Source organism: Bufo bufo, chromosome 1 (assembly GCF_905171765.1).
Source record: "Bufo bufo chromosome 1, aBufBuf1.1, whole genome shotgun sequence".
NCBI lineage: Eukaryota > Metazoa > Chordata > Amphibia > Anura > Bufonidae > Bufo > Bufo bufo.
The window spans coordinates 35,517,526-35,589,614 of NC_053389.1; the positions used below are offsets into that span (position 1 = coordinate 35,517,526).

The 72,089-nt window shown below is 45.4% G+C and overlaps 2 long non-coding RNA genes across 3 annotated transcripts; both read right to left on the minus strand.

The window, feature by feature from the left end:
- Positions 1 to 4,360: 4,360 nt before the first annotated feature.
- On the minus strand, positions 4,361 to 7,852 carry LOC120993316. The gene is made up of 4 exons (XR_005777213.1): positions 7,783 to 7,852; positions 6,948 to 7,011; positions 6,052 to 6,090; positions 4,361 to 4,797 (listed from the first exon to the last, which is right to left on the minus strand). It is a non-coding gene; the product is annotated as an uncharacterized LOC120993316 (long non-coding RNA).
- Positions 7,853 to 26,531: 18,679 nt separating this feature from the next.
- On the minus strand, positions 26,532 to 35,851 carry LOC120993305. Of its 2 annotated transcripts, none has more exons than XR_005777208.1 (4): positions 35,794 to 35,851; positions 34,966 to 35,029; positions 34,074 to 34,112; positions 26,532 to 26,968 (listed from the first exon to the last, which is right to left on the minus strand). It is a non-coding gene; the product is annotated as an uncharacterized LOC120993305 (long non-coding RNA). The 2 variants fall into 2 exon arrangements; XR_005777211.1 differs by having other exon boundaries at positions 35,728 to 35,816.
- Between the last annotated feature and the right edge of the window lie 36,238 nt (positions 35,852 to 72,089).

Sequence of the window (72,089 nt, forward strand, 5' to 3'; positions counted from 1 at the left end):
CAGGGCACGAAGCTCCCGTTCCACCACATCCCAAAGATGCTCTATTGGGTTGAGATCTGGTGATTAAGGGGCCTAAAGTGTGCCCAGAAAACATCCCCCACACCATTACACCACCACCACCAGCCTGCACAGTGGTAACAAGGCATGATGGATACATGTTCTCATTCTGTTTACGCCAAATTCGGACTCTACCATTTGAATGTCTCAACAGAAATCGAGACTCATCAGACCCGGCAACATTTTTCCTGTCTTCAACAGTCCAATTTTGGTGAGCTCGTGCAAATTGTAGCCTCTTTTTCCTATTTGTAGTGGAGATGAGTGGTACCCGGTGGGGTCTTCTGCTGTTGTAGCCCATCCGCCTCAAGGTTGTGCGTGTTGTGGCTTCACAAATGCTTTGCTGCATACCTCGGTTGCAACGAGTGGTTATTTCAGTCAACGTTGCTCTTCTATCAGCTTGAATCAGTCGGCCCATTCTCCTCTGACCTCTAGCATCCACAAGGCATTTTTGCCCACAGGACTGCCGCATACTGGATGTTTTTCCGTTTTCACACCATTTCTTGTAAACCCTAGAAATGGTTGTGCGTGAAAATCCCAGTAACTGAGCAGATTGTGAAATACTCAGACCGGCCCGTCTGGCACCAACAACCATGCCACGCTCAAAATTGCTTAAATCACCTTTCTTTCCCATTCTGACATTCAGTTTGGAGTTCAGGAGATTGTCTTGACCAGGACCACACGCCTAAATGCATTGAAGCAACTACCATGTGATTGGTTGACTAGATAATTGCATTAATGAGAAATAGAACAGGTGTTCCTAATAATTCTTTAGGTGAGTGTATGTGTTACAAACATTATAATTCCATTTTTACAAACAATAATTTGATCATGAAACGTCTATAAGTACTTCAGACCCAAAAAAACGGGGGCCCTACTCCAACAAGCTCTGTTACACATACTGCATTCACGCCATTTCCATGCACAAAGTCAGAGCAACGCAGGATTATGTGACTACTCTATTATGCATGATTATGGCAAACACAAAAGTACATTTCAACTTTGCATGTTATTTGGAAAATAATTATCAGTATAAAAAAAAAAAAAAAAGGAAAGTTCTTCATACATTAGCACGTCTAACATCACCCATATTACTCATGACAGAAGCACTAGATATTACTGTTAAATAAATAACACATTGCTTACCTCAGAGTGACGATTAGCCTTTCCTCTGGAGAAATGCAGCGCCTCATGGTCGTGTCCTGAAAGGTGAGGACACTACGGAGAGATGACAGCAGGATATCAAACGTCGACATTGACATCCGACAGTAGGCAAAGAACTTTTCTGGATGCAGACGAAAATCATTGTACAGGGTATGAAAGTGTCCTTTCCAGCACCATTGGGAAACAATGGGATGGACCCAAAATCTCCATCTTCTCCTCGGCTCCTCGTACAACGGAATGGACTGCTGTCCCCATCGCCGAGCAATAAGCCAGTGAAGTAGGACCTCATCAGAGTCTTCTTCCTTGGTGAAACCGCAAAATATGCTGTAAGCAAAGCCAATCAATCCAACCACAACCAATATACTGGAAAGACTGGTTAAAATGGCCACCAAACACACAGATGACCAGCATATATACCTGTATCCTGGCCGGAAAACTAGTACGAGCCCCAGGGCTGCTCATACTAGTGTGGGCCACAGGGTCCCTGGCATGGGGGGCTCCTGGCTCCGCCGCCTTGAGGGCTCATCATCATCACTAGATGATAAGGAGAATGAGGATGACAACAGGAAAATGGGGTCATTCTCGTCCTCACTGGGGCTCTCGGAGTCGGAGAGCAACTAAGCATATGCCTCCTCGGCCGATAACATCCAGCGGTCCATCTTCTAACGCTAAAGGGGAGTGTGTGTGTAAAACTTTATTTAGTGTATGTATGTGTGGGGGGACGGTGTGTTTTTACGTATACCCTGCGGTGGGGTGGGCGATGTGCTAAACAGTGGCCAGACGCTCTTTTACGGCTAAGAGTACTAGCCACAGTCAGCGCACCCACAAAATAAAAGCCCTTGCTCCCCAAAAAATGTGTGGGGGGTGGCAAGCTGCAGCACCCCTGGGGTGCTGTGGACCTTAGACACCCTCAGATCTGGGTGTTCTCCCTGCCTAACCTAAAGCTCTCCCTAAATGTTTATGTGCCAGATGGCACTTTATGGTGGCTCAGGGGCCACGGATGGCGGCAGATACAGGGTTCCTCTCTCCTCGCTCACATGGAAGTATGTGGGCGGGGAGAGCGGCGCTCCGTCTACCAGTCCGTCCAGCCAATCACAGGCGATCCTACCAATCCTCTACTGTAAGCAGCTTGCTTCTGTAAACACTCTGCATCGGAGCCACAGGGAAGTATGACCGCTCCTGTGACTCTGGAACCGTTCTCAACAATTGTATCCCTAAGATTCTAAGGTTTTCAAATTCTGCTTGAAGCCTTTAGCAACTGCAGCAGACATGTCGAACCTAACTTAGGAACCAAACCCTATAGCTCTATGGTGTTGCTAAGGCAGAGGGAATAGAAGTAGAGCACAAAACTGCTCTGGATCCCATGGCCATAAAGTGCCCATCAATAAACTGCTCCTTTTCTTGCTGAGACACTGTGACTGCAGGTATCTGCATTCACCACTAGGGGGAAATGCCAGCATTCATATATATACAGCCGCCGATGAGTTCAATGCTAGTTGTATACATCCAAATGCAGTTAGCTCCCCCTAGTGGAGGCAGCCAAAAGTACATCATTCATCAGGAATACAGAGCTCCTGTATACAGACAAAATGAGAATTAGCAAACAAGCCATAGTACATGTCTAGGATCTCTCAGTCGGTAAACCTTATTTTGCTCTGTGAGCTCCTGGAGGATATAATGCCATGTGCAGCTCCAATAGTTATACATTGCATTATATGGACTCTATCTCCATAAAGCTCAATATGGTTATATCAAACAGTCTTCAGTCTACTGCAGAAAGAAAAAAGGGGAAAAAAAGGTCTCCGATACGTTGCCTGGACTTTTCACGCTGCAGATCCTAATATAGTGATGTGGGTCAAGTTCACTTTAAACCCAAATTGTATGTAAATAGGATCGGGCTGCAGATATTCCTGAAGTCCTCTATCCACCATGTGGTTTTACACCATCAGATCCAAGCACGGCACGAAATGTAAGTCCTCATAGAATTCCTCCCTTCATCCAAACCTATAAAAACCAAGGGGTCGCAGAATAGTGAAGCACATTCACATATATGTCCCGTAAAGAGGTTTATTGTACTTAGCCCTAAGTAGACGCCCCTGACGAAGCTCAAGCAGCGAAACCCGGGTCGAGCAGCATGGAGATGTTATATTCTGATATACTGATTACAAGTGTAACTTTGTGAGTACAATAAACCTCTTTACGGGACATATATGTGAATGTGCTTCACTAGTCTACGACCCCTTGGTTTTTATAGGTTTGGATGAGGGGAGGAATTTTAAGAGTATTTGTAAAACGCCTGTAAAACCACATGGTGTGAAAGAGGACTTAAGGAATATCTGCAGCGCGATCCTATTTTCGAACAATTCAGTCTACTGCACCCCAATCTTCTGTTCAGGATAAGATTTTGACCCTCCATACATGGGTCTACTGGGGAACATAAGCATTTTTACTCTATGATGCATATCGTGGTCCATCCAGGTCTTGCTATAATCTGTAGATTGGTCCATCACATGTATTTTATCTGTTGTAAATCCTATCGATACCAGAACTTGGACTGGAATATCAGACAGAGGTGGCCATGCAGATGAGCGAGAATCACTAGCTTGGCCATGTTTATAGCTCCCCTAGACCTTTATATATTGGCCCATGCATATCCATGCTCAGTTTTCCTACATGTATCATTCATAAGGGATTTACTGAAATCCAGGTCATGGTGGTAGGATGGGGACCGCCACTAACTTTAATCTGGTCCTGACAATGAGCAGGTTCCCCAATCCAATGACCTATCCATTGAATTATGACTGTAATCATCTTGGCACCTTTACAATGTCTTAAAAGTCAATGTGACTGGCTCTTCTGGAGGATTTTATGTTTACATGCAATAACACACAGGGCAAAGGTATGTATCGCCAGCTTTCTTCAACCCCTAGCTACTGTGTGTCTGTCAGCAGTTTTGTAAAAAGAAAACTGCTGACAGACTCCCTTTGAGTCACAAAGACTTTATTGCAAATGAGACACATCACAATCAGATCAGTAGATAAATTCCACAACAATATAGACTGATTGTGATCTGATTGGTCAGAGATTGGTCAGTGTCAAAGATCCCAGATCGCTTTTTAATGAATCAATGAAAATAGATAAAAACAATGTCAGCAATCATTTTATTTTCATCAGACACATCTCAAACTTTCAATTTTGATGATTGCTAATAAGACACACATGGGATGGTTTACTTGTTGGAGCCAATGTTGGGGAGATCCTTTGGAAGGACACATCTCTTGCTGTTAGGTAGGAGCGCGTAGTTGGGTTTACATGCACAGCCTAGCCTACATTCTATTCTAAGGCAATTTGGGGGAGATACAACACCAGGGCAGTTATTGGCACAAATGGAATATGTTGTGTTCCCGCTGCAGACTCTGCACTTATCCTTTTGAACACATTCACCCCAGATATTTTCTACAGTGCCATTTGGGCAGAAACAACCTGAAACACACATTTTATTGCATGCAAGATTCGGGTTATCGCAGGTTGGTGGACAGTCGCTCCCACAATCAGTATATACTTTGCCATCTGTACAGTCTGCAAAAGAAGAATTAAGAACAAGTTAAGAGAATGTCTGAGTGTAGTAAAGTGTAGTGCCACGCCTTTCCAGAGGATGGTTGTAGTATCAGCTCTATTCCATGGACAGGAGGGGGCGCAGTTTCTTAAAGCAGCCTTTGTTTCATAGTATCAGTCGGACTCTTGACTGTTGATGTGCAGCTTAGGGACACCGTCAGTGGCTCTTTTTATTTCATTTACACACTCTCCTGACCCTGGTGTAAATTAGGTGGGATTGGAAACCCCTTTAAGTAATCAAAAAAACTAAACAATAAATTCACAAAATAATGTAGGTGATAACGGCAAACAATGTACAATATGCACATATGCTGAATTGCTATGGAAGTGTCCAAAGAGCAAGGATCGTCCCATTGCATTCCTTTATCTGGCAAACCAGGTGTGTGCTGAAATGCCAGTCCAGATATATAAACCAAGGAATCCAGGTATAGTGTGAGGCCTCGGCTGATAGCATTGCTCCGAGACACCAGAGGTGTGAGACCACTAGGTACAGATAGTTGATGGAGTCACATCCTTCAGCAGAAAGTTCTTCTTTTATTAAAGATCTTTACGAAGGAAGATGTTTCTTATATAATGGTTCATAAAAGGTAAGACAACCAACTATCCATACCTAGTGATGTAATTCACCTGCGTGTGCTAGGGAAGCAGTAAAGACCGGCCATTAGTGCTGGTGACGTCACCGGGCTCACTGCTAGGTGGAAGTCTCTGCCTAGGATACCCATAGTGAGACCCGGTACCTCACCGAGGAAAAGAAAAAGCCCTTGCCCTGCGCTATGCACGGCAGGACAAGGGGAAACATTGGAGCGTGAAATGCTCCGATGCGCCACTCATTCATGCTGAATGAGGGAACAAGGGGTTATGTCCGGGCTCAGCTCTGAACATGGACAACCCTTTAAACTAGACTGTAGAAGATTCATTCTTGTTCTTTGGACACTTTCATCGACTCAGTATAGTACAATAGTTTAGTATTATACACTGGTTGCCTTTATCCCATCTGTTGTTTTGTGAGGGCGAGTTAATGGTTTATTGGTATGTTACAATGTCACCACTAATAGAAAGTCTCATTGGGAATGATGGTTTCAATTTGAAGAAAACAATTCTGAGCCCATTTTATGGCCGGAGCAGCAGCTGTCACTTTGACTAATGGACCGTTACCCGGGGACTATAGACTCAATATGGAGAAAGTAAAATCGAATACTTATAGTAACAAATCCTTACCAGGTATTGATTGTGCTGTTACCAGAGCAAGGAGCACACCTGCAAAATGAAAATAAAAATGCTAAGTTCATATAAAGAAAAATTCAAAGAACATATGGAACGCGAGGAGTTTCTAAGAAACCGGTACCTAGTGCTGTCAGCAGTCCAACAAGATGAAAGGTATGAGAGGGACTACTGAGGTAGGAGATACAATGGGGCCTGGTCACCACAGGGGTCCTTGTTAAAAGTTAGCAAATTATCCATAATGCTATGTCCCTGCCTCCCCTTCATTAATAATTTGGAAGTATCTGTCTTCTAATGAGCAGACAGTAGAGATGAGACTACTGAATACTTTCATTGCCCACCAAGGACCAGACGTTGACTGTACCACTGCCTGTAAGGATGCAAACATTTTATAAGAAATTTTAAGAGACTATGGTCTGTTACGGGAAGGTTTATATTTCTCTTACAGCAGATGGCAATGACCTAATGAACGTCACTATATGTTCCTACAATGTATTGAGTTTCACCAATCGGACATTATTTTGTGGGTTCCACCTTTTGAGGACAATCTACTTGGTGCCACTGCTGTATTCCTTGCTGGTCCTAGCTAGTACTGAGGAAGATTTATCAGCTTCAGAAACATAGAGAGGTAAGGGTTTAGTTGTATGTAGCTGATTGGTATCATATAGTTCAGCAAATAAATTGTTCTTGAGAATGTGCTAAGACTTCCTTCTCTGAAAGGGAGAGAAAGAGCTGCTAGAGTCTGAAATCTAAACTGTTCATTGATTATCTACAGAGACCCGAGTGACAATGAAATACTAGTAAAATAAAAAGTAAAAACCAATGCTTTTACTTGGGGATGTAATTTGTAGTAAGAACCAATAGTATACAAACATATCATATGTGCAACTCACTTAGGGATATCAGCAGCAATGTGATTGTTCGTGTCATGTTTAACTGGGAGGTCTAACTTTTTTCCTGTAAATAATGAATTGAATTGATTAGAGAGAACAAATATTATCAGAGGTCTGCAAATATACTTATAGGAATCACACTTTGTCTGTTCTTGAACCAAGTTGCTTCCTCACCCCCAAAAAAAAACACACACACCATGATGGCACATTTAAGTAAATCAGTTGGATATTTTCAAAGTATGACAACTTCATTTCAGATTGAAGTCACATCCACAATCTACTGATGGATGTGGGTGCAGCTTCTCTAATCTCTGGTGATCTGTATGGGAAGCACAATGTGGCCGCTCAGTTTCCCTGCAGTGGCCACTTCAGGAGAAATGTGGTATTACATGTCAGCAATACAAGTGAATATACATCCATGTAACACATGGACATGCTGAGTCCCCCATAACGAAGAAGATTCCATGTTATCCATATTCCCCAACTGATGGGACAAACCTTACAATGAAACAAGGAAAGACAAGTCAGCTATCAGCTCTGGTTGGCTTCAAACTGCTTTCCAGTGGGTGATAAGAATTTAGGAAGGACTTTGCCTCCTCAGTTGAAAGGCAATAGAAGAAAATAACGGATAAGAATCTGCAATGGGAGCCTGATCCTGCTTTCTAGTCTAAGAGTTGGTAGAACCAATCTCTGGATCCTTCGTATTGAAGTGCATGTAGAGGTATGAGCCAGCCCCAAAGTGAGGCCCCTCTGTGATGTTAGTACATACCTATCATATTGGTGAAATAATATAATATCTTTTCTTCCAGATAAGAGTAGAAGTTTTGGTACATACCTGGATGATGCACTGTGTATTGTCTTCTGGTGATGCAGGGATACTACTGGTGCGCTATTATATATACATTGAGGGTATGGGTGTGTTCAGGGTGTGTGATCTGTGACCTAGTTTTGGTTTATAATGTGTCATTGATGTCATTATGTAATATTCAATTATTTTACCAGGAATACATGAACATTATGATCTTAAGAGCTGGTGCAACTTTATGTAAATAAGTAGTGTTGAGTGTTTTAGCAAATCTGACATTTGTCAATTTATGTGGTAATAACTTTAAAAGGCTTTTACATATTCAGTCCATTCTGAGATTGTTTTCTTGTCACATATTGTTCTTCAAGACAGTGGTAAAATGGAGTCAAAAAATTTCATTTTTATTGATAAAAAGATACCAAATTTACCCAAAAAATTTAAAAATTAGCAAATTTCCAAATTTCAATTTCCCTACTTTTATAATAGATAGTAATACCTTCAAAATAGTAATTACTTTACATTCCCCATATGTCTACTTCATGTTTGAATCATTTTGAAAATTACACTTTATTTTTTGAGGACGTTAGAAGGCTTAGAAGTTTAGAAGCAAATCTTAAAATTTTTAAGAACATTTCCAAATCCCACTTTCTGGGGCTTACATATTAGAAACCACCCATAAATCACCCCATTTTAGAAACTACACCCCTCAAGCTATTCAAAACTGATTTTACAAACTTTGTTAACCCTTTATGTGCCCCACAAGAATTAAATGAAAATGGGAATGAAATTTCAAATTTTCCCTTTTTTTTTTGCAGATCTTACATTTTAATCAAATTTTTCTTCAACACATTAAGGGTTAACAGCCAAACAAAACTCAAAATCTATTACCCTGAATCTGGAGTTTACAGAAACACCCCATGTGTGCTCAAAAACCGAAGTATGGGCGCACAGCAGGCTTCAGAGTGGAAGGAACACCACATGGCTTTTGGAGAGCGGATTTAGCTGAAATGGTAATTGGGAGCTATGTCGCATATGTAGACACCCTGAGGTGGTCCTACAATGGAAACCTCCAAAAAGTGACTTCATTCTGGAAACTAAACCCCTCAAGGAATATATTAAGGTGTGTAGTGAGCACTTTGACCCATCGGGCGTTTCACAGAATCAGGAAACGCTTGGCTGTGAAAATGAAAAATTTTCATTTTTTGCACATTTTTCACAAGGGGTAACAGGACAAAATGCACCCCACATTTTGTTACCCATTTTCCCCTGAATACGCCAACACCCAATATATGCTCAAAAAATGATGTATGGGTGCATGTCAGAGTCCAAAAGGGAAGTAGCGCCGTAGGGCTTTTTGAGGACAGATTTTCCAGGATTTTCTTTGTGAGCTATGTCGCATATGAAGACATCCTGAGGTACCCCTAGAGTTGAAATCCCCAGAAGTGACCCCATTCTGTAAACTACACCCCTCAAGGATTATTTCAAGATGTGTAGATATAACTTTGTCCTCAAAGGTAAATCATGGAATTGGCTGTGAAAATGAAAAATTAAAAAAATTTCCAGACAAATTGACTTTAGGACCAAATTTTTCACTTTCAAAAGGGGGAACTGGAGAAAATGTACCCCCTAATTTATTGACCATTTTCTCCTGATTACATCAATACCCCATATTTGCTTGCAAACTGCTATATGGGCTAACACAGGGGTCAGAAGGAAAGGATCACCAAATAACTTCTGGAAGGCAGATTTCACCTGAATAATTCAAAGACGCCATCTTGCAATTGAACACACCCTGAGGTAGCCCTAGAGTGGAAACCCCCAAATAGTGACCCCATTATGGAAACTACACCCCTCAAGGAATATTTCAAGGTGTGTAGTGAGCATTTTGACCCATCAGACATTTTACAGAATTAGGAAACGCTTTGCTGTGAAAAAAAAAAAAGACATTTTCCAGAAAAAGTTCCTTTACACCCACATTTTCCACTTTCACAAGGGGTAACAGGACAAAATGCACCCCACATTTTGTTACCCATTTCCCCCCGAATACGCCAACACCCCATATTTGCTCAAAAAATTATGTATGGCCGCACGGCAGGCGTCAGAGTGATAGGAGCACCATATGGCAGTTAGGAGAGAGGATTTATCTGGAATGGTAATTGGGGCCTATGTCGCATATGAAGACACCCTGAGGTGGCCCTATAGTGGAAACCCCCAAAAGTGACCCCCTTCCAGAAACTACACCCCCGTGCGAACATTTTAAGTGGTGGAAAGGGTACTTTTTACTAAACAGGTGTCTCACAGAAATACTAGAGAGAGGATTTCAAAGCACACATTTGTAAAAATGAAAAATTACTAGCAGACCCTAATTTTTCACTTTCTCAAGGGGTTAAAGGAGAATATGTTCACCATTTTCTCCCCATTTTGTGAACACCCCATATGTGCTCGTAGGCTGCTATTTTCAGTAGGCCTCTATATGCAAAGTGCAAAATATGTGCAGGCCTGAATTGGCAGACATGGATTTTAGCTGCCATGTCGCATTTTAAAAAAATTCTGAGGTCCCCAGAAAAAAATAAAAATAAAATTGACATTTTAAGAGGTGGAAAGGGTACTTTTTGCCAAACAGGTGTCTCACAGAAACGAATATGTAGTGGTTGTTGGAAAGTGGATATTCAAGCGAGGTGGACTAAATCAGATATAAAGTGGAAATATTTCAGGGAGCATAAAAAATAATATTCCATAAAAGAATGGTAGATTCTAAAGCAGTCCTGCATGCACAGGCCAGGTTTTTCAGGGCAGGTTTTGCATTGGTAAATGGTGTCTTTCTTTATCCCTCTTTTGTGACACACCCTGCATCTTTTTTTGGGTCCTTCCCTTCCTTGCTGTTTGGGGGACTTGACCTGGAAAATGTTGCTCTGGTACAACTCAGGCATCATGACTTCCTGAAGTACTTGGACCCTCCCCCGACTGAGTTTGAAAAATTAGGGCTTTAATTACCACCTCTTGGAACTAAAGGAAAGTTCCTCTGTGGCCTGAAGATTGAAATAAGATGTACGCATTGCACATTGCCATCTGTACAATGTATATGGTCAGCTTTTTGTACCACACTTTTGTTTTTCGTGTGGCACTGTAGGACTTCATAAGTTGATCTGCAAGATCCACACCTCCCATATGCCTGTTGTAATCAAGGATGCAGTCTGGTTTGGGGACAGTGGTAGTGGTGCCTCGTACAGCGGCAGGGGAGCTGGCATTAGTGTGAATGGTGGTCAGGACAAGGACGTCCCTCTTCTCTTTGTACTTAACCACCAGCATATTCTTATTGCGGAGAGCCCTACTTTCACCCATTCTCAGTGGTTGCCCTAGCAGGGAACTAGGGAGGCCTCTTTGATTTTTGCATACTGTGCCGCAAGCCACAGTACCTCTGGCAGTTAGGGACCTGAATAGGGGTATGCTGGTATAATAGTTATCCACATAGAGGTGGTAACCCTTATCCAGCAGTGGTAGCAGTAATTCCCACACAATCTTGTCACTAACTCCTAGGATGGGGGGAGGGGGGGCATTCTTGGGGTTCTATTCTATAATCCTTCCCTTCATAAATGCAGAATTTTTGGGTGTACCCAGAGCTACTCTCACAGAGTTTGTATAGTTTTATGCCATACCTTGCCCGTTTGCTAGGCAGGTATTGGCGGAATCTAATCCTCCTTTGAACAATAATAGGGACTCATCTACACTGACATTTTTCTCTGGGTTGTTGCTGAAGTGGTCAATGATAGGCCTAACCTTGAACAGTCGGTCAAATGTTGGGTCGTTTTGGGGTGGGCACTGTGTAATGTCATTGTAGTGTAGGAATTTTCGGATTGATTCAAATCGCTTCCGGATCATGGTCTGACTGTAAATTGGAGTCTGGTAGAAAATGTCAGAACTCCAATATTGCCTAACGTTTGGCTTCTTTACTACGCCCATATGCAGCACGAGTGCCCAAAACTTCTTCATCTCTGCTGCATCTACTGGGGTCCAACCTAGGGGTCTAGCGTATGGCGAACTAGGGTTCTGTGCAATGAATTGCAATTGGTTTTGGCCCCCATTAGATTTACAAAATCTTCAGTAAAGAAGATTTTGAAAAAATATAGCTCAGTGAAGTCCGCACACTCTATCAGAATTCCTCAGTTGCCCACAAACTCAGGAATTTGGGGCTGATTATCGTCAGAGGGTGGGGTCCATGTGAGCTCACTCGGGGGGCTGCCTCCGCTGATACTCTGGGGCTCCTTTTAGAGGGTCCCTCATCAGCGGATGATGATGCTGATGAGGGGGTAGAGGAGTAGAGGAAAGTGGCATCCTCTTCTCCCTCACTGGCAGACTCGGTATCGGAGGCAAGGATGGCGTATGCCTCTTCAGCTGAGTACACTCGTTGGGATGAATGGGACATTTTTATTTTACTGGGGTGTGATGTGTGAAACGTGTAAACCTTTATTTATTGTGGGGTGTGTATGTAGTGTTTCTTACACGTGAAGGGGGTTGTAATACATTTGAAATAATATTTAGAAGAAAAGTTGTAAAAAAAAAAAAAGTCTTTTCTGCACAAAAAAGTATTTTCTGCAGAAAAAGAAACTTGCAGCGCAAACTGAGTAGACGCAATCAGTAATGGACACTACTGATCGGTGCTCAGTGGTTGCAAAATGCACGTACGCTGATGGTGAGTTTGTGCAAAAATCTAAACTGACACTAACTGAAATTGATATATATATATATATACATAACTACCACTAACTGCAGTTATTTTTTCACACACAAAAAAATGTGAAAAAAACAACAAAAAAATGTGCAGATGCAACTGAGCACACTACTGATTGATACTCTGCAGCACGCACGCACACAGATCGTGTGTGCGTGCAAAAACTGTAGTATAAAACTTTACTACACTGGCTAAAAATTGTACTTATATCTATATATATATAGAACTATAGAACTCTATATATATTTATATAAAGCCCCAACTACGACGGGGGGTGGAAAGGGACAGGGACGGTGGGATATAGAACAGCTGCAAATGAGAAAAAAACTCTGTGCAGCTATTCCAGATGTTATTCTTCTTTCTTCTTTTCATCAGCAAAGGGGTTAAAGAGGACCTTTCACCGATCCTAACATTGTGAACTAAGTATACAGACATGTAGAGCGGCGCCCGGGGATCTCACTGCACTTACTATTATCCGTGGGCGCCGCTCCGTTCTCTCGCTATGCCCTCCGGTATCTTCGGTAACTAAGTTATGGTAGGCGGAGATTTCGGTCACAAAGTTATGGTAGGAGGAGTCTGCCCTTGTTCTGCTGTAGCGCTGGCCAATCGAAGCGCAGAGCTCACAGCCTGGGAGAAAAGAACCTCCTAGGCTGTGAGCTCTGCGCTGCGATTGGCCAGAGCTACAGCAGAAAAAGGGCAGACTCCTCCTACCATAACTTTGTGACCGAAATCTCCGCCTACCATAACTTAGTGACCGAAGATACCGGAGGGCATAGCGGGAGAACCGAGCGGCGCCTGGGGATAATAGTAAGTGCAGTGAGATCCCCGGGCGCCGCTCTCCATGTCTGTATACTTAGTTTATAGTGTTAGGATCGGTGAAAGATCCTCTTTAAATTCCCAGCAAGTCACAGCAGCACAGAAAGGCACAGAACCTCTCTGCAAGCAGTCACCAGCTAGAATGGCTGCTTGCAGGGAACTGCTGCCTCTTCCTGTGCAGCTAATAGCGCTGCCATTGGCTGGAGCATTGTTGGAGCTTTAGACAAGACTTTACATAAATGCAGACCCCTCCCCCTCTCCGGTTTTGACGATCCTTTCTAAACAGACTGTAACCCTGTACATTAACTGCCCAGTCATAGTTATCATCCAGCCATGTCTCAGTTATTCCCACTATGTCATAGTTCTCCTCACACATCACTAATTCCAGTTCCCCGGTTTTATTAGTCAGGCTTCTGGCATTAGTATACAGTCGTGGCCAAAAGTTTTGAGAATTACATAAATATTGGAAATTGGAAAAGTTGCTGCTTAAGTTTTTATAATAGCAATTTGCATATACTCCAGAATGTTATGAAGAGTGATCAGATGAATTGCATAGTCCTTCTTTGCCATGAAAATTAACTTAATCCCAAAAAAACCTTTCCACTGCATTTCATTGCTGTCATTAAAGGACCTGCTGAGATCATTTCAGTAATCGTCTTGTTAATTCAGGTGAGAATGTTGACGAGCACAAGGCTGGAGATCATTATGTCAGGCTGATTGGGTTAAAATGGCAGACTTGACATGTTAAAAAGAGGGTGATGCTTGAAATCATTGTTCTTCCATTGTTAACCATGGTGACCTGCAAAGAAACGCGTGCAGCCATCATTGCGTTGCATAAAAATGGCTTTACAGGCAAGGATATTGTGGCTACTAAGATTGCACCTCAATCAACAATTTATAGGATCATCAAGAACTTCAAGGAAAGAGGATAAATTCTTTATTAAGAAGGCTTCAGGGCATCCAAGAAAGTCCAGCAAGCACCAGGATCATCTCCTAAAGAGGATTCAGCTGCGGGATCGGAGTGCCACCAGTGCAGAGCTTGCTCAGGAATGGCAGCAGGCAGGTGTGAGCGCATCTGCACGCACAGTGAGGCGAAGACTTTTGGAAGATGGCCTGGTGTCAAGAAGGGCAGCAAAGAAGCCACTTCTCTCCAAAAAAAACATCAGGGACAGATTGATCTTCTGCAGAAAGTATGGTGAATGGACTGCTGAGGACTGGGGCAAAGTCATATTCTCCGATAAAGTCTCTTTCCTATTGTTTGGGGCATCTGGAAAAAGGCTTGTCCGGAGAAGAAAAGGTGAGTGCTACCATCAGTCCTGTGTCATGCCAACAGTAAAGCATCCTGAGACCATTCATGTGTGGGGTTGCTTCTCATCCAAGGGAGTGGGCTCACTCACAATTTTGCCCAAAAACACAGCCATGAATAAAGAATGGTACCAAAACACCCTCCAACAGCAACTTCTTCCAACAATCCAACAACAGTTTGGTGAAGAACAATGTATTTTCCAGCACGATGGAGCACCGTGCCATAAGTGGCTTGGGGACCAAAACGTTAACATTTTGGGTCCATGACCTGGAAACTCCCCAGATCTTAATCCCATTGAGAACTTATGGTCAATCCTCAAGAGGCGGGTGGATAAACAAAAACCCACTAATTCCGACAAACTCCAAGAAGTGATTATGAAAGAATGGGTTGCTATCAGTCAGGAATTGGCCCAGAAGTTGATTGAGAGCATGCCCAGTCGAATTGCAGAGGTCCTGAAAAAGAAGGGCCAACACTGCAAATACTGACTCTTTGCATAAATGTCATGTAATTGTCCATAAAAGCCTTTGAAACGTATGAAGTGCGTGTAATTATATTTCACTACATCACAGAAACAACTGAAACAAAGATCTAAAAGCAGTTTAGCAGCAAACTTTGTGAAAACTAATATTTGTGTCATTCTCAAAACTTTTGGCCACGACTGTACATACATTTGAGAGGTTTATGTATATTTTTTACACTACACCTTTACTTCTGAACTGTTCTAGTCCCTCCTTCCCCCCCCCCCCCCCAGTCCCACTACCTTGCCCCCGGTCTCTATCTGCCCTATCTTCCCCTCCTATAATGTAATTTCGCTCCCCCCCAGTCCCTAGTTTAAACACTCCTCCAACCTTCTAGCCATCTTCTTCCCAACACAGCTGCCCCTTCCCCATTAAGGTGCAGCCCGTCCCTACGATAGAGCCTGTAGCCGATAGAGAAGTCGGCCCAGTTCTTCAGGAACCCAAACCCCTCCTTCATACACCAGTTCTTGAGCCACTTGTTAATCTCCCTAATCTCGTGCTGCCTTTCTTGTGTGGCTCGTGGTACAGGCAGTATTTATACTACCTTTGAGGTCCTTGCCCTAAGCTTTTGACCTAAATCCCTGAAATCATTTTTAAGGACTCTCCACCTACCTCTAACTTTGTCATTGGTTCCAATATGGACCATGACCGCGTTGCTCTCATAATCACTGCACACTTCACTTATTTAGTCAGTTACGGGGCCAAAACTGACCAAATAACTCAAGCGTGAACTCGAGCTTTACAGGTCGATGTTAGCGTGAAGAAGAAGCACACTCCTTTTTCCCCGTAATCAGCTGATTCCACATAGATTTCTACAGAACATGTTCTGTTAAATGATGAAACAAGTAGTGCTCCCATGACTGAGCGGTGAGGAGGCAACAGCATGAGGAGTCAACATAGTGGCCCTTTAAAATGTGGTAACTGTGATTTTCTGTGACGCCAGTTGCATTTCTGCAACGAGGGACTAAGTCCCCCTATGTAGAAGGTTATGGTGGAACCCAGGTAAAGGAATGCCAGAGTGGTGTAAGGGTGGTCTATAATGTCCCTTTAGGTGTTGTGGCTGTGCATTTGTCACAGTGCTCCTACCTGGATATTGGGGAACCCCAGGCATCGCCGGACGAAGCAGAGGAAATAGGGCGAATAGGTGGTGGAGAAGACGATGAAAGAGATTGAAACCAGACTTTGTATATAGTTCAACAGCAGCTTTACTTTGCATAAACGTTTCTTCAAACTGTTTACAGACTTGGTCTTGGTTTCCAGCAAGCTTTAGCATGAAAATGCCAGGCAAACACTCTCGGCACTGCTACTCTGTGGCTCTGCTGTGCTGACAGAATTTATTATGAAGTTTTCCTTTTGCTTTCTGCTGCAACTTCTCTCTTTGTCTAACTCTATGGAAAGGCACAGGGCAAGTTCTGGCTAATGAGACTTCTAGAACTGTTCTCTCTGCTCCAGCAGAACTGGAGGTGTTCTGGCTGGTGTGGGTACCACACGTCCAGTAGGGGTGCAGCACCACAGACCTGCTCCCTTAGCAGGGGTTCAGCTAGCACTCAACTAACTGGTCCCCACCCTTCCTGCAGGACCTAGGACACCCCCACTTCTCCACGGGGGTGGGGGGTAGAATAGACTGGAAGGTTCCTTTCTATTCTATCTACTTCTCTGCCATATTCGCTGCCACCTGCTGGTAAACCAGGCACATTACATTTAAACATAAACAGATGCATAACAGGAAATGCACAATATATGGGACCTGGAATAAATGTATAAAATGATATTGAGATTGCATACCCAGATATAAGCAGGGTGTAGGTGAGGTAATGCCACTCGGGGTGTTACATTCTCCCTTACTAAGAGGCAAGCCATCCTCGGCTTGTGCTTAGGAGGTGCTCCAAGGGTACCGAATAATAGTTATGGTGCTGCATTAAACTATGTACTATTACTAAATGATAAAACAACGGCTACCAAAAGGTCTCTGCCCGTATGAGTAGGGTATACATTCACCATTTTCCCTCTCAGTATAAACCAAAGAACCAAAAGGTGTGCAAAAAGCGGGCATTACTGGCTTTCTGTCGAATATTGTGGCCATTAATACCAAAGAAAGCATGGGGTGTCTTCACTCTTTAATCCCACCATTATGCAATGAAACGCCTGCAAATAGAAGGGTGGCCTAATCCTGTACTCCTTTCCAGCACCAAGTTCTAATCATGTTTTACGCTTTGTCACCTTGATATATGTACAGGTAGCTACAAAATTTCCTTAAGGCGGTGCACAAGGCCTTAGGACATAAAGTAAACTTGGCAAAGCACAAGGTACCAATTAGGAGGATGAGATACCGGTTTTCTCCCAAAACTCCCTTGAGGGTTAATTATTCCCTCTAAACATACATATAAGCAGCTGGTTACCCTTGGCGTTGTTAGACCTGCTTGCGACATATATTAACGTACTTAGAGGCAGTCTATCATAACTAAGCAATACAGTGCTAACTATCTGAAGAACAGTATAAAGTCCATATAAAAAGTGCATCAGAAGTCACATTGCGGCATCTGCAAAATAAATACACACAATGGGCTAAAATGCTAAAATATGACAGTAGAAGTCACAAAAAGCTCATGTACACATTTGAGTCTATTCCTTGGGTGCAGGCTTGTAACGTTGCAAAACTGGAACATATAACTCAAAAAGTTATTTATAATCCACATGAGGTAGCCACACTGGTATTTGTAATCCATATGAGGTATGGTGTCAAACTTCATAGGATGATGAATGGAGTCCATGAAGTCCAGGCACAAAAGGGCAGATGAAAAAGAAAATTGTCAAAATATAACCACAAAACAAGGGGAAAGTTTCTCAAGATATGTCAATGGCTTGGCTCCTATTGTCTCTGTAGCTAAACACTCGTTTCAAAGAATTCTCGATAACTGGCAGGTGGATTACCTTTATTGGTCCGTTGGGATCTTTGCAAGAGCAGTTCCGAGTCTCCAGGGGTAGAGGTAGAGTCCTGGACTTGTGCCGGGGGATCAGCTGTCTGACTTTGAGTAATCTCAGCAACTGGCATCAGGACTCGAATTTGAGGCTGGAGTAACCACTGAAGGGGTCAAGCACAGAAGGCAATTCTGTTGGAGTCTCACTATCTGAAGACAATGGCAGTTCGGGGTGCCTTATCCACTTCTCTTGACTGCTCCTGAACAGGTTCCTGCAGGCATTTTTTGAGCCTGTTGTGGTGTACTCTCTGAGTACCTTTATCTCTTCTTTTGATCTCATAGACTTCCAATGAGGGGATAGCCACTACAGTATATGGCTCGTGATCCCAGCGACTATCCAGCTTGCTTACTGGCTGATTGTTTCTGAGCCAGACCTTGTCTCCTGGTTGTAAGGGATCAGCATGTGCATGCAGATCAAAGTCCTGTTTTTGTTTTTGCTGGGCCTTCTCTATTTTAGGGTCCACTATTTCTCTGGCATCATCTAGGCGCTTCTGATGCTCTTTGACCCACTAAGACTGGGAAAGGAGTGATTCAGAGTCCAACACGGGGATGTTGAGGCTGAGGTCTGCAGGTAAACGGCCCTATCTTCCAAACATGGTTAGTAAGGGGTGTTCCCGATGAAGCAATGAGTGGTGTTATTGTACAGGTACACTAATTCAGGGAGAAGCAAAGGCCACTCGGTCTCTTGATAAATGGCACAGCCTTGAGCATATTCATCAGTGTCTGGTTCATCTTATCGCATAGCCCATTCCCCTGAGGGCGATATGGGGTGGTCCCCAGTGTTTTGCAGTTGTACAGTGATCAAAGTTCATAGAACAACTAAAACTCGAATGCCGATCCTTGATCAGTAAGTATCTTGTCAGGACACCCATATGGCAGGGTTTAGCTCTACCACATGGCAGCTGCTGTAGTTTTAGCAGTTAAGTCCTTTACAGATACAGCCATGACGAACTTGGTGTAGTGGCCTATGATTGTAATAGCATAAGTGTATCCGGATCTGCTGGGTTCCAATTTCACGTAGTCGATAGCCACGATTTCTAGATGACTTCTACTCACTATTGGATGAAGGGGGTCTCGCTGATCATGTCTTTCTCTTCTGGCCACAGCACAAGTGGGACACTCCTGGCACCAGGCTTCAATATCACTTCTCTTGCCAGTCCAGTAGAAACGTCGCCTGATGGTGGATTCCGCGATTTTTGGGTTCCAAAATGACCAGACCTTTTAAGGTACATGTCCATTACCATCATAGCTTCTCTTTGGGCACCACTATCTGATGGAAGTGCTCACAGAGTACTAAGAAAGCTCTTGACTTCTTTGACTGTCTTAGGAGCGGGTTAGCTTTGTACTGCAGCTTTCTAATTGGGTTTCGCTTTCACGCCCTCCTCACTCAAATGTCCAAAGCATTTTTACTTGGGGCTTCAGTAATTGTCACTTTGAAGGCTTTACTTTCAATCCATACTGGGTCAGAGTTTGTAATACCTCTGTCAAGTGCTGTAAATGCTCTTCATAGGTCTTGGAGTGGACAATCACATCATCCAAGTATAGCAATATGATCTCAAAGTTTTTGTGTCCAAGACATCTCTCCATGAGTCTCTGAAATGTCCCAGGGGCATTGCACAGCCTGAATGGAAAGTAGTTAAACTCGAACCAACCCATTGGGGTACTAAAAGCTGTTTTCTCTTTATCTTCTGGTGTCATGGGGACTTGCCAATAGCCAGCGGTTAGGGTTGAGAAATAAGCAGCAGACCCTAGAGCTTCTATTGACTCCTCAATTTATGGCAGGGGGTACGCATCTTTGTGTGTAATGTTGATCTTGCAGTAATCCACACCGAAACGGATGGTTCCATCGTTTTTTTTTACCAGAACCAGAGGGGCAGCCCAGGGGCTGTGACTATCCTGGATGACATTAGCTGAAGACTTGGTGGTGTTCCTTGGCTAAGTCCAGCACACCTTTGATCTGTTCTGCAGAGGTGGTTGCATCTCCAATATGTAGTTTGGCCCACCAGGGTTACTCAGGCAGGTATTTGGCTGCATCCACCATTTGTAGAGATTGTTGTGCAGCAGCAGTATGGGGATCCAGGACATCTTGCAGATGGACATGATACAGACTCGCCACTGGATAGTATTTTTTTAATTCTACGACTTCATCACTTAGATTGACCAAGCGTATGGGTCAATCTTAGATTGTCCGCGCGACACAGTTACCAAGCTCCTAGCGACTAGAACAAGGGGATAATCTTGTAGCTGCAGAGGTAATCCTGACCTCGGACACCAATGCAAGCCCGGCACCATCTCAGGGTCTCTGCTCCAGGCTGGAGTCTAATAGGCTGAACATCCTTGATGCGGACATAGCAGATTTCACCCTATCAGTTGCTGAATTTTTGTTGGGCAGCTAGCACCTGGATAGTCTAGTTTATGACACGTTGAGTCACACAGGGTCCAGTCAGTAGGCTTTTCCTTAAGGCTTCCAGCACTTCAGTGTAACAGTTACTGAGTCCATTCATCCCTAGGACCACAGGGCAATTGTCATCTTCGGGAACCTGAATCAGAACTACACCCTGGTGTAAAAGTTCGCTAACTTCGATCTATAGGGTAGGTTCCTAATAGCCCAATATAGGCACTGGTTGGCCATTGGTAGGCATGATGTGGAGCCAGGATTTGGGGGGTTGCGTCAGCTGGGCTCCGTTCCGGCATGTTTCAAATGCAGATTGACGGATGTAGTCACTTGAGATCCCATATCTATCAAAACAGAAAACATTACTCCATTGATGGAAACTTCAACCACAGGGCAGGCGCTCACGTATCAAGGCATGAAAGCCGTATCTTCGAGACCTAATATTCTTCCTCCTGAGGTGTGGTCCTTGGCCTCAGGGCTGCCCGTTTAACTGCCAGAAGTCCCTTTCAGTGTGTCCAGACCTCTGACAATGTCAGAATACACGCTTTCTGGCATATTGATACCCAGGGTCTGACAACCTACCAGTCGGTTACCGTCAATCTTCTCGTGGACCGGATGTAGGACGATCTCTTGGTGTAGTAGTCCCTTTCTCAGCCTTGTGCTCCTGTTTCAGTCACTCTAGCTACTTCCTCATCCTCTCCATATTCTCAGCTATTAGGGAGACTTGAGCTGTCAGAACTGCAACAGCATCTGGGATGGGCGCCTGAGCCCCACACTCCGCTATCTGGCTGTGTGCAGCAGGTTGTAGGACAGGCTATGCCTTCCTGTCTTCAGGAGATTCAGAATTGGGACTTTCCCCCAAGATGCCGATAGCAAGCTCCTTAAAATCAAAGAAAGGGGTATCTGGGTGCTGAGCTGACAGCATCTTCAGCTGACGTTTGAGGGATTTGTTGAGGACACCTTCAATAAACTGCTCTCTGAGGGTCTGCTCTTGTCCCTCAGCTTCACAGAGATCTGTGTCGATAACTGCCCGCAGGGCTTCCTGCAGGGACAGGGCAAAGTATCTTAAAGTCTCCTCCAACTGCTGTTGTTTCCCAAAGAAGTGCATCTTAAAGGAAACCTGTCATCTCCCAAAACCATCCCAAGCCGCCAGCAGTACCTGATGATGCCTTTCTTCCTGAAGTCAGATTCAGCAAAAGTACTGAAAACATTGTTTTATCCCCTGTCCGGCGCGCTTCTGCACATATGCTTGAAGTCAAGGAGGCAGTGGCCTCCTTGCTTCAAGTCACAGCTACCACGCCCTCTTCCCTGTCCTTTCGCTGTGACTGACAACCGGCAGTACGTCTGGCTTTGCCGAACTCTCTGCATAAGCGCTGTCAGTCACAGCGAAGGGGCTGGGAAGGGGGCGTGGTTACCATGACTTGAAGCAAGGAGGCCGCTGCCTCCTTGACTTCAAGTATGTGTGGAGAAGCGAGGACTTAACCTCCCAGAGAGCAGTTCCCTGTAACTGGCCAATCAGGATTCCCTCTTTCTGGTCCTGAGAAACTGAATATAGCTTAAAAGTAGCCAACGTTTTATCATGGAATTCCCTGAGTGAATGGGGTTCTCCTGAATAACATGGGAGCCAAGGTGCTCCAAAGTAGTATGGTATAGTAAGAGGCATGACGCAGGCGGCTGCAGCTGCCGCTGGGAGATCACTGCAGTCCAAGTGGGCGCTATCTTCGCTGTCAGACATGGCTTTTGATATCCTGTACCAGACTAGAGGGGTCAATGTAGGCTAGATTTCAATTTAAACGCGCGTGGCTATGGGGCAACGACAGCAGAATTGGTGCATGGCTCCTTTAATAGTCGCTGCAACTGCGCAATTTTGGAGGATATAAGGCTCTGTCAGGCAGATAATAGTCCCAAACAGTCTTTAGCAAGGTTATTTTCCCCTGAAATACTTACTCAGACCTCTGGACATTGCTTCTCAGGATCCAGGGCAAATAGAACTGCATTTTCCCTTTTCCAAAATGGCCACCACTTCACTTCCTCTTTGTCCTCCTGGGAACTTGTACCCTAGAAATGCCATAAAGGCCATCCCCACTGGACAGTTCCTGCGTATACGGAGGATCTGTTCAGATGATAGCACGTTTGAAAAACAGGCAACTGATTTGATGAATCGATTCCTAAAAAGAGGATAAAGTCGAAGATCTATTAAGAGGGCGTATTATAGAGCGAAATCACAGAAACAATCTTATTTGCTACAGGTGAAGAAATATAAAGCTACGGATACAAAAATCTGGTAAGTGACCACATATCACTCCCGATGGTAAGAAATGAAAGACATTTTGGCCAGACATTGGCATGTTCTTCAAACGGACTTGGTCTTAGAGAAATTTGTGCCTATGTATCCTTCCATTACTGCTCGTAGAGCGGACAGGCTACGCTCAAATTTGGTAAAGGGTTACCTTGAACCTAAGCCCCTACAGATTTTCACCTTAAGGACCAGGCCATTTTTTGCAAATCTGACCAGTGTCACTTTATGCATTAATAACTCTGGGATGCTTTTACCTATCATACTGATTCCGAGATAGTTTTTTCGTGACATATTCTACTTTATGTTAGTGGTAAAATTTGCATTTTTAGTGGTAAATTAGCATTTTTCGAACTTTGAAACTCTCTGCTTGTAAGAAAAATGGACATGCCAAATAAATGATATATCGATTTGCATATTCAATATGTCTACTTTATGTTAGAAATCCCCCATAAAATGACCCCGTTATAAAAAACTTCACCCCTCAAAGTATTCAAAATGACATTCAGAAAGTTTGTTAACCCTTTAAGTGTTTCACAGGAATAGCTGAAAAGTGGAGGAGAAAATTCAAAATCTCCTTTTTTTACACTAACATGTTCTTGTAGCCCCTTTTATTTCATTTTTACAAGTCTTAAAAAAAGAAAAAGCACCACAAAATTCGTAGCCCAATTTTTTCTGAGTCAGAAAATACCTCATATGTGGATGTAGAGTGATCTGCGGGTGAACTGCACAGCTCAGAAGAGAAGGAGCTCCATTGGTATTTTGGACAGAGAATTTTGCTGAAATGTCTGGCGGCCGGAAAACTAGTACGAGCCCCAGGGCTGCTCATACTAGTGTGGGCCACAGGGTCCCTGGCATGGGGGGCTCCTGGCTCCGCCGCCTTGAGGGCTCATCATCATCACTAGATGATGAGGAGAACGAGGATGACAACAGGAAAATGGGGTCATCCTCGTCCTCACTGGGGCTCTCGGAGTCGGAGAGCAACTAAGCATATGCCTTCTTCTAACGCTAAAGGGGAGTGTGTGTGTAAAACTTTATTTAGTGTGTGTATGTGTGGGGGGGACGGTGTGTTTTTAAGTATACCCTGCGGTGGGGTGGGCGATGTGCTAAACAGTGGCCAGACGCTCTTTTACAGCTAAGAGTGCCGGCCACAGTCAGCGCACCCACAAAAAAAAATGTGTGGGGGGTGGCAAGCTGCAGCACCCCTGGGGTGCTGTGGACCTCAGACACCCTCAGATCTGGGTGCTCTCCCTGCCTAACCTAAAGCTCTCCCTAAATGTTTATGTGCCAGATGGCACTTTATAGTGGCTCAGGGGCCATGGATGGCGGCAGATCGCATGGGAGGCAGAAGGACCGACACAGGGCTCCTCTCTCCCAAGGAAGTCTGTGGGCGGGGAGAGCGGCGCTCCGTCCACCAGTCCGTCCAGCCAATCACAGGAGATCCTGAGAGGTGGCGTCACTGCCACCTCACAGGATCTACGGAGGGTGATTGGTGGTGTATATTACACCACCGATCACCCTCCTATTCCGGGTCATCGGGTCACCGGAGACCCGAATGACCCGGAAACGCTGCAAAACGCAGGTCTGAATTGACCTGCGGTTTGCAGCGATCGCCGATATGGGGGGGTCACAGGACCACCCTCGGCATTGTCACAGGGTGTCTGCTGAATGATTTCAGCAAGCAAGCACCCCGTTCTGATCACCGCCCGCCGTGCGACACTGATCAGAAATACACAGGCGTACCTGTACGCCCTGTGTCCGTAAGATGTTAAGCTCCCCAAAAAATAAGCTTAATGTCACTCATTTGCGTTGTGGGTAGCCATGAAACTTCCGGGATAGGTTTGGGAAGCTGAGATCTGAGGTTGTGCAAAGTTTCAAGGCAATTGATTGAGGTTTAGGCACATTATGGTACATTAAGCCATTTTCACATTAACTGTTTTAGGATGTCCCCTGGGAGTTGTAGTTTCACAACACCCGGAGAGCCGGAGGTTGCCTACCCATGCTCTACTGTATGCAGCTTGCTTCTGTAAACACTCTGCATCGGAGCCACAGGGAAGTATGACCGCTCCTGCGACTCTGGAACCGTTCTCAACAATTGTATCCCTAAGATTCTAAGGTTTTCAAATTCTGCTTGAAGCCTTTAGCAACTGCAGCAGACATGTCGAACCTAACTTAGGAACCAAACCCTATAGCTCTATGGTGTTGCTAAGACAGAGGGAATAGAAGTAGAGCACAAAACTGCTCTGGATCCCATGGCCATAAAGTGCCCATCAATAAACTGCTCCTTTTCTTGCTGAGACAATGTGACTGCAGGTATCTGCATTCACCACTAGGGGGAAATGCCAGCATTCATATATATACAGCCGCCGATGAGTTCAATGCTAGTTGTATACATCCAAATGCAGTTAGCTCCCCCTAGTGGAGGCAGCCAAAAGTACATCATTCATCAGGAATACAGAGCTCCTGTATACAGACAAAATGAGAATTAGCAAACAAGCCATAGTACATGTCTAGGATCTCTCAGTCGGTAAACCTTATTTTGCTTTGTGAGCTCCTGGAAGATATAATGCCATGTGCAGCTCCAATAGTTATACATTGCATTATATTGACTCTATCTCCATAAAGCTCAATATGGTTATATCAAACAGTCTTCAGTCTACTGCAGAAAGAAAAAAGAAAAAAAAAGGTCTCTGATACGTTACCTGGACTTTTCACGCTGCAGATCCTAGTATAGTGATGTGGGTCAAGTTCACTTTAAACCCAAATTGTATGTAAATAGGATCGGGCTGCAGATATTCCTGAAGTCCTCTATCCACCATGTGGTTTTACACCATCAGATCCAAGCACGGCACGAAATGTAAGTCCTCATAGAATTCCTCCCTTCATCCAAACCTATAAAAACCAAGGGGTCGCAGAATAGTGAAGCACATTCACATATATGTCCCGTAAAGAGGTTTATTGTACTAAGCCCTAAGTAGACGCCCCTGACGAAGCTCAAGCAGCGAAACCCGGGTCGGGCAGTGTGGAGATGTTATATTCTGATATGCTGATTACAAGTCTAACTTTGTGAGTACAATAAACCTCTTTACGGGACATATATGTGAATGTGCTTCACTAGTCTACGACCCCTTGGTTTTTATAGGTTTGGATGAAAGGAGGAATTTTATGAGTATTTGTAAAACGCCTGTAAAACCGCATGGTGTGAAAGAGGACTTCAGGAATATCTGTAGTGCGATCATATTTACGTACAATTCAGTCTACTGCACCCCAATCTTCTGTGCAGGATAAGATTTTGACCCTCCATACATGGGTCTACTGGGTAACATAAGCATTTTTACTCTATGATGCATATCGTGGTCCATCCAGGTCCTGCTATAATCTGTAGATTGGTCCATCACATGTATTTAGTCTGTAGTAAATCCTATCGATACCAGAACTTGGACTGGAATATCAGACAGAGGTGGCCATGCAGATGAACAAGAATCACTGGCTTGGCCATGTTTATAGCTCCCCTAGACCTTCATATATTGGCCCATGCATATCCATGCTCAGTTTTCCTACATGTATCATTCATAATGGATTTACTGAAATCCAGGTCATGGTGGTAGGATGGGGACCGCCACTAACTTTAATCTGGTCAATTCCACAACAATATAGACTGATTGTGATCTGATTGGTCAGAGATTGGTCAGTGTCAAAGATCCCAGATCGCTTTTTAATGAATCAATGAAAATAGATAAAAACAATGTCAGCAATCATTTTATTTTCATCAGACACATCTCAAACTTTCAATTTTGATGATTGCTAATAAGACACACATGGGATGGTTTACTTGTTGGAGCCAACTTTGGGGAGATCCTGTGGACGGACACATCTCTTGCTGTCAGGTAGGAGCGCGTAGTTGGGTTTACATGCACAGCCTTGCATACATTCTATTCTAAGGCAATTTGGGGGAGATACAACACCAGGGCAGTTATTGTCACAATTGGAATATGTTGTGTTCCCGCTTCAGAGTCAGCACTTATCCTTTTCCACACATTCACCCCAGATATTTTCTACAGTGCCCTTTGGGCAGAAACAACCTGGAACACACATTTTATCGCATACAGGATCCGGGTTATTGCAGGTTGGTGGACAGTTGCTCCCACAATCAGTATATACTTTGCCATCTGTACAGTCTGCAAAAGAAGAATTAAGAACAAGTTAAAAGAATGTCTGGGATTAGGAAAACATGGCTGCTTCCTTCCAAAAGTGTAGTGCCACGCCTTTCCAGAGGATGTTTGTAGTATCAGCTCTATTCCATGGACAGGAGGGGGCGCTGTTTCTAAAAGCAGCCTTTGTTTTATAGGATCAGTCGGACCCTTGGCTGTTGATGTGCAGCTTAGGGACACCGTCTGTGGCTCTTTTTCTTTCATTTACACACTCTCCTGACCCTGGTGTAAATTAGGTGGGATTGGAAAACCCCTTTAAGTAATCAAAAAAACTAAACAATAAACTAATAGGGATGAGCGAACCCGAACTGTATAGTTCGGGTTCGTACCGAATTTTGGGGTGTCCGTGACACGGACCCGAACCCGAACATTTTCGTAAAAGTCTGTGTTCGGGTTCGGTGTTCGGCGCTTTCTTGGCGCTTTTTGAAAGGCTGCAAAGCAGCCAATCAACAAGCGTCATCCTACTTGCCCCAAGAGGCCATCACAGCCTTGCCTACTATTGGCATGGCTGTGATTGGCCAGTGCAGCATGTGACCCAGCCTCTATTTAAGCTGGAGTCACGTAGCGCCGCACGTCACTCTGCTATGATCAGTATAGGAAGAGGTTGCAGCTGCGACGTTAGGGCGAGATTAGGCAGATTAACTCCTCCAAAAGACTTCATTCTGTGATCGATCTGCAGCTGTGGATCATTGAAGTGCTAATATTGACTTGCTCACTTTTTTGAGGCTGCCCAGAGCGTTTTTAGATCACTTTTTTTCTGGGGTGATCAGCGGTCATTTTGTGACTTGTGGTGCGCTAGCACAAGCTATCACCAAGTGTATTTAACCATCGATAGTGTGGTTATTTTGTGCTATATCCTACATCAGCTGCAGGCTGAGCCTGTGTCACCGAAGTGCATTTAACCATCAACAGTCTGGTTATTTTTTGGCCATATACTACATCAGCTGCAGGCTGAGCCTGTGTCACCGAAGTGCATTTAACCATCAACAGTCTGATTATTTTTTGGCCATATACTACATCTGGTGCAGGCTGAGCCTGTGTCACCCAAGTGCATTTAACCATCAACAGTGTGGCTATTTTTTGGCCATATACTACATCAGGGGCAAGTTGAGCCTGTCACCCAGCGCCTAAAAAATAGACCTGACATTTCTATTCAACCAAATCTGTACTGTTTTAGCTGGTCAAGTTATTTGTAGTGACCGTAAAAGCACACTTTTTGTTCTGGGTTGAAAAACTATTCCCAAATTTGCCATTCTCAAAATAACTAGTTTCTGGTATTTGAGGCCTACTTGAAATCTATCCCAAAAAGAATATCTTACATTGAAGGTACTGATAGTGTCATTCAGAAAAACCTAAGACACACGCTAGCGTGCTGATAGAAGTCTGATTTTGTGATTAAACCTATACCTGTCACACAGCGCAAAAAAAAACAGGTCTCACATCTCTATTCAACCAAATCTGTACTGTTTTAGCTGGTCAAGTTATTTGTAGTGACCGTAAAAGCACACTTTTTTTTCTGGGTTGAAAAACTATACCCAAATTTGCCATTCTCAAAATTGTGGTGAACGGGAACAATGAGGAAAACATCTAATAAGGGACGCGGACGTGGACATGGTCATGGTGGTGTTAGTGGACCCTCTGGTGCTGGGAGAGGACGTGGCCGTTCTGCCACAGCCACACGTCCTAGTGTACCAACTACCTCAGGTCCCAGTAGCCGCCAGAATTTACAGCCATATTTGGTGGGGCCCAATGCCGTTCTAAGGATGGTAAGGCCTGAGCAGGTACAGGCATTAGTCAATTGGGTGGCCGACAGTGGATCCAGCACGTTCACATTATCTCCCACCCAGTCTTCTGCAGAAAGCGCACAGATGGCGCATGAAAACCAAGCCCATCGGTCTGTCACATCACCCCCATGCATATCAGGGAAACTGTCTGAGCCTCATTTTATGCAGCAGTCTCTTATGCTATTTGAAGACTCTGCTGCCAGGGTTTCCCAAGGGCATCCACCTAGCCCTTCCCCAGGGGTGGAAGAGATACAGTAGAATGCACTAACGCACAACCACTTATTTTTCCTGATGATGAGGACATGGGAATACCACCTCAGCACGTCTCTGATGATGACGAAACACAGGTGCCAACTGCTGCGTCTTTCTGCAGTGTGCAGACTGAACAGGAGGTCAGGGATCAAGACTGGGTGGAAGACGATGCAGGGGAAGATGAGGTCCTAGACCCCACATAGAATGAAGGTCGTGCCACTGACTTTCATAGTTCGGAGGAAGAGGCAGTGGTGAGACCGAGCCAACAGCGTAGCAAAAGAGGGAGCAGTGGGCAAAATCAGAACACCCGCCGCCAAGAGACTCCGCCTGCTACTGACCGCCGCCATCTGGGACCGAGCACCCCAAAGGCAGCTTCAAGGAGTTCCCTGGCATGGCACTTCTTCAAACAATGTGCTGACGACAAGACCCGAGTGGTTTGCACGCTGTACCATCAGAGCCTGAAGCGAGGCATTAACGTTCTGAACCTTAGCACAACCTGCATGACCAGGCACCTGCATGCAAAGCAAGAACTGCAGTGGAGTAAACACCTTAAAAACAAGGAAGTCACTCAGGCTCCCCCTGCTACCTCTTCTGCTGCTGCCGCCTCGGCCTCTTCTGCTGCTGCCGCCGCCTCGGCCTCTTCTGCTGCCGCCGCCTCGGCCTCTTCCTCCGCCTCTGGAGGAACGTTGGCACCTGCCGCCCAGCAAACATGGGATGTACCACCAACACCACCACCTGCGTCACCAAGCATCTCAACTATGTCACACGGCAGCGTTCAGCTCTCCATCTCACAAACATTTGAGAGAAAGCGTAAATTCCCACCTAGCCACCCTCGATCCCTGGCCCTGAATGCCAGCATTTTTAAACTACTGGCCTATGAAATGCTGTCATTTAGGCTGGTGGACACACACAGCTATAAACAGCTCATGTCGCTTGTTGTCCCACAGTATGTTGTTCCCAGCCGGCACTACTCCTCCAAGAGAGCCGTGCCTTCCCTGCACAACCAAGTGTCCGATAAAATCAAGTGTGCACTGCGCAACGCCATCTGTGGCAAGGTCCACCTAACCACAGATACGTGGACCAGTAAGCACGGCCAGGGACGCTATATCTCCCTAACTGCACACTGGGTAAATGTAGTGGCGGCTGGGCCCCAGGAGTAGAGCTGTTTGGCGCACGTCCTTCCGCCGCCAAGGATCGCAGGGCAACATTCTTTGCCTCCTGTCTCCTCCTCCTCCTACTCAGCTTCCTCCTCCTCTTCTTCCACCTGCTCATCCAGTCAGCCACACACCTTCACCACCAACTTCAGCACAGCCCGGGGTAAACGTCAGCAGGCCATCCTGAAACTCATATGTTTGGGGGACAGGCCCCACACCACACAGGAGTTGTGGGGGGGTATAGAACAACAGACCGAAGAGTGGTTGCTGCCGGTGAGCCTCAAGCCCGGCCTGGTGGTGTGCGATAATGGGCGAAATCTCGTTGCAGCTCTGGGACTAGCCGGTTTGACGCACATCCCTTGCCTGGCGCATGTGCTGAATTTGGTGGTGCAGAAGTTCATTCGCAACTACCCCGACATGTCAGAGCTGCTGCATAAAGTGCGGGCCGTCTGTTCGCGCTTCCGGCGTTCACACCCTGCCGCTGCTTGCCTGTCTGCGCTACAGCGTAACTTCGGCCTTCCCGCTCACCGCCTCATATGCGACGTACCCACCAGGTGGAACTCCACCTTGCATATGCTGGACAGACTGTGCGAGCAGAAGCAGGCCATAGTGGAGTTTCAGCTGCAGCACGCACGGGTCAGTCGCACTGCGGATCAGACACACTTCACCACCAATGACTGGGCCTCCATGCGAGACCTGTGTGCCCTGTTGCGTTGCTTCGAGTACTCCACCAACATGGCCAGTGGCGATGACGCCGTTATCAGCGTTACAATACCACTTCTATGTCTCCTTGAGAAAACACTTAGGGCGATGATGGAAGAGGAGGTGGCCCAGGAGGAAGAGGAGGAAGAGGGGTCATTTTTAGCACTTTCAGGCCAGTCTCTTCGAAGTGACTCAGAGGGAGGTTTTTTGCAACACCAGAGGCCAGGTACAAATGTGGCCAGACAGGGCCCACTACTGGAGGACGAGGAGGACGAGGATGAGGAGGAGGTGGAGGAGGATGAGGATGAAGCATGTTCACAGCGGGGTGGCACCCAAAGCAGCTCGGGCCCATCACTGGTGCGTGGCTGGGGGGAAACACAGGACGATGACGATACGCCTCCCACAGAGGACAGATTGTCCTTACCTCTGGGCAGCCTGGCACACATGAGCGACTACATGCTGCAGTGCCTGCGCAATGACAGCAGAGTTGCCCACATTTTAACGTGTGCGGACTACTGGGTTGCCACCCTGCTGGATCCCCGGTACAAAGACAATGTGCCCACCTTACTTCCTACACTAGAGCGTAATAGGAAGATGCGCGAGTACAAGCGCACGTTGGTAGACGCGCTACTGAGAGCATTCCCAAATGTCACAGGGGAATCAGTGGAAGCCCAAGGCGAAGGCAGAGGAGGAGCAAGAGGTCGCCAACGCAGCTGTGTCACGGCCAGCTCCTCTGAGGGCAGGGTTAGCATGGCAGAGATGTGGAAAAGTTTTGTCACCACGCCACAGCTAACTGCACCACCACCTGATACGGAACGTGTTAGCAGGAGGCAACATTTCACTAACATGGTGGAACAGTACCTGTGCACACCCCTCCACGTACTGACTGATGGTTCGGCCCCATTCAACTTCTGGGTCTCCAAATTGTCCACGTGGCCAGAGGTAGCCTTTTATGCCTTGGAGGTGCTGGCCTGCCCGGCGGCCAGCGTTTTGTCTGAACGTGTATTCAGCACGGCAGGGGGCGTCATTACAGACAAACGCAGCCGCCTGTCTACAGCCAATGTGGACAAGCTGACGTTCATAAAAATGAACCAGGCATGGATCCCAAAGGACCTGTCCATCCCTTGTGCAGATTAGATATTAACTACCTCCCCTTAACAATATATTATTCTACTCCAGGGCACTTCCTCATTCAATACTATTTTTATTTTCATTTTACCATTATATTGCGGGGCAACCCAAAGTTGAATGAACCTCTCCTCTGTCTGGGTGCCGGGGCCTAAATGTGTGACAGTGGCCTGTTCCAGTGGTGGGTGACGTGAAGCCTGATTCTCTGATATGACATGAAGACTGATTCTGTGCTGACATAAGGCCAGATTCTCTGTTACGGGACCTCTCTCCTCTGCCTGGGTGCCTGGGCCTAAATGTGTGACAGTGGCCTGTTCCAGTGGTGGGTGACGTGAAGCCTGATTCTCTGCTATGACATGAAGACAGATTCTGCGCTGACATAAGGCCAGATTCTCTGTTACGGGACCTCTCTCCTCTGTCTGGGTGCCTGGGCCTAAATGTGTGACAGTGGCCTGTTCCAGTGGTGGGTGACGTGAAGCCTGATTCTCTGCTATGACATGAAGACTGATTCTGCGCTGACATAAGGCCAGATTCTCTGTTACGGGACCTCTCTCCTCTGTCTGGGTGCCGGGGCCTAAATATGTGACAGTGGCCTGTTCCAGTGGTAGGTGACGTGAAGCCTGATTCTCTGCTATGACATGAAGACTGATTCTGCGCTGACATGAAGCCAGATTCTCTGCTATGGCATGAAGAGACTGATTCTCTGCTGACATGAAGCCAGATTCTTTGCTATGGCATGAAGAGACTGATTCTCTGCTGACGTGAAGCCAGATTCTCTGCTATGGGACCTCTGTCCAATTGATATTGGTTCATTTTTATTTTTTTAATTTTAATTTTAATTCATTTCCCTATCCACATTTGTTTGCAGGGGATTTACCTACATGTTGCTGCCTTTTGCAGCCCTCTAGCTCTTTCCTGGGCTGTTTTACAGCCTTTTTAGTGCCCAAAAGTTCGGGTCCCCATTGACTTCAATGGGGTTCGGGACGAAGTTCGGTTCGGGTTCGGATCCCGAACCCGAACATTTCCGGGAAGTTCGGCCGAACTTCTCGAACCCGAACATCCAGGTGTTTGCTCAACTCTATAAACTAATAAAATAATGTAGGTGATAACGGCAAACAATGTACAATATGCACATATGCCGAATTGCTATGGAAGTGTCCAAAGAGCAAGGATCGTCTCATTGCATTCCTTTATCTGGCAAACCAGGTGTGTGCTGAAATGCCAGTCCAGATATATAAACCAAGGAATCCAGGAATAGTGTGAGGCCTCGGCTGATAGCATTGCCCCGAGACACCAGAGGTGTGAGACCACTAGGTACGGATAGTTGATGGAGTCACATCCTTCAGCAGAAAGTTCTTCTTTTATTAAAGATCTTTACGAAGGAAGATGTTTCTTATATAATGGTTCATAAAAGGTAAGACCAAACCAACTATCCATACCTAGTGATGTAATTCACCTGCGTGTGCTAGAGAAGCAGTAAAGACCGTCCATTAGTGCTGGTGACGTCACCGGGCTCACTGCTAGGTGGAAGTCTCTGCCTAGGACACCCATAGTGAGACCCGGTACCTCACCGGAGGAAAAGAAAAAGCCCTTGCCCTGCGCTATGCACCGCAGGACAAGGGGAAACATTGGAGCGTGAAATGCTCCGATGCTCCACTCATTCATGCTGAATGAGGGAAGAAGGGGTTATGTCCGGGCTCAGCTCTGAACATGGACAACCCCTTAAACTAGACTGTAGAATATTCATTCTTGTTCTTTGGACACTTTCATCAACTCAGTATAGTATAATATAGTTTAGTATTATACACTGGTTGCCTTTATCCCATCTGTTGTTTTGTGAGGGCGAGTTAATGGTTTATTGGTATGTTACAATGACACCACTAATAGAAAGTCTCATTGGGAATGATGGTTTCAATTTGAAGAAACAACAATTCTGAGCCCATTTTATGGCCGGAGCAGCAGCTGTCACTTTGACTAATGGACTGTTACCCGGGGACTATAGATTCGATATAGAGAAAGTAAAATCTAATACTTATACTAACAAATCCTTACCAGGTATTGATTGTGCTGTTACCAGAGCAAGGAGCACACCTGCAAAATGAAAATAAAAATGCTAAGTTCGTGTAAAGAAAAATTCAAAGAACATATAGAACGCGAGGAGTTTCTAAGAAATCGGTACCTAGTGCTGTCAGCAGTCCAACAAGATGAAAGGTATGAGAGGGACTACTGAGGTAGGAGATACAATGGGGTCTGGTCACCACAGGGGTCCTCATTAAAAGTAAGCAAATTATCCATAATGCTATGTCCCTGCCTCACCCTCAATAATTATTTGGAAGTATCTGTCTTCTAATGAGCAGACAAAAGAGATGAGACTACTGAATACTTTCATTGTCCACCAAGGACCAGAAGTTGACTGCACCACTGCCTGTAAGGATGCAAACATTTTACTAGAAATTTTGAGCGACTATGGACTGTTACGGGAAGGCTTATATTTCTCTTACAGCAGATGGCAATGACCTAATGAACGTCACTATATGTTCCTACAATGTATTGAGTTTCACCAATCGGACTTGATTTTGTGGGTTCCACCTTTTGAGGACAATCTACTTGGTGACACTGCTGTATTCCTTGCTGGTCCTAGCTAGTACTAAGGAAGATTCATCAGCTTCAAAAACATAGAGAGGTAAGGGTTTAGTTCTATGTAGCTGATTGGTATCATATAGTTCACCAAATAAATTGTTCTTGAGATTGTGCTGAGACTTCCTGCTCTGAAAGGGAGAGAAAGAGCTGCTAGAGTCTGAAATGTAAACTGTTCATTATCTACAGAGACCCGAGTGACAATGAAATACTAGTAAAATAAAAAGTAAAAACCAATGCTTTTACTTGGGGATGTAATTTGCAGTAAGAACCAATAGTATACAAACATATCATATGTGCAACTCACCTAGGGATATCAGCAGCAATGTGATTGTTCGTGTCATGTTTAACTGGGAGGTCTAACGTTTTTCCTGTAAATAATGAATTGAATTGATTAGAGAGAACAAATATTATCAGAGGTCTGCAAATATACTTATAGGAATCACACTTTGTCTGTTCTTGAACCAAGTTGCTTCCCCACTCCCAACACACACACCATGATGGCACATTTGAGTAAATCAGTTGGATATTTTCAAAGTATGACAACTTCATTTCAGATTGAAGTCACATCCACAATCTACTGATGGATGTGGGTGCAGCTTCTCTAATCTCTGGTGATCTGTAGGGGAAGCACAATGTGGCCGCTCAGTTTCCCTGCAGTGGCCACTTCAGGAGAAATGTGGTATTACATGTCAGCAATACAAGTGAATATGCATCCATGTAACACATGGACATGCTGACTCCCCCATAACGAAGAAGTCTCCATGTTATCCATATTCCCCAATTGATGGGACAAACCTTTCAATGAAACAAGAAAAGACAAGTCAGCTATCAGCTCTGGTTGGCTTCAAACTGCTTTCCAGTGGGTGATAAGAATTTAGGAAGGACTTTGTCTCCTCAGTTGAAAGGCAATAGAAGAAAATAACGGATTAGAATCAGCAATGGGAGCCTGATCCTGCTTTATAATCTAAGAGTTGGTAGAACCAATCTCTGGATCCTTCGTATTGAAGTGCATGTAGAGGTATGAACCAGCCCCACAGTGAGGCCCCTCTGTGATGTTAGTACATACCTATCATATTGGGGAAATTATATAATATCTTTTCTTCCAGATAAGAGTAGAAGCTTTGGTATATACCTGGATGATGCACTGTGTATTGTCTTCTGGTGATGCAGGGATATTACTGGTGTGCTATTATATATACATTGAGGGTATGGGTGTGATCAGGGTGTGTGATCTGTGACCTAGTTTTGGTTTATAATGTGTCATTGATGTCATTATGCAAAATGTAATTATTTTACCAGGAATACATGAACATTATGATCTGAAGAGCTGGTGCAACTTTATGTAAATCACTAGTGTTGAGTGAAGCGAAGCATCTGAAGCAGAATTCAGTCTGTGGTAACGAATCATATTTTCCTAAATGGCGCCTGCACATGTTAGAAAGTGAAAGTAAGTGTAGAGGAGAGAAGCCTCATAACGCAAGATCACAAATAATGCCGTGCAGCCAGCCAATCCTCAGGTTGCCATCCCCTTGTGATGTCACAGCTAGGCAGAGCCATATTGCTGCGACCTTGACTGCAGGGGCAATGTGAGAGTGTGATGGCCTGATGGGTGTAGTAGTTGGTACTCACGTTTCTGCAGCTCCCTGGGCCGGCGTGCAGTGATGTGAAGGAATTACTTCGGGGCACATTCTGGTGTTAAGGAATCTCCTGCCAGATGTTGGTTGAGGTGCCCTTGATGGTATAGGGTTTAAGGTGCAGGGAATGCAGGGTCCCTGATGTTGTGATGCCATCACCTTTGGGTGCAAATGGGGTGGTAAAAGAAAGAGGAGTCCATTTTAATAAATAACTATAAAATTTACTGAGAATCACTTGCCTTGAAGTAAATGTACAGATCATTGCAATGCAAAGCGGAAGTTCTAATCCATTCAAAGGCCATCACCAGTCAGTGGTATGCGTAATCCTAATAACAGGCTCTGGGTGAGGTATTGACTCTGGTCACACTCAGGCTACTGTAATTCCAGCAGCAGAATAGTGAGTGCAGCTCTGCAGTATAAGACGGGATGTAAATCAGCATCAGTACAGGATAAGTAATGTAATGTATGTACACAGTGACTCCACCAGCAGAATAGTGAGTGCGGAATGGGCCTATAGAGCATTTGGACACCTTGGTGGTAGGGACCGCGGCATTTTATTCCTAGTCAACTTAATGGTAAGGTACTACACGTGGCATGCACGATGTTTAGTCTCGAAGCAACGCAAAATCCTCCCCGTGGATGAGGAGGTTAGAAGTATTCTCGGAGCCCTTTTGAAGGTGTGCTCTCTAGAGTATGAGAGGTTGGGGTGGGTAGAGCCTCTCTCCCCTGGAGGGGTTTTGTCTTTGGGGTACCCTAGCCTGTTGTCTCCCTTCCCGGTGGTGGGCTGATGCTAACTCTCTAGATTTTTGTTTTGGTGGCTGTACGAGGACATAGGGCTTGCAGGTGCCGAACTTGGGCTTTGGTGGTTGTGTGTGGCTGAAAAGCCTAACAATGGGTGGTATGGTTAATCTGCCATGTGTTTTAGTTTATATGTATATATTGGTATGTAGTGTATATACAGGTGAAACTCGAAACATTTGAATATTGTGCAAAAGTCCATTTATTTCAGCTGCAGCTGAAAATGCAGCTTAAAATTAGAATTTTGTGAAAAGGTTCAATATTGCAGGCACAAAGTTTCAGACTCTAGGCAGCTAATTAATCCATATCCCCTGAGCAAAGGGGACCTCAAAATTGTGACTTAGAGGTTTTCATAAGCTATAAGCCATAATCATCCAAATTATAACAAATAAAGGCTTGAAATATCTCGCTTTGCATGAATTGAGTCTATATCATATATTAGTTTCATCTTTTAAGTTTTATTTCTGAAATAAATTAATGTTACACGATATTATAATTTTTCGAGTTTCACCTGTATATTGTATATTTGTATAGTGATGTATATATTTTATCATTTTTGTTTTGTTTGGTGTAGTGTTAGGTTGGGTGGTGGGTAAAATCCTGGGCTGGTTCATGGACGTTTTTTAAATAAAAATTAATTATATGTGTGTTGATTTGTATTGTGGTAAGATTTCTGTATTTTGTTGTATTTTCTTGTGTGTGGGTAAAATGCAACCGGATCCTGAATGTTAGTACATTGAATTTGTAAATACTGTATATAGTTTGTGTTCTGTGGGGGAGCGACAGTTGGATTCGACCGGTGTTGTCTGTACCGTGCTGAGTTGCATTATGTTGTGTATATTTGGTTTGGATTGTGTTATATTATAGTGGTATTTATGTAATTATTTATTTATTTGTAATGGTTTTACAAATGTAATAAAAGAAATACAGGATGTAACTCAGGATCAGTACAGGATAAGTAATGTAATGTATGTACACAGTGACTCCACCAGCAGAATAGTGAGTGCAGCTCTGGAGTATAATACAGGATGTAACTCAGGATCAGTACAGGATAAGTAATGTAATGTATGTACACAGTGACTGCACCAGCAGAATAGTGAGTGCAGCTCTGGAGTATAATACAGGATGTAACCCAGGATCAGTACAGGATAAGTAATGTAATGTATGTACACAGTGACTGCACCAGCAGAATAGTGAGTGCAGCTCTGGAGTATAATACAGGATGTAACTCAGGATCAGTACAGGATAAGTAATGTAAAGTATGTACACAGTAACTCCACCAGCAGAATAGTGAGTGCAGCTCTGGAGTATAATACAGGATGTAACTCAGGATCAGTACAGGATAAGTAATGTAATGTATGTACACAGTGACTGCACCAGCAGAATAGTGAATGCAGCTCTAGAGTATAATACAGGATGTAACTCAGGATCAGTACAGGATAAGTAATGTAATGTATGTACACAGTGACTGCACCAGCAGAATAGTGAGTGCAGCTCTGGAGTATAATACAGGATGTAACTCAGGATCAGTACAGGATAAGTAATGTAATGTATGTACACAGTGACTCCACCAGCAGAATAGTGAGTGCAGCTCTGGAGTATAATACAGGATGTAACTCAGGATCATTACAGGATAAGGAATTCATGTACATAAGTTCTTCACTGGAGCAGAGACTTAAAGGGTCGGGCTGTTGATGGCCTGATCCACCAGCACTAGAGAGGAATATTAGGCAATATTATAGACATCCTTTCGTGAAAGTTAGTATAGAGATATTCCAATTTTTTTTATATTTCACCAATGGCATTATTCACCTGCCTGCAGTTTTTTCTTCTATTTATATCACTCATTTTTAGGAGCATTTATAGGCACTTTCACTTATTACTGTATACACACAGCAAATATATATATAATTGTTTTCTAATTAGACCAAGAAATATAAAAGTCAACAGTCATAAGATATGCAAAGTACTTGTACAAAAGCAATTTCATAATAGATTAACATATTGTAATTACATGTTACCTTACAAGATTAGATTCTAGGAAGTTCCTGCTAGTAATATTGAATACCTAGCAAATAACTTGTGATGACATGGGGAAAATATGGATTACTGTTTTTCATTGAGGCAGTGCCATGGGTGGGTAAGCACTGCAATCTCTTGGCATACTGACCTTTTACCATTGAGGAAAGGAATCTAAGATTTTTTTTATCTTGATGGCAGTAAAAGAGTTAACTGCCTTGGATGTACATAATATTCAGGGCAGAGTAATAGGGTCAGCATCAGAGCAATGTATCTGGCGTTGTCATGCTAGCTGAATATTCCCTGGGAGAGAGGAGGAAAGGGAGGGAATAAATAAGAGTGCAGATTACCTCATGATCAGGCAAAGGAGATGGAGGAGAAGTTGGAGGCATCTGACAAACCAGTGGGAGATTGAGCTGGAAGATGCTGCAATTGCTGCATATAGTTAGCTAGAAGTAGAGGTGAGCAGCACTATTTATAAGGTTGTACTGCCTCAAAGCCTAGAGAAATAAAATGTTGCTGAGCACTGCATAGGAGATGAGGGTTAGGCATAAGGGACCAAAGAAGCCAACCAACCCCCACATCCTGAAAAGAGCCTTGTCTTAGAAAGGTGCCAGGGTCTGTATTGAAGACCAGAAAGGCTGAACACGATACGTTGCGATAATGTGTGCTGTACTGTGGGAGGTAGACTACTGCAACCGATACACTGCAGACTGTGCTGTAATGTGCCAAGGAGATAGCTGTGGTAACAACTGCAGTTATAGCCATTTTCATTACTGAGACCAGAGACCTTATTTTTGTGTCCTTGTTTTAGCTATGTTTGTGTCTCTTCCTTCCATCCTCCTAGAATGGAGAGCCGTACATAAACTCAGGGCCAAAAAGATTCTGAGGCGGATTTGCTATTGAAAATGTGCCAGTTCTTTGGACCATTTGCACTAAAATCTGGTGTATATGCTTGGCACTTAAATTATCAAATGTTTCAAATACTTTACTAACCTTATAACTTCTCTCATGACAAATGCACTGCCATGCGCCAATAAATGCACCAAAATTTAGGTGCATTCTTTGAGTTAAACTAAGCCAACAAATAGGTGTCTACACTGTTTACACTGTTTTAATTTTGTCCCAAGCTCATCCCTGGTTCAGACATCCTAGTGCTGAGTACTCAATATCTGAGTTGTTCCTATTTCCATCCCGGGTTCTTGCTTCCTATTGTTGTGCTACCTAATCTGACCATTCTTCCTCACACTGGTTGGTGCACGGCCCCTTGTGTTTCCTTTCTGACCGCTCTCATCTATAGTCGCCATCTGGAACCACAGCCAGCAAAATCATAAATGGCTAGCAGTCTTCCTTAACCACTCTGGATTGTAGGAAGTAGGGATGAGCAAACCGGGATCGGAATGGCATAGCTGTGATTGGCCAGCCCAGCACATGACCCGGCCTGCATAAATGCTGGACCACGTGTGGTGCCGCCATTCTACTCTAACTAGTGTAGGGAAAGAAAGACCCTCTGCAAACACACATAAAGTACAATAATGCCATAATTATAGAAAACATTATGGTGCTAATGTTATGCTTATTTAGAAAATTTGAGATTCTTGGCAAATACATTTTGTACAAAATTATTTGGGCCCATCTGCCAAACGTCAAGGCGATCTCTATAAAACGGGAACCTAACACTAAATCCTACCTGTTATGTGCCATAATGGCCACCATAAAATTCAGGGAGTGCAGGTTCCACATGCATGCTGGGTCCACGTGCACATTGGAATGTGCTGACTGACCCCCTTTTTTTGCAGTTGTACTGGAGTTGAAGGGGTGGCTGATTCCTGTTAGTTTTGCACTCCTGATTAGCCTGTCTGCCCCATAGGCTGATTTTAATTAGAGTAAGTATAAAGCTGTAGCCTGCTCTCATTGTATTTATTGGAAGACATTTGGCACCAGGAAAAGTATAGTGTGGGCTCAGCATGCTTGTTGGTACCTGCATCCCTGGATTTAATGGAGGCCATTATGGCACCAAAAATGGTAAAAAGCAGAGTGGACCCAGCGTGCATGTGGAACCTGCACTCCCTGATTTTTTTTGCAGTTGTAGTGTAGGGACAGTGTTAGGCTTTTAATCAGTCTGTTAATTCTTTCGGTGACATAAACCGTTTATTTGGGGTGCAAAACACCTCCTTTCCATCCGTGACACAGAAATGTTAATCTGGCTGTCAATTTTGTGTGAGCTCTCAAAGAATGAGGAGAGCATCAAATAAAGGACATGGCCATGGTCGTCGTGCTACTGGTGTTGGTGGTGGTGGAGCTCCAGCTGCAGGGAGAGGACATTGTCGATCTGTGCCAGCTATACAAACAAGCAGGTGACAGGAGGTTCTGCGTCATTTTGTGGGCCCGAATACCAATGCATGAATGTTGAGTCCAGATTTGAACAAGTAGAGACATTAGTAGATTGGATGGCTGACCGTGCCTCCAGTTCCTGCACATTGTCTTCCTAAAAGCGCAGAGTTGGCAACGGCGGCACATGATCATCTGTCTTCCACCTCAACCCCTTGCACATCAGCCAAGCAGTCTGAGCCCCAAGTTATGCAGCAGTCACTTATGTGTTTTGATGACTCTGCTGGCGGAGGTTCCGTGGGCCATCCACCTAGCCCTGCTCTAGAAGCAGGGCCGGCGCCACAAGGCAACCTAGGCAACCGCCTTGGGCGCAATTTAGCAGGGGGCGCTGGCCACGTGCGGGTTAAAAAAAAAAAGCGTTGCCGCAAGTTTTTTTTTAAAGTACGGCGGCGGGCCCTCCCCCGCACCGGGCGGCAGCCGCACTGCCCAGGCTGGTGCGTCTATGATTGTGCACCGCCCGGGCGCAGCCTGAAGAGAGGGACTGACAAGAGGGAAGCGTCTCTAATGTAGCGTGGCCGAGCTCTGTTCGGTCCGCGGTACAGGAGCTTTTGTTTCCTGTACCCGGCCGGACTGACAGGAAGTGCTCACTTAGTGTGCGCTTCCTTTCAGTCCACCCGGGTACAGGAAACAAATGCTCCTGTACCGCGGACCGAACAGAGCCCGGCCACGCTACACTAGAGGGGGGGGAGTAAATGTGAGTGACAAGGGAGGGGGGGAGTAAATGAGAGTGACAAGGGAGTGGGGGAGTAAATGAGAGTGACAAGGGAGGGGGGGAATAAGAGTGACAAGGGAGGGGGGGAATGAGAGTGACAAGGGAGGGGGGGAATGAGAGTGACAAGGGAGGGGGGAATGAGAGTGACAAGGGAGGGGGGAATGAGAGTGACAAGGGGGGAGGAATGAGAGTGACAAGGGAGGGGGGGAAGAGAGTGACAAGGGACAGAGGGGGGGAGAAGAGAAGAGAGTGACAAGGGAGGGGGGAAAGAGAGTGACAAGGGGGGGAGAAGAGAGTGACAAGGGGGGGAGAAGAGAGTGACAAGGGGGGGGAGAAGAGAGTGACAAGGGGGGGGGGGAAGAGAGTGTCAAGGGAGTCCCCAGAGCCAGACCAAGAGCCAGACTGCAGCCAGAGACCAGATAATCTTATTGTCCTGGTGGTAAGTAGACAATGCAATATGTTTATTATTTAATTGTTTAGTTATTAATACTACATTGGAAACTAATTTACCTCACATTAAGGCTCCATTCACACGTCCGCAACGTGTTTTGCGGATACATGGAGCCGCGGAATCGCAAAACACGGAAAGCGGCAATGTGCGTTTCGCAAGTTGCGGACCGCACATTGCCGGCACTAATAGAATATGCCTGTTCTTGTCCGCAATTGCGGACAAGAATAGGATATGTTCTATTTTTTTGCGGAACGGAAGTTCGGACCCGGAAGTGCGGACCTGCAATTCTGTGTCCGGGCAGCACATCATGCTGCCCCATAGGACTGAATGGGTCCGCAATTCCGTTCCGCAAAATGCAGAACGAAATTGCGGACGTGTGAATGGAGCCTAAAAGGACACTATAGTCCCAGAACCAGTACAGTTAATGTAGTGGTACTGGTGTCTATAGCCTGTTCCTGCAGAGAACAGACACTGTGCAGTACTGGTGTAAAGGAGCACTATAGTGCCAGGAAAACAAACTCATTTTCCTGGCACTATATAGTTGTTAGGAGTGGGGCACCCTCGTGTCCCCCTACCACTGGGCTGAAGGGGTAAAAACCCCTTCAGTCACTTACCTTTCTCCAGCGCCGGCACTGGGAACTCTTCTCCCCAATCCTCCTCTCAGCTGCGCATGCGCACGCAATCAAAACTAAGTTCCGCGTCTTCCCACTGTAATTTTCACAGTGAGAATCGCGGAAGCGCCTCTAGCGGCTGTCAGGGAGACGGCTACAAGAAACTTGATTAACCCTAAGGGAAACATATCAGATCTTTTAATTTAAATGCTGAGAAAGGGGTGGAACATATGTGATGTCATGATATGGGCAGATCATCTGATAAGGGGGGGGGGGGGGGCGGCAATTTTTATCTTGCCTAGGGCTGCAAAAATCCTTGCACCGGCCCTGTCTAGAAGTGGAAGAGACTGAGTGAACTGATGCCCAACCACTTGTGTTTGAGGATGAGGACATTGGAGGACCACCACAGCACGTCTCTGATGGTGATGACGAAACACAGGTGTCAACTGCTGCGGCTTTCTGCAGTGTGCAGACCGGCAAGGAGGACAGGGGTGAGGAGTGGGTGGAAGATGATGTGGAGGATAATGAGGTCCTAGACACCACATGGAATCAAGGTCATCCGAGTGTCGAGTGCATTTCGGAGGATGGGGTGGTGGTCACGCAGTGCCAGTCCCACAGCACAAGAGGAAGCAGGGAACAAAAGCACAGCGGTCGGCCCCTAGCCAGTACGCCTGCAACTGCTCACTGCGCGGAGGGCAGAGCACACCAAAGCCAGGTCAGATGTGGTTTGCACACTGTGCAATCAGAGCCTGAACCAAGGCATAAATGTTCTAAACCTGAGCACCACCTGCATGACCAGGCATCTAACTACAAAGCACGAGCTGCAGTGGAATAGACACCTAAAAATTCACAAAAGATCCGAGGATCCTCCTGCTCCCTCTTATGCTCCAGTCTTGGCCTCTTACAACCTCCTCTGGAGCGACAAGGCTGTCTGGCACCCTACAAAGAGAGAATGTGACAGCAACACCACCAGCAGTGTCAACAAGCATCTCCACACTGTCCCATGGAAGCTGTCCATTCCCCAAACATTGGAGAAAAAAAGGAAGTAGTCCCCTAACCATCTGCGAGCCATTGCCCTGAATGCCAGCATTTCAAAATTCCTGGCCTTTGAAGTGCTACCTCTCCATCTGGTGGAGACGAACAAGTGGCAGAAAAAATCAGGTGTGCACTGCTTAACGCCATCAGTGGCAAGGTCCACATAACCACCGATATGTGGACCAGTAAGCACGGCAGGGACGTTATATCTCCCTAACTGTCCGTTGGGTAAATGTAGTGGTGGCTGGGATTGAGGCGAATGTCCTAACACCACCAAGCATTGCTGGATGTTTGGCGCATGTCCTACCACCACCAAGCATTGCTGGATGTTTTGCTGTGCCTCCTGTTGCCTCCTCCTCCTCTACCGCGCAGGGGCTGTGGACTGGCATAGAAGAAAAGACAGATAAGTGGTTTGTGCCGCTAAGCCTCAAGCCAGGCCTGGTGGTGTGTGATAGCAGGCAAAATCTCATAGCAGCTCTGAGCCTAGCCGGTGTGACGCACATCCCTTGCCTTGCACATGTGATGAATTTGGTGGTGCAGAGGTTCCTGGAAAATGACCCTGAGATGTCAGAGCTGCTGCAGAAAGTGAGGACCGTCTGTGCGCGCTTTCGGTATTCTCACCCTGCTGCTGCTCAACTGTCTGCATTGGAGCGTAACTTCTGCCTTCCCGCTCACCGCCTCACATGCGACATACCCACAATGTGGAACTCCACCTTGCACATGGTGGAGAGACTGTGCGAGCAGAAGCAGGCGATAGTGGAGTTTCAGCTGCAGCACGCATGGGCCGCCGTTGCCAACTCTGCAGAACAGCACCACTTCCCCACCGAGTGGGCCTCCATGCGGGATGTGTGTGCCATGTTGTGCTGTTTTGAGTACTCCACCAACATTATCAAAGCTAATGACGCCGTCATCAGAATTACTATCCCACTTCTGTGCCTCCTTTAAAAAACGCTTTATGTGATGATGGATGAGGTGGTGGCACAGGAGGAGGAACAGGGTTCATTCACACAGTTATCAGGCCAGTCGTCCACAGGTGGCTCAGTTGGTGGGTTCCTGCACCAACAGCAGCCAGGTACACAATTGTCCAGCCAGAGCACAGTTTTGGAGGATGAAGAGGATGATGATGAGGACGAGGAGGAGTAGCCGTGTTCACAGCAAAGTGGCACCCAATTCATCTCACGGGCATCACTGGAGTGTTGCTGGGGGGATAAAGAGGACACAGACAATACACCTCCCACCGAGGACAGCTTGTTATTTCTTCTGGGCAGTCTGGCATTCATGAGCGAGTAGATGCTGCAGTGCATGCGCAATAACTGGCAAGTTGCCCTGATTGTTACCAGTGCTGATTACTGGGTGGCCACCCTGTTGGATCCCCACTACAAGGACAACGTGCCATCCTTACTTCCATCACTGGAGCAAGATGCATGCACACTGGTAGACGAACTATTGGTACAAACGCACACTGGTAGACGCACTACTGATGGCATTCCAACCTGACAGCGGGGGCTCAGTGGAAGCATGAGGCGGAGGAGTTGGAGGAAGTCACCAATGCAGCAGGGGCACCTCAGAAGGGAGGGTTAGCATGGCCAAAATGTGGAAAACCTTTGTCAGCAAGCCATAACATCCAGCACCACCATCTGATACGGACCGTAGTAGCAGGAAAGAGTGTTTCAGCAACATGGTGGAACTGTACGTGTCCACACGTCCCCATTTAACTTCTGTGTATCTAAATTAGACACGAGGCCTGAGCTTACCCTTTTACGCCTTGGAGGTGCGGCACTGTGGCAAGTGTATTGTCCTAACGTGTGTTTAGCATGGCAGGGGTGGTGATCACGAACAGGCGCATCTGCCAGTCCACAGCCAATGAGGACAAGCTCACATTCATTAAAATGAACCAGGCATGGATCCCACAGGACTTGTCCGTACCTTGGGTAGAGGAAAAGGTATATTGGGCGCACCTACCCATTTTTGTACTCCAGTGCAGGGGTGACAGAGAGGTTCACATGATGTTCCATTGCAGGTTTCATCAATAGAGATAAGGAGACATAATAATATATATATATATATATATATACAGTGGGGGAAATAATTATTTGACCCCTCACTGATTTTGTAAGTTTGTCCAATGACAAAGAAATGAAAAGTCTCAGAACAGTATCATTTCAATGGTAGGTTTATTGTAACAGTGGCAGATAGCACATCAAAAGGAAAATCGAAAAAATAACTTTAAATAAAAGATAGCAACTGATTTGCATTTCATTGAGTGAAATAAGTATTTGAACCCTCTAACAAAAAAAGACTTAATACTTGGTGGAAAAACCCTTGTTTGCAGGTCAAACGTTTCTTGTAATTGATGACCAAGTTTGCGCACATTTTAGGAGGAATGTTGGTCCACTCCTCTTTGCAGATCATCTCTAAATCCCTAAGGTTTCGAGGCTGTCTCTGTGCAACTCTGAGCTTGAGCTCCCTCCATAGGTTTTCGATTGGATTAAGGTCCGGAGACTGACTAGGCCACTCCATGACCTTAATGTGCTTCTTCTTGAGCCACTCCTTTGTTGCCTTTGCTGTATGTTTTGGGTCATTGTCGTGCTGGAACACCCATCCACGACCCATTTTCAGTTTCCTGGCAGAGGGAAGGAGGTTGTCGCTCAGGATTTCACGATACATGGCTCCGTCCATTTTCCCGTTTATGCGAATAAGTTGTCCTGTGCCCTTAGCAGAAAAACACCCCCAAAGCAAAATGTTTCCACCCCCATGCTTGACGGTGGGGACGGTGTTTTGGGGGTCATAGGCAGCATTTTTCTTCCTCCAAACACAGCGAGTTGAGTTAATGCCAAAGAGCTCTATTTTGGTCTCATCAGACCACAGCACCTTCTCCCAGTCACTCTCTGAATCATTCAGGTGTTCATTGGCAAACTTCAGACGGGCCTGCACATGTGCCTTCCTGAGCAGGGGGACCTTGCGAGCCCTGCAGGATTTTAATCCATTGCGGTGTAATGTGTTTCCAATGGTTTTCTTGGTGACTGTGGTCCCTGCTAATTTGAGGTCATTAACTAACTCCTCCCGTGTAGTTCTAGGATGCTTTTTCACCTTTCTCAGAACCATTGACACCCCACGAGGTGAGATCTTGCGTGGAGCCCCAGAGCGAGGTCGATTGATGGTCATTTTGTGCTCCTTCCATTTTCGAACAATCGCACCAACAGTTGTCACCTTCTCTCCCAGCTTCTTGCTAATGGTTTTGTAGCCCATTCCAGCCTTGTGCAGGTCTACAATTTTGTCTCTGACATCCTTGGACAGCTCTTTGGTCTTTCCCATGTTGGAGAGTTTGGAGTCTGCTTGATTGATTGATTCTGTGGACAGGTGTCTTTTATACAGGTGACTAGTTAAGACAGGTGTCCTTAATGAGGGTGACTAATTGAGTAGAAGTGTCTAACCACTCTGTGGGAGCCAGAACTCTTAATGGTTGGTAGGGGTTCAAATACTTATTTCACTCAATGAAATGCAAATCAGTTGCTATCTTTTATTTAAAGTTTTTTTTTCGATTTTCCTTTTGATGTGCTATCTGCCACTGTTACAATAAACCTACCATTGAAATGATACTGTTCTGAGACTTTTCATTTCTTTGTCATTGGACAAACTTACAAAATCAGTGAGGGGTCAAATAATTATTTCCCCCACTGTATATACACTGCGTGCAGAATTATTAGGCAAATGAGTATTTTGACCACATCATCCTCTTTATGCATGTTGTCTTACTCCAAGCTGTATAGGCTCGAAAGCCTACTACCAATTAAGCATATTAGGTGATGTGCATCTCTGTAATGAGAAGGGGTGTGGTCTAATGACATCAACACCCTATATTAGGTGTGCATAATTATTAGGCAACTTCCTTTCCTTTGGCAAAATGGGTCGAAAGAAGGACTTGACAGGCTCAGAAAAGTCAAAAATAGTGAGATATCTTGCAGAGGGATGCAGCACTCTTAAAATTGCAAAGCTTCTGAAGCGTGATCATCGAACAATCAAGCGTTTCATTCAAAATAGTCAACAGGGTCGCAAGAAGCGTGTGGAAAAACCAAGCGCAAAATAACTGCCCATGAACTGAGAAAAGTCAAGCGTGCAGCTGCCAAGATGCCACTTGCCACCAGTTTGGCCATATTTCAGAGCTGCAACATCACTGGAGTGCCCAAAAGCACAAGGTGTGCAATACTCAGAGACATGGCCAAGGTAAGAAAGGCTGAAAGATGACCACCACTGAACAAGACACACAAGCTGAAACGTCAAGACTGGGCCAAGAAATATCTCAAGACTGATTTTTCTAAGGTTTTATGGACTGATGAAATGAGAGTGAGTCTTGATGGGCCAGATGGATGGGCCCGTGGCTGGATTGGTAAAGGGCAGAGAGCTCCAGTCCGACTCAGACGCCAGCAAGGTGGAGGTGGAGTACTGGTTTGGGCTGGTATCATCAAAGATGAGCTTGTGGGGCCTTTTCGGGTTGAGGATGGAGTCAAGCTCAACTCCCAGTCCTACTGCCAGTTTCTGGAAGACACCTTCTTCAAGCAGTGGTACAGGAAGAAGTCTGCATCCTTCAAGAAAAACATGATTTTCATGCAGGACAATGCTCCATCACACGCGTCCAAGTACTCCACAGCGTGGCTGGCAAGAAAGGGTATAAAAGAAGAAAATCTAATGACATGGCCTCCTTGTTCACCTGATCTGAACCTCATTGAGAACCTGTGGTCCATCATCAAATGTGAGATTTACAAGGAGGGAAAACAGTACACCTCTCTGAACAGTGTCTGGGAGGCTGTGGTTGCTGCTGCACGCAATGTTGATGGTGAACAGATCAAAACACTGACAGAATCCATGGATGGCAGGCTTTTGAGTGTCCTTGCAAAGAAAGGTGGCTATATTGGTCACTGATTTGTTTTTGTTTTGTTTTTGAATGTCAGAAATGTATATTTGTGAATGTTGAGATGTTATATTGGTTTCACTGGTAAAAATAAATAATTGAAATGGGTATATATTTGTTTTTTGTTAAGTTGCCTAATAATTATGCACAGTAATAGTCACCTGCACACACAGATATTCCCCTAAAATAGCTAAAACTAAAAAGAAACTAAAAACTACTTCCAAAAATATTCAGCTTTGATATTAATGAGTTTTTTGGGTTCATTGAGAACATGGTTGTTGTTCAATAATAAAATTAATCCTCAAAAATACAACTTGCCTAATAATTCTGCACTCCCTGTATATATATATATATATATATATATATATATATATACAGTATATTAATATAATATGCATTGTATATTTTGGTGCATAATAAGATAGTCTAGTAATAACCCTTGTACATGAGAGCAATGATTGAGTCTGCAGTGTCGTAGGCTTGTACTTTGCATATCACATTAATTTTACTATATGACATTATATAATTAATGCAGCACTCAGTTCTCTTCCTGCTCTGTGCTACTTCTGCAATGATGTCAGTGCTCGGCTTTGCATATGAAATTTTGCAACACGTACATTTATTGAGAGAGATTTAAAGTGTTGGTCTAGTTTAGTCTGGGCATGTCCTTCCCATGTATTTATTTAGGATATATATGAGGATAATTAGAGAAGAGATCCATTAAGGGGGTCTGTCACTATAAAATTAATTGATAAACCAGTCACAATACCTTTCATTTAGGCAATGTCCACATCTGTAGTCTGTTCCGGGAGAGGAACGTACTACCAGAATTACCGTATTATATCCAGACACACCAGATCCACATTATTATTATGGGCTCTGTTGCGTTTCCGGAATTATAAATCTATAAATGTTCCTAAAAAGACAAAATGTTTTGACAGCTTTTGTAAAAACCATTGCATCCTCGTTTTCCAGGACAATACAGTATATATATATATATATATATATATATATATATATATATTGAATTTTTTTTTTAATAATAGCAAATCTGTTGTCCCCAAAAAGGGATCATTTTGTACTATTTGTTAAACACAAACCATTGCTTCTTCCACCACTTTGGATAAGTACAGGTGTGAATCTGCCACCAATATCATAAATGCAACAGAGCAGTGTGTTATCCAAATTTGAATTGGACCTTATTGACCAAACAATTTTTTAATCAAAACATTACAAGAGCTATAAAAAAAAAAATCTTCCTTAAAAAATTTAATTTTATTTTTTGTGGGACAAGTTGTAGTTTTTAATGCCTTCATTTTGGGGTACCTATAACTAATAGATTAACTGTTATTCACTCTTTCTTTGGCAGGATAGGAAAAACAAGCTGAGTTTTTACATTGTAAATTTAGCAAAGTTCACTTTGCAGCATAGCCTACATGATAACTTTACTCTCTGGGTCAGTATGATTACACCACTAGTGAATACATATAGATTTTGCACAATATAAACCATTTAAAAAATATATATTTTCACATTGCTGCATCTCAAGACTCATAACTTTTTTTATTTTTCTGTCTATGGACTTGTGGCAGTGTAACGGACCGTTTCAGCAGACAAGGGGTTAAAAATCCGTTTAGGCGATAAGCCCCTTTCTGAGAGACAGGCACAGCTACTGCAGGATACACCAAACTCCCGAACTGGATACAAAGTAGCACTCCAAACTGGAACCTCACGAATAGCTGCTAGCAGACGAACAGGAATCAGCTTACACTTCTGGCAATCGGTCCTCTAACAGCATACAGCGAATCCCCCCAATAACGAGACAAGGCTCCGTGTTGAGGGTCAAGCAGTGGTCTGACTGTACTTCACGTACAGCCTCTTTTATTCATAAACCACAAACATAGTACTGCCCACAGGGGTTTGAAATATAACCAATCAGTAATTTACAACACATACAATGTAACTACAGCAACCAATCGTTCACGCCCCCAGAGGACCAGAATGAAGACTGTGACATAGGACAGATACAACATATCCCCACAATGCATCATGGTCTCCTCCTCTCTGTCCCGGAGACAACCTGAGGAGCAATCCAATTATCTCTGAGGACAAAGGGAAATCGCCAATACACATGTGAGGACAACAGAACAGACATCACCATTTAAACACACAATGGGACAATGGCACAATAGAAACACACCCAGCATTTTCCTCCCAAGCTGACAAGTTACACTTATTATAAATTGTTACAACTTTGTGAGTTTACATTGGCCATACATATAACTTACATCAATTTAAACAGTATAACTTGGGGACAAACCTATCCAAAATTCACTTGAATAGGTTCAGGGGTTTAAAAGTTAGTATATGGCCCATAATCCAGGGGCAAGAGGCCAGCAGCCAGTCCTCTCCAAAACCCAGTGGCGAGGTTGGTTTCGCCACACATCTCCCCCCCCCAGGGAAGACTAACCAGGTACCTGACCTCACGCCGGTCGGTACCTGAGTTAGTCTGGCAGCCCACCCACAACCCAATACTGGACCTGTTGCATTTGGTAGCCTGTTTCTGTCCAGTGAGTCCACCAAGGTTATGTTGGAAGCTGGTACTCCCGGTCTCTGTGTTGCTCCCTGGCTTGGAGTGGAGGTTGCTTTGTGGGCAGGGATCAGCGGTACTCTGCCCTGGTGCCAGCGCTACCACCGAAGAAGCCTGGTTGGAGCCTGGTTGTTGGAGGGGGAGACCGACTGTCTCTACCCCCTGTGCTGTAAGTGCAGAGACCACGGTCCCATCTGCACTGTTGTGGGGCTTACTGTCTCCCCCTGGTGCGTTAAGCTGCCGCTGGGGAGAGGGGGTAACAAGCTCCTCTCCCATACATACTTCCAGCCGCTGGGGAGGGCGACCGACCGTCTCCGCTCCCAATACAGTGTCCTGTTGCAGGGGAAAGGAGACTGGGCTCTCTATTCCCTGCTGTACACTCTGCCGCTGGGGGACAGGACCGACTGTCTCTGCCCCCTGTAACTCCGCCTGCCGCTGGGGAAAGGAGACTGGGCTCCCAATCCCCAATAATTCATACGGCCGCTGGGGAATGGAGACTGGGCTCCCAATTCCCAAAAAATCATGCTGCTGCTGGCGGGCAGGAACACTTACCTCTGCCCCCTGTAACTCAGCCTGCCGCTGGGGAGGGAGGACGCTGCTCTCCTCTCCCTGCATTTCACACTGCCTTCCCGGCATATCACTCTGCTGCTGGGGGGCAGGAACTACTACCTCTGCCCCCTGTAACTCAGCCTGCCGCTGGGGAGGGAGGACGCTGCTCTCCTCTCCCTGCATTTCACACTGCCTTCCCGGCATATCACTCTGCTGCTGGGGGGCAGGAACAACTACCTCTGCCCCCTGTAACTCAGCCTGCCGCTGGGGAGGGAGGACGCTGCTCTCCTCTCCCTGCATTTCACACTGCCTTCCCGGCATATCACTCTGCTGCTGGGGGGCAGGAACTACTACCTCTGCCCCCTGTAACTCAGCCTGCCGCTGGGGAGGGAGGACGCTGCTCTCCTCTCCCTGCACTTCACACTGCCGCTGGGGAATGGAGACTGGGCTCCAAATTCCCTGCAGGACCGGCGGAGAGACCTCGGTCCCATCTCTACCGGCCACCTAGGGTCCTTCCCAGTAACACTCTACAATATCTGCCAGCTGAATGGGTCTGGATCTGGGTCTGTCACCTTACCGTCCTGCTGAGCCTTCTCAATGGAGTGGAAGAGATCTCGGTAGTCCTGCTCCAGTTCCCACTCCATGGTTGCTAGGTGAGCCAGGTCTTGCTCTACCTCATGGGGGTCATCCCACTCATGCCTAGCCTCCCTCTCATAAAAAATGTCCTGAAGTCTGGACTGTGCAGGGCTCCCGAAGTCAGGCTCTGCAAAGGACTCCCATAACAAACCAGGACCATAAAACTCCTCTCCCTCTGGCTTGTCATGTTCGGCTGTCCAGGGTATATACTGTGCCATATACCACCAAAGCGCCTGGTAGGCATCCTCCAGCCATAGCTCCTGCCATACCCGGTGCTCTAGTTCCTTCACCCATTCCTCTAAGGGCTGCTCTCCCAGGAAGGGCATCCGCAGGGCCACTTGCTTCTGCAACCGCTGCTCTTCACTGGGGAGACTCTCACCCCGCTGGTATTGTAGATTATCCAGGGCCTGGTACCAGATGCCTTTCCTTAATGCATCCCGGCCATCCAGGTCCTCCTCCTCGTATAACACTGCTGGTTCCATCCTGCTGCTGTCAGGGACGCTGTACTGGGACATGCGTTGTCCTTAAATTGTAGAATCCACAGAAATGGTGTCTCCTGTAGCTGTCCTTCTGGCTGTAGGAACGATCCCGCTGCTTGCCACCAATGTAACGGACCGTTTCAGCAGACAAGGGGTTAAAATCCGTTTAAGCGATGTGCCCCTTTCTGAGAGACAAGCACAGCTAATGCAGGATACACCAAACTCCCGAACTGGATACAAAGTAGCACTCCAAACTGAAACCTCACGAATAGCTGCTAGCAGACGAACAGGAATCAGCTTACACTTCTGGCAATCGGTCCTCTAACAGCATACAGCGAATCCCCCCAATAACGAGACAAGGCTCCGTGTTGAGGGTCAAGCAGTGGTCTGACTGTACTTCACGTACAGCCTCTTTTATTCATAAACCACAAACATAGTACTGCCCACAGGGGTTTGAAATATAACCAATCAGTAATTTACAACACATACAATGTAACTACAGCAACCAATCGTTCACGCCCCCAGAGGACCAGAATGAAGACTGTGACATAGGACAGATACAACATATCCCCACAATGCATCATGGTCTCCTCCTCTCTGTCCCGGAGACAACCTGAGGAGCAATCCAATTATCTCTGAGGACAAAGGGAAATCGCCAATACACATGTGAGGACAACAGAACAGACATCACCATTTAAACACACAATGGGACAATGGCACAATAGAAACACACCCAGGATTTTCCTCCCAAGCTGACAAGTTACACTTATTATAAATTGTTACAACTTTGTGAGTTTACATTGGCCATACATATAACTTACATCAATTTAAACAGTATAACTTGGGGACAAACCTATCCAAAATTCACTTGAATAGGTTCAGGGGTTTAAAAGTTAGTATATGGCCCATAATCCAGGGGCAAGAGGCCAGCAGCCAGTCCTCTCCAAAACCCAGTGGCGAGGTTGGTTTCGCCACAGGCAGCTTGTGGCAACCTGTAGTTTTCATTGGTATTATTCTGCCTAGCAGAGTTTGAGAATCATTACAGATCACGTCTGCCTCAGTTTTGGTATTTCTGTAGTGATTAGTGTGGTTATAGCACCATCTAGTGGTGTTGTAATACATTTTGTTTTTCTTGTTACAAAGAATGCTGCACGGTGGGTGGTGCAAAGCATTGTGGGAGTGCAAAGCATCCTGGGAAAGAGAAGTCTCCAGTCACCAGGGCACATCAGCAGAGCTGTCCTTATGCATATCTCCTTCTCAAACTCCACCATCCTTGTAAAAGCATATCTGGTGAGAGATCTACCTTTGTTTCAGGGATATTATGTTATGCAGAGCTGTTCAGTCAGTTGTAATTGTTAGGGTACTTTCACACTACCGTTTTTCTTTTCCGGTATTGAGTTCCGTCACAGGGGCTCAATACCGCAAAAAAACTTATCAGTTTAATCCTAATGCATTCTGAATGGAGAGCATTCCTCTCAGTGTGCATCAGGATGTCTTCAGTTCAGTCCTTATTATGTTTTTGCTGCATTTTCCTCTCCAGCCAAAAATCCTGAACACTTGCCGGAATGCCAGATGCAGCATTAATTTCCATTGAAATGTAGTAGTGCCAGATCCGGCATTAAAATGGCTGCATTGATGGATCCGTTCTTCCTGTCCGCGCATGCGCAGACCTTTAAGTCTGTGGAAAAAAAATATATACCAGATCCGTTTTTTCTGGATGACACTGGAAAGACAGATCCCGTATTTCAATGCATTTGTCAGATGGATCCGCATTCGGATCCGTCTGACAAATGCCATCAGTTTGCGTCCGGATTGCTGGATCCGGCGACGAAACTGCCTAACGGAATTATCTGACGCAAGTGTGAAAGTACCTTACTCAGGGAGTTATAACTGTTAGATGTTAGACATGTAATACTATGTTAGGCAGCCATTTTAGCATGTGCTTCAGTGTTAATGTAATGTTATAGTACACGCTACGCTATGATTAATACTTATATGTGTTATTTGTATCCTTGTAGTTTTACCGCACACTTGTACAATCTCTCACTCACGCGCAGAGAGTACAATCTGTTGACCAAGAAACAAGTTAGACTACAAAGAATAGTCCTCTCATTTGGAAGACAGGAATGGTTTATGCTGAATGTCAGACTGCACACTGTGTGAACGTGTATGAAGACAGAACAGGTATCATTTTTGGGTACTTAACTGTTTGATCTCTTTTTATTCAATTTTTTGCGGCAAATAATCAAAACACACCAATTCTGGCATTGTTTTTTTGTTACTTTTTTTTTTACAGCATTCCCCATGCAGGATAAATGAAAATGAAAATTTTATATTACAGGTCATTATAGTAACAACACTACCAAAAATGTGGTGGGGATTTTATTTTTGCAATTGTTTTCCTTGGAAACATTTTTTTTCAATGAAAAAAGTTATATTTTTTTACTTGGAGATTTTTTTATGTAATAAAACTTCAATTTTTTATTTTATCATTTATTAGTCCCACAAGGGGACTTCTATAAGCAATCTTCTGATCGCTTCTATAATACACTGTACTGCTTCTGCAATACAATGTATTATAGTGTCATTACTATTCTGACATGCAATCTATCAGGTTGTGCTTCTAACACAACCTCCTAGGGCGTACACTGTAGACAGACTTAGGGGGTTTTCATTAGGCCTCCAGCTGCAGATGCCTGAGAGAAGAAGTTCCCTGTCTCTAAACCACTTAGAGGCTGTGGTCACTGTTAGCCGTTGGATAAAAGGGGTTAAACAGCCTGGATCGATGCTTCTGTTGACCTGGACTGTTAGAACAGGAACCTGGCTCTCATGTGAAAGGAGACTTGTGCAGCGCTCAAACTAGGCCGCTGGAAAAAGGCGGTGACCTAGCCTAATGTCCCGTAGTAACCACTGTAAAAATACGTATTGGTGGTCACCAAGGGATTAAGCAGGCCGTTTATTATGATCAGCTACTATTCCTTTGCCCACAGCCATATATGTCACTGTCACTCTGACATTAATAATAATATTAATAGCTAGTGATGGATGAACCTCGGCCGGGACATTTGCGATCAAATGTTTGCGAACCGCGCATTCGCGGCGGGCCCCATTCCCTTTAATGGCAGACGATCCTGAAAAACCTTCAGGTCATATTTGCAGTCACCAAATACTTACAAGAAGTGCACAAATAGTCCTACAACATGGACAGTGACATACCAGAGGGGGATCAATGGCAAAAATTCCCACAAAAATATGTATTTTAATCAGGGCCCATTTTTATGCGTCTTAAAGGGAAACTCTCAAAAATGTGCCCTGCTGGAGCCTAGGAAAGTTTGACAGAAAAGAACAAGTGATTATGTGCCTGGAGGTATATTAGACGGTCAGTGGATAACAATTTTACTGTAGACCAGTATAGACCCCAAAAATGATGCATTGACCTGACAGAAAAGAACAAGTGATTATGTGGCTCGATGTACATTAGGCGGTCACTGAATAACAATTTTACAGTAAGCCAGTGGAGTATAGGCCTCAAAAATTAGGCATTCACCTGACAGAAAAGAACAAGTGATGATGTGGCTGGAGGTACATTAGGCTGTCACTGAATAACAATTTTACTGTAGGCCAGTACAGGCCCCAAATATTAGGCATTTACCTGACAGAAAAGAACTAGTTATTATGTGTCTGGAGGTACATTAGTTGGTCACTGGATAAAAATTTTACTGTATGCCACTGGAGTACAGGCCCCAAAAATTAGGCATTCACCTGAGAGAAAAGGTTTTTTATGCCGCTGTATATACATAAGACAAGGACCATTCTTTGTTCTGGGTGGTGGCGGATATGTGTTGGCTGGCATGAGGAAATTCAATTACACGTGGTCGTCACAGGTGTTGAATTCCTCCAAGATCCATGCTTCATTCATTTTTAGAAATGTGAGGTAGTCCACACTGTTGTGAGCTAGGCGAGTGCGCTTATCGGTCACGATCCCCCCTGCTACGCTGAACGTCCTTTCGGACAGGACACTCGACGAGGGGCAGGCCAAGAGTTCCATGGCAAATTGTGCCAGCTCTGGCCACAGGTCAAGCCAGCACACCCAGTAGTCCAGGGGTTCCTCGCTTCCGTTAACCCGATGTTGTCGAACACCTGCCAGCCTAGGCGTTCCCTGAGGCTGGATCTGGAGAGCGGCTCTCAAAGGGTTGGCTGCAAGAATGATCTCATATCCGAAGTGACCAACACATCTTCAAACCGCCCTCTTCTTATAGGCATGGTAGCATTGGTGCCTACACCTGTTTCGCTGTGAGTGGAAATTCCTCTGCCAGCGCCCGCAACAGAAGAATGCAGCATCCCTCACAGTAAGGCTGGAAATGCTGCATTCTGAAAGCCCTCTGTGATGCTGGTAACATGTCCGCCATTTTGTGTTTGTACCGTGGGTCTAAGTACGTTGCCACCGCTTTTTATACAGGGGTCCCTCTTCAAACAATGGAGCATGCAGGCCCCCATTTGCACTAAATTGGAAGCGGTGGAGCGCCCTGGCTCCTGCTCATTGCCCAGGAGAATGTCGTCCTCGGTCTCCTCCCCCCAGCCACGGACAACATCAGGGATCCCAAAAAATGTAAAGTCCCCCTCAAAGCCTGCTGTTCTTGCTCCTCCTCCTCCTCCCCCCAGCCACCATCCTCCTCTGACTCCTCTTCACTCTTCTGCTGACTTGTCTCAGATGGAGTAACCCCCCCCCCCCCCCCGGGAATTCATTCAGCATTGCGACTTCCTCATCTTCCAGCTCCTGCTCCTCAACGGCTTGATCAATGACACGACGCAATGCACGCTCCAGAAAGAAGGCGTAAGGTACGATGTCACTGATGGCACCCTGGCTGCGACTGACCAGTTTAGTGATCTCATCAAATGGCCGCAGAAGTCTACATGCGTCGCCATGAGCAGCCACTGGCGCAGTGGGAAAAAAACAAGCCCCCCAGAACCTGTCCTGCTGCAGACTTCATACAGGTAGTCATTAATGGCATGTTGCTGCATGGAGCAGCCTATCAAGCATATACAAGGTGGAGTTCCAGCATGTCGGGCAGTCACAAATCAGACGTCTGACGGGCAGATGGTGTCGCCGCTAAACGTCAGCAAGGGGAGCCATGGCCATGTAAGATCTACTAAAATGGTCAGAGATTTTCCTGGCCTGCCGCCAAACGTCCTGGACCCCAGGGTATTTGGCAACGAATCGCTGCGCGACTAAGTTCAGGACGTGTGCCATGCACTGCATGTGTGTAATTTTGCCCTGTTTCATAGCGCTCAGCAAATTGTCAGCACCATTGTCGCACATCACTTTATCAACTGTCAAATTGAGCGGGGTTAGCCACTGATCGGCCTGTGACTGCAGAGCTGAAAGCAGTGCAGGACCGGTGTGGCTTTTGGCTTCCAGGCACAACAGCCGCAGCACAGCATGGCAACGTCTCACCTGGCACGTCGAATAGGTTCTGGGGAGCTTGGAGGTGCAGCGGAAGAGGCGGTAGCAGTGGAGAAGGAGGAGTCAGCCGAGGAGGAGACGGAGGATGGAGTAAAAGGAGGAGAAGAGGCAGGCCTGCATGCAATCCTTGGCGATAACACCAAATCCACATGGGTGCCACTGGTTACATGCTTGACGGCAGTCAGAAGGTTCACCCAGTGGGCAGTATAAGATATGTACCTTCCCTGCCTGTGTATGCTAGAACACGTGTCTGTGGTCAGATGTATCTTGGCACCGACACTGTTTGCAAGAGATATATTCACTTGCCGCTGAACGTGGCTATATAGCTCTGGGATGCCCTTCTGGGAGAAATTTTTCCTTCTGGGGACCTTCCATTGCAGTGTGTCAATGGCCACAAATTTTCTAAAGGCCTCCGAGTCCACCAGTTTATATGGCAGTAGTTGGCAGGCTGGCAGTTCCAACAAGCCAGCGGTAATCCTTTGGGCAAGAGGGTTATCCAGCATCGTCAACTTTTTACGCTTGAACATTTGGGCCACAGAAGCCTGCCTTCTGCCAGATGAACACGACAACAGCATGGTGGAAGGTGGAGTGGAGGACAAATGGGAGTAGAGAGGTGAAGGAGAAGGAGAAGAGGAAGGATGCGGAGCACCGGGAGTGTGGCTTTGTGGGTTATGACGGAATTGTTCCCACTGGGCTCAGAGATGGGAGGCCAGGTGCCTTCTTAAGGCGGTCGTCCCTAGGTGAGTGTTGGGCTTTCCGCGACTCATGCATTGACAGAACGGGCTGCAGATGGCAACACTATTGTCAGCAGCTGGCACGTTAAAAAAATCCCACACTGCGGAGCCATGTGCCGGCATACTGGGAGCGCAAGCAGTGGGGTCTCTAGCTTTCAAATTTTGGGGGGGCACACTGGGGGCCAGGACAAAAGTAGGGGGGGCAGCTATAACAACGATACATTTACATAAGTACGCTTAGAAATGTTGCGATACTTTACCCAATACCTAAAACCGCAACAGGGAAGAAAAGTCCTGCTGTCTGTGGTTTAAAAAATAAAATAAAAAAATCACTCAGACTTCAACATGTCCTACCTGCCTGTGGATGACATTTTTATAGGGAGGGGGATCTGTGGATGCCACTGCTATGGGGGGGATCTGTGGATGCCACATACCGTATATAGCATCTTATGCTATATGTGTCATCCACAGATCCACCCCATGACAGTGTCATCCCCATTTCCCCCTCCATAACAGTGTCATCCACACATCTCCCTCCCCGCCTCTCACAGGAGTGTACATTTGACATTTCTAAACTGTGGCGGATCCAGAGCCTGGTCTCGGGAGGGGCACTTCCAGATTATTTTCTGTCCGCCGCCACAGAACAAGAGTGCTTATAGAACAGACTACACAGTGTAGAGCTATACTGTACATTGTGGGGCACAGTGTAGAGGTATACTGTACATTGTGGGGCACAGTGTAGAGGTATACTGTATATTGTGTGGCACAGTGTAGAGGTATACTGTATATTGTGTGGCACAGTGTAGAGGTATACTGTATATCGTGTGGCACAGTGTAGAGGTATACTGTACATTGTGGTGCACAGTGTAGAGGTATACTGTATATTGTGTGGCACAGTGTAGAGGTATACTGTATATTGTGTGGCACAGTGTAGAGGTATACTGTATATTGTGTGGCACAGTGTAGAGGTATACTGTATATTGTGTGGCACAGTGTAGAGGTATACTGTATATTGTGGGGCACAGTGTAGAGGTATACTGTACATTATGGGGCACAGTGTAGAGGTATACTGTATATTGTGTGGCACAGTGTAGAGGTATACTGTACATTGTGTGGCACAGTGTAGAGGTATACTGTACATTGTGGGGCACAGTGTAGAGGTATACTGTACATTGTGTGGCACAGTGTAGAGGTATACTGTATATTGTGTGGCACAGTGTAGCGGTATACTGTATATTGTGTGGCACAGTGTAGAGGTATACTGTACATTGTGTGGCACAGTGTAGAGGTATACTGTATATTGTGTGGCACAGTGTAGAGGTATACTGTATATTGTGTGGCACAGTTTAGAGGTATACTGTATATTGTGTGGCACAATGTAGAGGTATACTGTATATTGTGTGGCACAGTGTAGAGGTATACTGTATATTGTGTGGCACAGTGTAGAGGTATACTGTATATTGTGTGGCACAGTGTAGCGTATACTGTATATTGTGTGGCACAGTGTAGAGGTATACTGTACATTGTGTGGCACAGTGTAGAGGTATACTGTATATTGTGTGGCACAGTGTAGAGGTATACTGTATATTGTGTGGCACAGTGTAGAGGTATACTGTGTGGCACAGTGTAGAGGTATACTGTACATTGTGTGGCACAGTGTAGAGGTATACTGTGTGGCACAGTGTAGAGGTATACTGTACATTGTGTGGCACAGTGTAGAGGTATACTGTACATTGTGTGACACAGTGTAGGCTATATGTGTATAACATAAACATATTTCACATGAAAACTTACAATTACTTGTCCCCATAGTCCCCCCATAATGTGCCAGTATAAAATACCCCTATATAGTGCCCCCAGTAAATGCCCCCATAGTGCTCCTCTCCCCCCTCCCTCCTAGTGCCCCCCATAATGTACCAGTATAAAATACCCCTATATAGTGCCCCCAGTAAATTCCCCCATAGTGCTCCACTCCCCCTTTCCTCCTAGTGCCCCCCATAATGTACCAGTATAAAATGCCCCATATATCGTGCCCCAGTAGATGCCCTCAGTGTCCCCCATAATTTGCAAGTATAAAATACCCCTTCTTAGTGCCCCCCGTAGATGACTCCATAGTACTCCTCTCCCCCTTCCCCATAGTACCCACCATAATGTGTCCCAGTATAAAATGCTACTGTACAGAGCCCCCCATATAAAATACCCCTTCTTTGTGGCCTCAGTAGATGACCCTATGGTGCCCCGCAATAATGTGCCAGTAACAAGAGCCCCCCATCACGAGCCAGTAATAAGAGCCCCCCCAATGTTCCTGTAACAAGAGCCCCCCATCATGTGCCAGTATTGTAATAAGCCCCCCATCATGTGCCAGTAATAAGCCCCCCAATGTGCCAGTAATAAGCCCCCCCAATGTTCCAGTAATAAGCCCCCCAATGTGCCAGTAATAAGCCCCCCCAATGTGCCAGTAATAAGCCCCCCCAATGTGCCAGTAATAACCCCCCCAATGTGCCAGTAATAAGCCCCCCCAATGTGCCAGTAATAAGCCCCCCCAATGTGCCAGTAATAGGCCCCCCAATGTGCCAGTAATAAGCCCCCCCAATGTGCCAGTAATAAGCCCCCCATCAATGTGCCAGTAATAAGCCCCCCAATGTGCCAGTAATAAGCCCCCCAATGTGCCAGTAATAAGCCCCCCAATGTGCCAGTAGCAAGAGCCCCCCTTATTGTGCCTGTAAAAATATTGTAAAAAACAAACAAAAAAACACTTATACTTACCTCCATGTCAGCGATGCGATGCAGGCCTCTTCCGGCCTGTGACCCGTGCTGTATGGCTCAGGCGGCGCGATGACGTCATCGCGCCGCCTGCGCCGGCCTCTGATAGGCAGCCGGCCTAGTGCCTGCAGCCTATCAGAGGAAGGGGAAGGGACACGCCTCTCCCTCCCCTGCACCGCCGCTGGCACAGGCAGATTACTATTGAGATGAGCGCAATGGAAGCGCTCATCTCTCTGTACCCAACTGCAGCAGTGCGGCGGCGGCGGCGGCTCCCGGGGGGGGTGTCTTTTTAGTTGGGGGGGCACAGCGTGGTGTAGGGGGGCCGTGGCCCCTCTGGCCCTCCCTGGCGACGCCACTGAGCGCAAGATGGGACCGTGCATGGTGGTTGGCTTGCTCCAGATACATTTGCAGTCTGCTTTTTGCCTCCAGTACACTGCGAGTTCTGCCTGCTTCTCCTCCTCCTCCCTATCTGCTTCTCCATCTCTCCCTCTGAACTCTCCTCCTCTTCCTCTCTTGTGGGCACCTACGTGACGTCCATCGACACATCATCATCATAACCTTCACCACCACTGACATTAGAGATCTCGGAGTAGGTAGCAAAAGCGGGGACCATCCTCCTTAGGCTGATCTGGGTACTGTTGTCAGACCGCTGGGTGGCAGCCGTTGCTACCTCCTATTACTCATCCGATGCCAAGAATGGCTGTGCATCGGTAAGGTCTGGGAATGGATGGTAAAATAATTCTTCTGACTCCAGTGGAGGAGCTATGGGGGTGGCGGTGGTGGTGTCTTTGGGGGTGCACACAGCAGAGAGTGAGGAGGGTGCAGATACAGAGGATACGGAGCATGCAAAAGCGGAAAGCAAAGTGAGCCACTCAACCAACTCTGGTGAGTCCTTTGACGTAATCGCATTGTCACGGGGCGCCAAAGGTGCACTCGGTCTCCCATCAGCCGCAGACCTGCTGCTTAGCTTCGGGAGCGAGGATCTGTGTTTGGCTTCGTTCCCAGGGCGGCTTTGCTAGCTGGGAGGCTCCCTGCTTCTAGGTCTGCCTTGAGCGCCGAGCTAATCACTCGGTGCTCGATTTGTCAGTCTGTCGGTCATGTGACGCTGGCCACGTCACATGACCCTCACTCCCCACTATAAATACAGGCAGCCTGCTGGCCACAGGTTGTCTGTTAATTTTAGGTATCTGGTGATTGTTTTGTTCCTGCATACTTACCCGATTCTGTGTTCCCTGACAATTCTCTGCCTGCTCCTCCTGTACTGCGCATCTCTCCTGGTATCCTGACCCCGGCTTCCACCTGACGATTCTTTGCAGACTCCTGTTGTACTTCGTTTCTCTCCTGGTATTTGACCTCGGCTTTTCCTGACTATTCTCTGCTCATTCCTTAATACTGCGTAGCTCTCTAGGTATTGACCCGGTCCGTTCACGTTCCATTATTTGTCTTGTCTGTCTTCCCAGCACATATCCTAAGTTAGGGACTGCCGTCTAGTTGTCCCTTGTCATTAGGACTTGCGAGGCAAGTAGGCAGGGCCAGGGGTGAGGGTGGAGCGCAGTGGTCACTATCCTCCCCCCTGTGTGTAGTGTACGTTATCGTCACACGCATGGACCTTCTCCAACTTCCCACTTAGGCTACGGTCTGGTGCACCTGCACGACCCCTACCACCCTGTTATGGCAAAACCCCTACTTCTATGACCTGCTGGGGTCCAAATCAGATAAAAGTACGAGTACTCAGAAGAGATAAACAATACAGACGCAAGGTTGTATCAGAATGATCTCTCATCTTTATTGGGCGGATACAAAATATTTATACCCATTTTCTAGAACTCAAGTCAAACATAGATATCGTCATTTTACGTAAGCATCACGTGATTAATAATAATAATAATATTATTTTTTTTTTATGTTTGCAAGTCAAGCATATTTAATTACAAAAAACCTTATCTTATCCTTGAGTTGTTCATCCTTGAGAAGTATCTAGAACCAGTTGTCCTCCCAGAACATCAGACACACATAGTTCTGAGAACTAACAAGTAATTAACTATGTCTCAAGTACACACGGCTCAGCAATTCTCAATTCTGACCTAAAATAAACCAGCAAAGTAAAATGGAATCCAGAATACAAAATGAAGGTGCAATCCCTCACAATTCCCGCATTTTGAGATATTCACTCATTTCAGGCAACAGGTACACATACTTCAGCCGGGCATTTCCCTTTGCTGCTGGTTTTCCAGATTCTGCATATCCGTACCTGCATGAGGGATAATCTCAATACATTTTAATAATCTCTCCTACTACTGTTTTTTTTACACACTTTACTCAAGCACATTAATGCTAGCTTAATCACAATGTAAATAAGTGAAATAATCCTCAAAATCTGTATTATCCCCTGCACTATGTATAAATCTGTTTGACAAGAGTACAGGTTCAGTAAGCTCCAGGTGGAATCCACTTATATGCTGCCACTCCACAAGCAAAATATAGATCACCAGAAAGAGTATGCTTATAGGTTACATGATAAAGGAGTATATAAGCAACTGCAGTAATGGTTACACTTTCATTATATAAACACCATTTTTGGCCACCATTATTATCACTGCCTATTCCCCCCCCCCCCCCAAACCCACAGGAATAACTGTCATTAGTTTTAGGAGTCAATACAGCTCCGGGGTGTTCTTTACAGTCATCACTATCCTTTATGGACCCTTCAAACTTGTTGTTATGCTCCCATGACACATTATGTAGAGTCCTTTGTATTGCCACTATAGTGACTCCTTCAGTCTGATCGTATCCCTGGACCAGTGCAAAAGAGACTGATACTGGAAAATCTAAATCTCCTAGATGAAACTTTTCTACTTTCTTTCTGGCCCACTTCTGTCCATCAAAATCCCATACTCTGACAGTGTTGTCCTTTTTTTCAGTCAAATTGGCCTGCCACCAGGGGGGCTCTACCCATCCAGCAATAGGAAGGGGCACTGCAGTAGAGTTAAACTTAAGACTTTCATTCTCTGATCTTCGAATGGATAAAAAGTCTCTACAGTTTATGTTAGCAAGCTCTAACCACGGTACCGGGATTGCTAAATAAGGCATAGTTTTTGAACTCACAAGATTGTGAGTACAGATCCAACAGTTATAATAATTGTCCGCATCTGTCATATTCTTTAACATGACCTGATGATGCCTAATAAGGGCCCAGTCCCAGTCACTTTTTAGGTTCACATGTAGAGCTTGGATTCTCAGAGCCAGGAGTAGCAGTGCATGGATCTCCATCCTCAGGGTTTGGCACTTTCTTGCAATGTGAGGCGTGAATCCAGTTAGGCTTTCCTGCCACCTTTATGGAGGTTGCAGTTTTCAACAGGACTTGGAAGGGACCATCAAATCTGGGCTCAAAGGTTTTCCTTGCGTGCCTCTTTATTACCACCCAATCTCCAGGTTCAAGACTGTGTGTACCTTCTACTGAGTCGGGATCTGGAATGGAAGCAAACACTTGTTTATGAGTGTGATCTAACCTTTCAGTGAGGGCCTTCATGTAACTGACCATACTGTCAGCGTGCAATTGCAACTGTTGAGGGAAATACAATCCTAGCCTTGGGGAACTGCCAAACAATACCTCAAAGGGGGACAAGCCTGTCTTCTTGTTTGGTGTGGTTCTTATTAAGTACAAGGCTAGAGGCAAAAACTCTGTCCATGGTCTACCTGTTTCCTGCATGGCCGCTGTTTTGCGGGTGGTACGCCGTATGGAAGGCTTGGGTCACCCCTAAAGCTTGCATAACCTCTCTCATCACTTCACCTGTAAAGTGGGAGCCTCTATCTGACTAAATAACTTCAGGAAGACCATACCTGGATATCAGTTCACTGACCAGTTTCTTTGCGGTGTTCTTTGCATTTGCCTTAGACACAGGATAAGCTTCCGGCCACCCTGAAAAGAGATCAACACACACGAGAACAAACTCATATACTCCTACCTTAGGCAGTTGTATATAGTCTATTTGCAGTCTCTGGAATGGGTAAAATGGCCTTGAAGTATGCTTGCTTGGAGTCTTCACCACTTGACCTGGATTATTCAAAGCACAGATCATGCAACTTTGTACAAACCTGCTTGCCATGGTGGAGAACCCTGGAGCAATCCACCTTTTGGCCACAGTGTTGATCATAGGACCTTTCGCCTGGTGTGTCACCCTATGGGCTTCTTGGGCCATCATCGGATACAGGGCTCTGGGTAGGCATAACTTACCTTGAACTTCCCATAGTCCCTGCTCAGTTAGGGTAGCGCCTCTCTTAGTCCAGGATTCTTTTTCTTCATCTGCTTGAGCAAACAGTTTTACCAAAACCTCCACAGACATCTCCTGAGGCTCAAAGGCATTGACCGTTACAGTCTCAGTGTCTCTGGGCTTAAGGGCAGCTTGTTTAGCAGCTCTGTCAGCTCTGTCATTTCCTTTTGGGCTTTTACCTTTATGACAGCCACTTCTTCAGGTAACAATAGAGAGTTCATTAGTTCAAATACAGAGACTTTGTTCTTAATGGGCTGGCCTGCCGATGTCAAAAAGTCTCTGGCCTGCCAAATTGGTCCATAATCATGTGCAATACCAAAAGCATACCTGGAATCCGTATAGATGTTCGCCTTCTTGTTTTTAGCCATTTTACACGCCTCAGAGAGTGCCTTCAATTCTGCCTCCTGTGCTGACATAAGAGGAGGCAGTGGTTCAGCAAGTACTACCTCATGCTGTGTGACCACTGCATATCCAGTGTGGAACCGGCCATCCTCTCCCATAAATCTTCTTCCATCTACAAAATACTCAAAATCAGGATTATCAAGAGGTTTGTCATGAACATGGGAAAAAATAGAGGTCTCATGTTGCATAAAATACTCACAACCATGACCTTCTGTTTCCATTAACAGGAACTCTGTAAGTATTGCACCTGTACCTCCCTCCCTAATTTCTGAATCTGTGATTGGTAACAATGTAGCAGGATTCAGAGTTGTGCATCTCTTAAAGGTAATGCTATCTGGCATGAGGAGGGAACATTGTAACCTCAGTTGTCTGGCCATAGAAATGTTTTTTCCCTGTACTTGACTGAGTAAGCCTTCAATGTCATGTGGTGTTTGTACCACTAGAGGGAAGTCAAGGACAATGTCAGATGCTTTAACCACCATGAGCTGGACAGCCGCCACAGCTCTGACACATGAAGGAGCTCCCCTGGACACAGGATCCAATCTGGCAGAGAACTATGCAACTGGTCTGTGCCTGTCACCATGTTTTGGAGTGAGTACTGCTGTACTGTGTCCCTGGAGCTCTGAACAAAACAGGTTAAACGGTTGATCATAGTCTGGGATTCCTAATGCCGGTGCAGACAATATTGCCAGTTTCAGAGTGCAAAAGGACTCGATTGCATGTTCCGTCAGAAAAAAAAGGTCCTTACGACAGGCAATCATACAAAGGCTTCATAAGCATGGATGCAGGCCTTATCCAGGGTCTGCAGTATTAGACCAGACCCAAAAACATCCTGAGGGGTTTGGCCCCTGAGGGAGTTTTATGTCCTTCACAGCTTGTTTTCTCTCCTTAGTAAGGTGTCTTGCACCCTCTGAGAGACAATGTCCCAGATATGTAACTCTTGAAAGGCAGTAATGCAGTTTTTCTCTTGAGACTTTACATTCACTTTCTGCCAGAAATATCAACAATGACAGTGTGGCTTCTTTACAGTTTTTCTGGTTTTCTGCACACAAAAGTAAATCATCAACATATTGTAACAGTACAATGTCATCAGGAATTTGACATCCAGATAATACAGACTGCAAAGCTTGTGTGTACATGGTAGGTGAATCCTGTGCTCTTTGGGGTAAAACTGTCCATGTATATTGATTACCTTTGAATGTAAATGCAAACAAGTATTGACAGGCTGGGTGTAGGGCAACACTGAAAAATGCATTTGTCAGGTCTATCACTGTGAAGTGTGTAGCAGTTGGTGGTACCTGTGATAACAACGTGTGTGGGTTTGGTACAATGGGAGTCTGCAGCACCGTGACCTTATTGACCTCCCTAAGATCATGAACCATCCTGTATGTTACTGGTTGTCCCTTTACTGGTTTCTTTTTAACTGGGAACAGGGGTGTATTTGCTGTTGAACTGGTCCTTACTAAGACACCCTTTCTCTCATATTGTTTCACTTGTAAGGCTACTTGGGCATGACTCAAGGGGTACTGCTTAACACGGGGTGGTTGGCAACCTGGTTTGAGATGAACCATAAAAGGGGTAACATTAAGTTGCCCAATGTCTAACTTTGTGGATGCCCATAACTTGTCCGGCACTACCTGTAACTCCCCACAATTCTTGTAGTGTAAATGGAATCCTACATCGGGCTCTAGGCACAGGGCCATAACTTGACACAGAACCTCATTCGAGGCCCATATATCTACCTGTGTGGTACCGTCCTCATTAAAATGAATATGTGCCCCCAGTGCCTGCAAAACATCAGTGCTGTGTTAACCACCGTGCTATCTTTTATCTTCAACTTTATAGGCAATGTTTTTGGAACATAGACTACTTCCCCCGTGAACCCAGATGCGGGTACACGATGTGCACTTATCTGCCATGGTTTAACATAATACGGATTTATCACTGTTTTGGCTGCCCCTATGAACTTGTTTATTCCGCCTCCTATTGTGAACCCACAGAGGCAGGGGTGCATGCAGGCCCTTGAGTCTGAGGATCCTGGTCCTGTTGAGGCTGTTAGGGAGGGGAACGATAGTTTATCCGAATATGTCCTGGTTTTCCACAATTGTAACATTTAAAATCGTTCCTCCTCTGTCTCCCTTGCTCAGACCATGGTCTCTGTTGGACCTTGACCATGTTTATCTTTGAGGGCTTGGAACTAGACATGTCTAGCTCTGGACCTTTTGCAGCAGCAACTATTTGAGGTAATGGTGTTACCCTCCACTCTGGTTTGCAGGCTTTCAATTTTGACTGCAAAGCAGGTCTCAGCCCTTCCATGAAGACAGATGTCAACAGTTTCTGTCCCATTGGTTCTGTCGTGTCCCATCCCATGTCTGTCCACACAGTCCGTAGCCTGGATTTAAATGATACCACGTCCTCCTTGGTCTCCTGTACTACATCCTTCAGGCTACATGCACTGTCATCTTCTTTTTTCCTTGCCCATTTCCCAAAAATTCTACAGTATTCTGTCCCTGAGACCTCAGCCTTCTCCCAGTCACCCCATGCTAAATTCTGCTCATTCTTCACCCTCTCATTAAGCAACTGCTCCTTAAGGGGCCTGTAAGAAGACTCTCCCATTTTTAAAGCCGTTAAATCATTTAAGTCAGCCCATGTCGCTCTGTAAGTGACCTGAATCTGATCTACATACGATGGGCGGGCATTGGTCTTGTCAGTGGGTAAGGGACCCTACCTAGAAGCCCCATTTGGTCCTTAGGACTCCATGGTGCGTATATTTCTATATGCTGCTGGGCGTACTGGGGTTAGGCAGGTGGTCCATGAGGAGCCTGATTGTCCCCATCCCCACCACCAGGAGCACTGTCGGCCAGAGGTGGAGGCTGTGGGACAAAACCTGTTCTCACGGTTACTTGAAACAGTTCTGCACGAAGTTGTCTATGTCTTGGTGCTCCACAGACCCTACACACGTCAGTCCAATAAGGGTTTTGAGTGTCATATACTTGGCATATCCAACCGGCCAGTCCCTCAACCATAATCGGATAAGCCGGTGGTGGAGCAGGAGGGGCAGAGGGAAAACCATGCTCCCCCTTCTTTTTCCCTTGAGGATCTGACTTGGTATCGTAATACAGATTACCTCTCATATGTCTGCACATCCAGTGCTGATTCTCCACATGATTTGCGACTTTATACCAAGCGTTCACTATCTCCTCACATTTATGATCCTTAAGCCACTCTCCATTTAACTCCTTAAATTTCTGCCACATTCTAGGGTTTAAATTTCCATACTTCATCCCATCCTTTTCTAACACTTTCTCTCTCTTTTTCCTATCTTTTTTACCTTCCATATGCTCTACCACTTCCTTAGCCAGTTTGTAGCCCTCGGGGATTTCATGGGAGTTTCCCATTTTACTTTCCAATCCCTTAACTGAATGGACTAATTATCTCCAGACGTCTGTATTTTTAATTCACTGCTTGTCCCTTCCTCGTGGTGCTTCCCCACTAGACTTCCTTCCTCTAGTGTACACTAGGTAGGACAGCAGAATACCAACCCATACCTGCTTTTAGCAGCGCCTTATGGGGTTCCATTACTCTTGATTGCCCTGTGCTGCATTCATTGTGATTCTATACAAAATCCAGAGGACTACTAAGAAATATATCACGTTACAAAGTGCAAACCCAAAGATGTTCCAAAAAACAATATTATCCATACCCAGCGATCATAGGAATGACGTGGTTGGTGTTCTTACCTCTCAAATATGGCTCGACCTTAAGTAGACCTTTTATACTTCCCCACAGTCCCGATCCCAGGCAGAAAGGCAAAGGAGACACAGATAGAATTGTAAGAATAAGCTTCTTACCTTAACCGTGCTGTTTTTAGATCATCTATGCGTCCTGGTCCCTCTACTTAATCAGTTGGAGTTTTTGGGAGGGGTCCACTGGTCGAGCCCCACGTTGATGGCGCCAAGAATTGTTAGGGCAAAACCCCTACTTCTATGACCTGCTGGGGTCTAAATCAGTTAAAAGTACGAGTACTCGGAAGAGATAAACAATACAGACACAAGGTTGTATCAGAATGATCTCTCATCTTTATTGGGCGGATACAAAATATTTATATCCATTTTCTAGAACTCAAGCCAAACATAGATATCATCATTTTACGTAAGCATCGCGTGATTATTAATAATAATAATAATAATAATAATAATTAATTTTTTTAAGTTTGCAAGTCAAACTTTTTTGTAATTAAATATCTTATCCTTGAGTTGTTCATCCTTTAGAAGTATCTAGAACCAGTTGTACTCCCAGAACAACAGGCACACATAGTTCTGAGAACTAACAAGTAATTAACTTTTTTTGTCTCCAGAACACACGGCTCAGCAATTCTCCATTCTGACCTAAAATAAACCAGCAAAGTAAAATGGAATACAAGATACAAAATGAAGATGCAATCCCTCACACACCCATGCAGAATGGCCTGCCTCTTCCTCTGCCTGTCATTTTCAAAATGACCCTGTGCCAAAGTCCCAAGAGAAGAGCAGTATTTTATGGAAGCAGGTATATTGCAGGCCTCAATCAGTATTTGGTGGAAGCAGATATATCAAACCCCTTAATCAGTATTTTGTGGAAGTAGGTGTATCGCAAGCCTCAATCAATATTTGGTGGAAGCAGATATATCAATCCCCTTAATCAGTATTTTGTTGAAGCAGGTGTATTGCAGGCCTCAATCAATATTTGGTGGAAGCAGTTATATTAATCCCTTTAATCAGTATTTTGTGGAAGCAGGTATATAGAACCTCCTTAATCAATATTTGTTGGAAGCAGGTATATCGCACCCCTCAATTAGCATTTTGTGGAAGCAGGTAAATCAAACCCCTTAATCAGTATTTTATGGTAGCAGGTATATCAATCTCCTCTAACAGTATTTTGTGGAAGCAGGTATATCGCACCCCTCAATCAGTATTTTGTGGAAACAGGTATATAGAACCC